The 71,258-nt window shown below is 46.8% G+C and overlaps 1 protein-coding gene and 1 non-coding gene across 2 annotated transcripts; one reads left to right on the top strand and one right to left on the bottom strand.

Annotated features, from left to right (window-relative positions):
• The first annotated feature begins 21,913 nt into the window (after positions 1 to 21,913).
• On the top strand, positions 21,914 to 21,986 carry TRNAK-CUU. The gene has a single exon. It is a non-coding gene; the product is annotated as a tRNA-Lys (tRNA).
• An 11,807-nt stretch (positions 21,987 to 33,793) lies between these two features.
• On the bottom strand, positions 33,794 to 44,327 carry SPRY4 (sprouty RTK signaling antagonist 4). The gene is made up of 2 exons (XM_029941318.1): positions 44,172 to 44,327; positions 33,794 to 34,952 (listed from the first exon to the last, which is right to left on the bottom strand). The coding sequence occupies exon 2, from the start codon at positions 34,903 to 34,905 to the stop codon at positions 34,006 to 34,008; it is 900 nt and encodes a 299-aa protein (XP_029797178.1). The 5' UTR covers positions 34,906 to 34,952; positions 44,172 to 44,327; the 3' UTR covers positions 33,794 to 34,005.
• Between the last annotated feature and the right edge of the window lie 26,931 nt (positions 44,328 to 71,258).

Genomic DNA, 71,258 nt, shown 5'->3' on the forward strand with positions numbered 1-71,258 from the left:
CTGTTCTCTGTTGATGTGGATCCTGTTTTCCTGGCTCCTCTCTAATGGGCTTGCGGGGAGAGGCCTGTCTCGTTCTCTTTGTCTCCTGAAGGGTCTTGGATCAGCCACCATGGAGCAGCAGCCAAAGGGATAGATGCTGCGAATGACCCGGGACCGTGCCTGCTATTGTACCTGCATCGTCCCATTTTATTCTTTCCCTTTGCCCAGGGTCGATTGGGGCACCAGCTCCTTGCTAGGTGCTGGGGTTACATGCGGAGGGGGATGAGAGCCTCTGTCTTTGATGAGCTTGCAGCTTGCCAAGGGGAGCTGCCCTGAAACTCGTGATCTCGAGGACCAGGAGAGGGTGATGGATGGCGCCAGGTGCTGGGGAGGGAGAGAAGAGAGTGTGACATGAGAGTGACACAGGAGCCTGCTTTGGAGAGGGGCGGAGGTCAAGGCAGGAGCACTTCAGTGCAAACCAGAAGGAGTGGCTCAAGGAGAGAGACTTTCCAGGAGGCTAGAGGAGCGCAGCGCAGTGGCTGCGTGCAGAGGACCTGAGATAAGATGGTGCAGCGGCAGGTACAGAGCAGCCCGCAGGTGGGCAGGCAGGTGGCCCAGGGCCTGCTGGGCTTCCCAGTCCGGGTTGGATATTTCGATCTCTATCCTAAAAGCGGAAGGCATTTCATCTTCTCAGAAATCTTACGAGGTAGTTGCTATTATCAGTCCTATTTTACAACAGAGGAAACAGTGGCCCAGAGGGACTAAGTAACCTGCCCCGGGGGCACACAGCTGATGGGCAACTCAGCCAGAGGGCCAGTGTTGCCCAGCATGGCTAGGACCCCTCCAGCGTTCAGTAGCCACCCCCTGAGTGAGTGAGAGCAGCACTGACCACTGCAGGGCCTGCCCGCCGCATCCTTCCCACATGTTATTGGAATTGAGACCTTTCTCAGGGGAAGTGGCAGGGGGCAGCCTGGGGCTTCCTGGGAAGCAGGAAGCTAGTTTGGTGGGAGTGAAGCTGTAAGCAGTTCTGATGTCATAGCTGGGGAGTTGACAACTGTCTGCCTTCTAAGCACTAGGTCCCAAGATCGTATTCACGTTCACGCTCTGCAGAGCTACAGAGAATCTCTCTGTCCGGCAGTCAGCAGTCTGAGGCTGTGGTACCAAGGAAAGGAGGTGGTGCTCTATGGGACCAGTGCAGTCTTGAGGAGTTGAGCCTGGATGGAGTTGACCAAGAAGCCCAGGCACAAAGGGGCCTGAGGAAGTCTGGCGGAGACAGGATGTACCCAGGAATCTGAAACAGGCAGCATTTGTCTTCCCAACTCCTCTGAGCCCCTCCAGTCTCTGACCTTCTTCCTTTCTCAGTCCCACCCCCCACTCCAGGGAGAGGTGGTCTTGAGTCCCTTCCCTGGGCCCCATCAAGGTTCCCAGCCTGCCTCCAAGGCCCCTCCCAGAACATTAAAACCTACTTAAGATGCTAATAGGTGATAACGACACCTCCCAGGGCCTGGGACCCAGGTGGTAGTTAAAGGTGGGAATTTCAGGCACCAAATGGAGGTGGCCTTTTGGCCCCCCTCAAGTCACCTTGTCACCCCAGGGAGATAACTCCTTTTATTTCCAGTCTTCTATAGTAGGGTGATTTCTTTTCATCTGTCACTAACCTCCTGCCCCCAACCCCCCACCCCGGGCCATGTTTTCTGGAGAGGAAAGGACTTCCAGCTCAGTGAGGCAGAGGAGCCATGAGACCGGTGAGAGGAGGGAGGAAAATGAGGCAATGAAGCCTCTTGTCTGCTTCCTGCCAAGGAAGGTCCCTTTGTTTGCCCAGAGCCTGGCCCTTCGGCCACAACATGACCAGAGGCCCTTGGGTCAGGAGGCTTGCCCCCTTTATGGCCTTCTAATGGGCCTTCCTTCCGGCAGCTTGAGCAAATGCCCCTGCCAGTGGGGGAGGGGCAGCCCCGTAGCTCTCCTGTTGGTTTGCCCAAGGAACCCTGCCCCCAGCCTCACCCGTGAAGAAACTAGCACCTCCAGGGCTGGAAGGGGAGGATGTGCCCAAGTTCCCACCGGCTCTTTTGTCCTAAGGGACAGGAGGATTTCCCAACCCCCCCCCAACCCTAAGGAGATGCCCTCAGTGCCTTTCTCCTTGTTGTTTGGTTATCTATGGGGCCATGGTATCCCCATGTCATGTGTTTTAAGCTCCACCATCATTTGTGAGGGAAGTTGACCTGAGGTTTCCATAATGCAGAGTGATGTCAACCGATGCCAGGACCATTGGAACCTACACACCCCTACCTCATATAGTACCTCTAGCTCACCCTGACTTCTTGTCTTCTTGCATTTATTTACTCCCTACCATGCACCTTGCATCCTTCCATCTTTTTTTGTGTCCTCTTTGCCACGCTGTAGCTCACTGCCCTACTTGGCAAATCTTGGACCTGTCTCCTGCCGCTCCATTCCATCCCATCAAAGGCTGGCACATTCACTGACATAATAACAGTTGATACCTATATTAAGTACTTAATATTCCAGCTAACATTTAGTGGCAATGTCCTGTTAAAAAGCATACAGGCTTACATTAAAGCTGTCCGGCATCGTAACCAGGGCACACAGGGGCAAGAGCACCCGGCTCCGGGGCTTCCCAGACAGACCGTGTTCAGCCACTCGCCACTGACAGAATCCAAAGGCCGAGAGAGCAGTGGCGGGGAAACAAGACAGGAACCTAGTTCAGTGAGGCTGACACCAACCAGGAAGGCAGCGGACCAGTATCTCAAAGATGGTCTCCAGAGTGCTGACAAGACTTCCAGGTTTATATAAGGAAAAGTGGGACCAAGGTCGGTGGGTGTGTGCAGGTGGGCAGTGAGGGTTGAATGATCACAGTCTTGGAGTCCGTCACTGGGCCGGGTCTTGCCAGCCAGCCCAGGACCGTCCTTGCTGCTGGAGAAGGTTTTGGTTTCTGTCATGGGACACTTTGCCCTCGGAGTCTTCTCTCTGAGCCAAGAGACAAGCTGGAAAGAACCCAACTGGAAAGTTTGAGGTGAAAATGGAAGCAGCCAAAGCCCTCTTTCAGTATTGCTGCCCCTTTGGAGTTGAAGAAACAGACAAGTAGAGTCATTTGTCCAAAGTCACACAGATAATAAGTAGCAGACTCCAGATTTGAACATAGTTAGCTAGACACAGAGCCTAAACTCCTAAATTCATTAACATGGAATTTAAAAATATTTTCCCCAAATGATTATTCTGAAGAAAGCCATAGGGTGGGCACTGAGGGCATTTAAACAGGAGTAGACAAAACTTGTTTCCTCCTAATGTCCTAGCTCAGGGAGTTAAATGATAGTAAGGGCCACCTGGGAAGATGAGTAAGACAAGCCCAGACATGACCTACTGCCGGAGAGGCAGAGTACGTGCCGGAGAGAAGATACACAGAGGGCCTTTGGTACAGAGGATGGAGAAGTCACATCCGTTTGGGAGGCTCAGGAAGTCAGAAAGAGTTCCAGGGAGGCTGTTGGGTGGGGGATGGTGTGGAAGGACAGATGGATTTGTGGCAGGATTCTGGGAGGTGAGCAAGGACTAGATTGGAGCAAAGAGGGTGGATACTCTGAATGCTGCACAACAAAGATCCAGAGGGTCAGAGCCAAGGTAAAAGCACCCTGCCCGCAAGACACAAACCTCTGATAACTGAACCCAGTAGTTTAAGACAATGGGCTTTGGACTATATGAATTCTCATTTCTTTTCTAGCACTTAACCAGCTCTGTAATCAAGACAGATAGCATAAAACCTCCCCCATGTTTTGGTCACTGCATCTGAAAAATGGGTATAATTCAGGGCAATGACCAAAGTAATGTGGATGAGGAGTTTGCCTTGAGTGTGATGCAGGCAGGCCGAGTCGAGAGGTGCCTCCCAAAAAGCTCTGATACCAGACCATATTGGAGACTAAAGCAAAAGAAAAAAATCAGTAGAATTGATCCTGTTTTTAGTTAAGATAGAGCCTCCTCCCTGGTCCTGGCCCTGATAATGACAGAGGCATTTCTTGACCTACTCAAATAAAGAATAACAGGCAGGCATTAACATTTAGGAGATACTTCCATGGAGCAGTCAGGCAAATCTTCATGGAAAAGGTTGAACTTAAGCTGTCAGTTTATCACCATAGTTATTAAAACATCTTTTTAGCCATCATCAGAGAAATAGCAATATATATGACAGACACTACCGTTACCTTCAAGTTGTTTATATTTTACCTGGGAAGAAAAATAATAACAAATACTTAAGAAAAATTGATCAGAACAAGCGTAGTAAGTGATAGAGGTGCTGGGGGACCATAACTCTTGGAAGACAGGGAATGTGCACTGGATTTTGCTTTCTTTTCTTATATAAGCAAGATATAAAGGCTGGAAGTTCTTAAATTTATAGATTAACATTAAGCTTTATGCCTCTTTCTTTTAAGTCCTTGACTTTTTTTTATTTAAAAAAATCTTTTTAATGTTTATTTTTGAGAAAAAGAGAGCACGAGTGGGGGAGGGGCAGAGAGATAGGGAGACACAGAATCCCAAGCAGGCTCCAGGCTCTGAGATATCAGTACAGAGCCCAGCGGGTTTTGAACCTATGAATCTTGAGATGATGATCTGAGCTGAAGTCAGATGCTTAACTGATTGAGCCACCCAGGCGCCCCTTGGCTTTTTTTTTTTTTTTAAGTTTATTTATTTCTTTTGAGAGAGAAAGAGAGAGCACGAGTAGGGGAGGGGCAGAGAGAGAGAGAGGAAGAGAGAGAATCCCAAGCAGGCTCCATGCTGCCATCGCAGAGCCTGATGTAGGGCTCGAATTCACAAACTGTGAGATCATGACCTAAGCCGAAATCCAGAGTCGGACACTTAACTGAGTGAGCCATCCAGGCGCCCCGTGTCTCCTTTGAATAAGTGTTGCTTACATGTAGTGTACAATCTAAGAAATCCAAACGGGTATATAGTGAAAAGTCTCCTTGCGTCCCCTCTCAGAGATGAGTGATGCCCCCTTGTCTCTGGTTTCGTCCAGAGATGTTTTAGCTGTGGTCGTTACGTAAGTGGGGTCATGCCAACCTCACTGACTAGCACTTACTTTTTTCCTGATGATTATTCCATATTAGTATGTAATTTTTATGACTGCATAGTATTCTGGGTGGTTCTGTCAAAATTTATTTAACCAAAATCCTATTGATGGACACATTGTTGGTGTGTTTTTTTCAATTACTTTTTTTTTAAGCAGTTTTAGGTTGGAGCGCCTGGGTGGCTCAGTTGGTTAAGCGTCCATCTCTTGATTTCAGCTCAAGCCATGATCTCATGGTTAGTGAATTCGAGCCCTGTGTCAGGCTCTGCACTGACAGTGTGGAGCCTGCCTGAGATTTTCTCTCTCCCCACCTCTCTCTGTTCCTCTCCTGCTTATGCTCCCTTTCCCTGTGTCTCTCTCAAAATAAAGAAACTTAAATAAAAATATAAATGAATGAATGAATGAATGAATAAATAAAAGTAATTTGGGGTTTATAGAAAGATGAGCAGAAAATACAATGTCCCTAACATTATCTCTTCCTGCCCATGCCCCCTGTTATTATCATTTAGCATTAGTGTGGTATGTTTGTTACAACTGATGAACCAATATTCATACATTAACTAAAGTCTATAGGTTATATTAGGGTTCACTCTGTTTGTCTATTTTGTGGGTTTTGACAAATGTTTAATGATATAAACCACTATACCAGAATAATTTCACGGCCCTGGAAGTCTTCTTTGCTCTTACCTCTTCATCCCTTTCTCCCTCCCTGGTGAAATGTTTTTTCCATTCAGTTACTTGTAGGTTCAGCTTTCAGAGACGTAGGGGAGGAAAAATAATTTTCCCAATACTCTTCTAGGTTTTTGGCAGAGATACCCCTCCAATAATAGTTTTTGAAAAAGGATTAACAGGAGAAAAACAAAAGTTTAATAACATGTGGCCCTCCTATCTGCGTGGAGACCCAGGAAAATCAAGTAATTCACCATAATGGCCCAGGCCATCACCTTAAATGCCATCTTCAGCTAAAGAGAAAAGAAAGGTGTTAGGGGTGGGGGAAGGCACTTATGGAAGGTCACCAGGAAAGCGCAGTAAATAGTATATGGTTGTTATGAAGATTTAAATCATTGCCTTTGCCCCCATTAAGAATTTCTAGAGATTGGTCTTCCCCCTCTTCCTGTGCAGCAAGCGAGGCAGCCTTGCAAATGGGGATTTCCCGCATCTGTGTAAATGTTTCTTACAAAAGTAGAACTTCTGCTTTTCAGAGCATCTCCTGTGTTTGCAGTTTCTTAAAAATAATCAGCTTAGATTAATCCTTATGCCAAAGAGGCATATTTTGGGGTGACAAGTTCTGCTCCCCCTCAGTCCTTCCTTTCAAACTTTAAACAAGAAATTTCACAGTCCAGAAGTGAAATTGATAGATTGCTCCCTATCTCACTGCACCAGTCACTCTGTCCTGAGATTAGGTCATGTTGAGTGAAACAGTTGTGTCGCATTTCAGGAAATGATGATGCAGCTAGGCTCCCAAAGTTAGGCCTGTATCGTGTGAGAGGTGAGGAATTTAAGAAGACATTTCTGTGGGTACACAAGAAAACCAAGTGTTAATGATTGGAGCAAATTAGAAACCCACTTTGAGTTCTGAGGGCCAGTCAGTCAAGATTTCTAGATGTTAGGCTCGAGACATCCTTGGCAGTTTGATGTCTGAGATGGCCACCGGATGTTCAGGTAAACTTTCTGAGTGGCCCACGCAGCAGCTGGCCTGAAGCTTGTCTAAACGTGAGCCAGTGTGGCATTGGCTCTGAGGCTGATAACAAGTCACTCATGTTTGGGTTTGGAGGGCTTTTGGGAAAAGGGCAGTTTTGGGAGTTGGTGACTCTAAGTCAAAGAGGTGAGAGAAAGTTCAAAATGTTACTTTGGACACTTGTAATCAGATATTTGAGGAAACTCGAATTCAGGATCTGGTCCAGTTTACAGGTAGAAACTGGAATATGATAACCGTGTGTATTATGGTTTCTACTGAAACATAACTTCACTCTCTAAAATGACCATCACTTCTACCAGAGATGCCCAAATTAAGACTAATTTCTTTGCAGAATAAGTCTAGTCTCAATAAACTTGGGCTGATTATTTACATAAAGGCAGCAAGCATAGTGCTGGACCATATAGGCGTCTTTAAATCTGCTTTGCTGGAACTTTTCATAAGGACTCTCAGACTGAGCTTTTCAAAGCCTCTCCATGCTGGGGCACCTGGGTGGCTCAATTGGTTGAGTGTTCAACTCTTGGTTTTGGCTTACGTCAGGATCTCACAAATTATGAGTTTGAGTCCTGCACTGGGCTCTGTGCTGACAGCATGGAGCCTGCTTGGGATTCTCTGTCTTCCTCTATCTCTGCCCCTCCCCCTCTCTCCATCTCTTTCAAAAATAAATAAATAAACTTGAGATAAAAATAAAAACCTCTTTGTGCTGAGAAACCAAGCCAAGAACTCACCATCAGATTCTGTCTACATTACCTATAGATTTGAGTGAATTTTTGTCTTCTCAAGGTCCCCAAAATATCCTGAGGTTCCTGCATCTGCCCAGAAGTGACCTTCCTTACTCACCTACTTACTTAGGCTGCCAGGATCCGTGTAAGCAAGGTTCCAGGCTCTTTTTCTTCATTGACTCTTTTTCTTTATTGGCTTTATAAAGTCAGCCTTCGTTCCTTATAGCTGTCTGGCATATCTGATTCAATGCATATTCTCAAGTCTCACTTTGCAGTCAACCCTTGATAATATAACCACTGTTTCCAGTTGTGTCCTGTCGTAAGGAGAACAGATTCTTGTTGAACTTGGGTAAATAAATAGATTGCCATGAAAATGAGAATGCTGAGAGATTCCAAGTTCTGGAGCAATCAGGTAGGGAGAAAAAGAAATTGTTTCATTCTTGTTTACTTTACTAAATTGCTGTAAGTCATAGTTAGCTTAAGAGAAGACAATGTCCTGTGACTCCTAGGTGGCTCAGGCAGCTAAGTGTCCAACTCGATCTCAGGATCGTGAGTTCAAGTATTGCATTGGGCTCCACACCAGGCATGAACTCAACTTAAAAAAAGAGAGAGAGAGAAATAATTCCCTTAAATATGGAAAAATAAAACATTAAAGAAAGAACTAGCAGTATTTCCCACAAAAAAAGTTATAAAAAGTATCATTCTCATAAGTTCTTTTAGTCCAATGTTATTAATTATTGTTCTGTTTGGATGTAGTGTTTCCATGAGTTCTGGAAATTCTAACTCAGTTTACTTTTATGATCTTAAAAGTTATCTAAAGCCTGTACTTGCCACAGCTCTTTCCCTGAATCTCCTTAAAGATGAAGCACTTTTACAGGAACACTTTTGCAAAAGCATCACAATAAAACAATAATTGTAAATGAAAAAACTTAAAAATGTGCATGCATAAAGATCTGATGAAAGTTCATTATAATGCACATGCCAAGGAAATGTGCTGATTCATTCAAAATAGTTAACTAGAATTAGGACTGATAGCATTATAGTAGGACATACAGGAATTTCAGAAATGTCATACAATTTCTGGAATGCTTATATATGTATGCAAATGTGACATAAAGAAGCCTTAGTATTAATCTCCTATTTGACAATGCTTCTGCGATTTAACATATTAAATAAGCGTAATTAGTTTAACAATCTCACACTTTTTAATAAAGAGAAGAAGGGGCACCAGGGTGGCTCAGTCAGTTGAGCATCTGACTTCAGCTCAGGTCATGATCTCACGGTTTGTGAGTTCGCGCCCTGCATTGGGCTCTGCACTGACAGCTCAGAGCCTGGAGCCTGCTTCAGATTCTATGTCTTTCAGTCTCTTCTCCGCTGATACTCCCCCCCTCTCTCTCTCTCAAAAATAAACATTAAAAAAATAATAAAGAGAACAAATCTTTAGAGATGGTCTAAGGACCTTCTGAAAAATCCCAAAGTCAGAGGTCAAAAAGACTTCATTTAGAATTTGATTTGGGGAAGTTTATAAAAAATTTCAAAAGGTTTGGACACCTCACTAAACAGAATTACAGATCATTATGAAACAGTAATCATCCATTTAACCAACGTGACAGAAGATTTTAAAGGCAAATACAGAAGGTTATATGGTTGTAAACAAAACTTTGCTCTTTTAATATTGAGAAGACCCAGTTTTCTTAAGTAATTAGAGACCTGATTAAGATACCATTGAAGCACATGAAATTATTTTGGCAAGACACAAAGTCTTTGATTTTTAGGCAGATTAATTAAAAGGTAAAGAAAAACCCTTCAGGGGCGCCTGGGTGGCTCAGTCAGTTGAGCCTCCGACTTCGGCTCAGGTCAGATCTCACATTCGTGGGTTCGAGCCCCGCATCAGGCTCTGTGCTGACAGCTAGCTCAGGGCCTGGAGCCTGCTTCCGGTTCTGTGTCTCCTTCTCTCTATGCCCCTCCCCCCTCATGCTCTGTCTCTCTCTGTATCAAAAATAAATAAAACATTAAAAAAAATTAAAAAAAAATCTTTCATAATCTTTTATCAGGAGCAGACCTGTAGTCCAAAGAAGACTTTGTCCTTTTACTAAATGAAAGTTAAATTCCAGTTTTATGTAAGTATGCTGTTGGTATTAAATCTTACTTAAGGGGTCCCTGGATGCCTCAGGCAGTTAAGCATTCAATTCTTAATTTTGGCTCAGGCCATGATCTCATGGTTCCTGAAATTAAGCCCTGATTTGGGTTCTGCACTGACAGAGTGGAGCCTACTCAGGATCCTCTCTCTTCTTTCTCTCTGTGCTTCCCCCATGCATGCATGCACATGCACGTGCACGCACACACAGTCTGTCTGTCTCTCTCTCTCAAAGTAAATAAACATTTTTTAAACAGAAAAAAACTACACCACAAAGGCATAGAGAAAGTATCCAAGTGTTTTCCAAGGAGTTTGGGAGTATTTTGCTTATTATCAGAGGTCTAAAGTAATTACTACTTAAATTTTTCCTTTTTTTTTTTTTTTAAGCGCAGGGCAATTCTGTTTTGCAGTATCTCAGTATCAATAAGGGAGATGAATAAGGGAGATTTGGGGATTGATAAGGATAGGTGGACTTTGTATTGTGTCTAGAATCACAGTTTTGGTTTTGTAGACCTGCAAGTCAAAGAGAGTTGTTTCTAATTCCTCAGAGAATCAGGTTTTTAGCCTAAACATCAAGAGAAGTCTATACCATCCCACCAACCTTTGCCTCTTTTATCAGGGAGATTTCCACATTCTGGAAATGTATAGTTTAATGCAATGCACCTTTAAAAAGTCTATTGAAAGTATTTAACAGAGGCCTTGTTTCTGAGTGTGCAGGTCGCTGTTGGACCAGTTTACCTATCAGGGAAACCCTCTACTATCGCTTCTGTCAGCCCCTGAATATCCACTTCCAGGTGACCGATTTCCTGATAATTTATAGTAAGGCCTGGGAAAAATTCTGGTCATGTTTTCTTTGTGAGGGGGCTGTCAGGCTTGTCTGATGACCACAGTATAAATCACGTGTGACAAGAATACTCTTTTGCAGGCAGTCGAGGTTCCTCTGAGTGGGATTGTGAATGCCTACTGCTCGTTCTGACTGTTCTCAATATGGTAGGATCATCTCTAAGTGAAGGCAAAAAGGACTTCCTCATTTCATCCGGTTAAATAATTCCTTACGGCTAGCCACCTTTATGTCCTCGTGTGTGTGTGTGTGTGTGTGTGTGTGTGTGTGTCCTCTTTTCAATTTGATTTTTCCATAGGTTCCATTAAGATAATGATTTATAGTGAGAGCTCTCTAAGTTTTTTCAAGTATAGAAGTTTAATAGAAAGGATCCATCATCTGGTCATTGATGAGTAGGATCTTATATTAATCTCAATAGCAGTTCAAACCAAATGCCTTCTTATGGCTTACCCAAGGATGCAAGAGGCCTTCCAAAAGGGAATGTAAAAGTTGCAGCCCCCACACGATCCAGGAAGTGTACTCCCAGAGGTAGCCTAAGAGGGCACAGACCTTTGTTGTCACAGGCAGTAAAGATGGCGTCGTTGAAGCAGTGTCTCTGGTTTCCAATGAGAATGTGAGATGCCTTCCGTCCCAGACCCACTAATCTGTGCCGCTGGATGGGCACTACTGGAATGGGACTTTCCTAGCAATAACAAGACAATGAAGGTTGAGGTGGTAAGGACCCCTTATGACAAACTCCCCTGAGAACTGTCACAGTTGGACACAGTTGGACTGCTGCTGGGATCCACAGTCTCTTCAGCTGCCCGCCAGACATGCGCTGGCACATGTATCCTCTGGCTGGTAGAGACCAGGGAGAATACTCTTACTGGCTGCAAGGCCAAGACCTGAAGACCTAGAACAAGACGAAAGGAAAAACCTCATCAGACCTATGGTGCTGCTCTTTATCTAAACAACACAGAAGACAGAGGCACAAGAAAACAATGACCATCTCTGGGAGGAAGAGGATCAGCAGCAAATAGGAGCACTTGTAACAGATTTTTAAGAGATTAGCTATCCCCAAGGAACTAGTTCATGCAAATATTTTCTCTTATTCATCTAAATTTGGAAAGGAGAAGGCAATTTTTTTTTTTTTTTTTTTTTTTTTACCTTTCTCTTGACCAGGTACTAGAAAGTGAGCTCCAGGAGAACTGGTTTTGGTAAGAATTCTTTCCCTTTGTGGCTTCTGCCAGCTTTCTAGGATTCATTCCATCGGGAGGCTACAAAATGAGTATGGTGTCTCTGAAAGTCCCATATGGGTCACTAAAACTGTGGGGGAGGAAAAATAATTTTCCTTCTACCCTTCTAGTTTCTTGGCTCAGATACCTTTGTAATAAAAAGATTAGCAGGAGAAAAACAAAAACAAGTTTAGTAACAGGTAGCCCTCTTGTGTACAGGGAAGAGACCCAGGAAAATAAGTAACTCTCCTTAAAAAAGGCCATCACCTTAAATGCTTTCTCTAGCTAAAGACAAAAACAAAACAAAACAAAACAAAAAAACAAAAAGACCCCCACCAACCCAAAAAGCAAAAAAGATGTTGGTGAATGCCACCAGGAAAGCACAGTGAACGAGCATATTGTTGGTAATGAAGATTTAAGTCCTTGCCCTCTCCACTGATAAGAATTTCTAGGGATTTGGTCATCCCCCTTTTCCTGGTACAGTGAAGGAGACAGCCTTACAAATGGAGGTTTCTCTTTTCCATGTAAATGTCTCTTACAAAAGGGTAACTTCCTCTCTCTCTCTCTTTTTTTTTTAATATAACTTATTGTCACGTTAGGTAATGTACATTGTATATAGTGTGCTTTTGGTTTCGGGGGTATCTGCTTGGTTTTTAGAGCTCTTCTCTGCAGTTTCTTAAATAGAACCAGCCTGGAGTAATCCTTATGCCAAAGGATTGGGCAACAAATTCTGTGCCCCTTCAGAGCCTTTATCCTTTGAAGCCTTGTCGCCTGCCCCCTGTCCTCTGGCCACACCACATTGCTGCTGCTCTCTGAAACTACTACAAGGTGCTCCTCCTGTAGGCACACTTAGCTGTCACCTCTCTCTGAAGCCTTTTTCCTATCTAATCTACACTCCCCAACAGAGTCATGGTCCCTTCCTTTATGTGGTTCGTCCATTTGTTCTTTCTTCATTTTTATTAAAAAATTTTAATGTTTATTTTTTTATGTTAGAGAGACAGACTGACCCTGAGCAGGGGATGGGCAGAGAGACAGAGATATGTGGTCCTTTTTTTTAAAGATAAGTTTTTACTTTTTAATTAATTAATTAATTAATTTACTTTTAAATCTTTATTTTTGAGAGAGAGAGAACGAGAATGAGCAGGGGAGGGGCAGAGAGAGTGAGGAGGACAGAGGGTCCAAAGCAGGCTCTCTGCTGACAGCAGCGAGCCTGATGAAGGGCTGGAACTCATGAATGCTTAACCAACTGAGCCACCCAGGCACCCCCTTCTATGTGGTTCTTATGTTAATTTATTCGCTCATGCAACAGATTTGTAGGGAGCACCTTTTGCATGCCAGTCAGGGTGCTAGCGCTAAGGATCTGGTGGGGACACATGGCTATGAAGCCCAGCTCTCAGATGGTTAGAAGTTCTTTGATGAAAATAAAACCGACTAAGGTGCTGAAAGAAGCCAGGATAGTCAGGGAAGGGCTCTTGGAGGAGAAGACATTTATGAAGACTAGAGTGAGGGCACCTGGGTGGCTCAGTTGGTTAAGCGTCTGACTCAGGGTTTGTCTGATCGAGCCCTGCTTGGGGCTCCTTGATAAGCATGGAGTGTGCTTGGGATTTTCTCTCTCCCTCTCTTTCTCTGCCCTTCCCACACTGATGTTCATTCTCTGTCTGTCTCTCTGTTTCTTTCTTTCAAAATAAATCAATAAACTTAAAAAAAAAATAAGGGACTAGAGGGGAGAATATTAAGGGTGGGAAAAGCAGCAAGTGCAAAGTCACACAGCCTTGCGTGCAAACCTGAGGAAGCACTTAGACTTGGCAGCTGCCTCTCATCCTCATGTAAGAAAGCGGCAGTCCCGCTGCCTGAGTTCATGCATGCATGCGCGGTGACCAGCCCAGGTCAGGGCTGCTAGAGAGAATAGTGAGACTGGGCAGGCCTGTCACTGGTGGGGCAGAGTCGAGGGGGGGCCCTCTGCTTCCTGGCAGACACACTCTGCCCCTCATTCTCCCAGCTGGGCACTGATGGCTTTGTTTGCTGAAGCTTTGGAGCCCTTGATACCAAACCCCAATTACCTGAGAGAAGGCTATTGCCTCTTTAAAGAGTTCAAAAGCCCAGACTTTTTATAAATAGCTCTGGCCTTTCACCAGCCCCTAAGACTGCAATTTATGGCCCACTTCCCTAGAGGCAGACAGACCAACAGACAGGTTACTTCCCTTGGAGCCAGGTTCCTACAATTGTGGGATGCTCCCGCTTCCTCTTTACATTTTATGACCTCCTGGCAGCTAATCCTGAAATGGGTTCCATGGGAAGGAGGTGGATGGTGCAGGGCTGCAGCTGCCTCGGAAGCCAGAGGCCCAGCCGACTCAGGAGAGAAGTGGCTGACAGCGGGAAGGCCCCGGCAGCCTGGCCTCTTGGCCGTGGCCGGCTCCTCTGGCCCCTGTGCCTTTCCCCAAAAAGACATCAAGAGTGAAGGCCTTAGCATGACTGGTCAGCTGTGGGATCTGCCACGGAGGAGGGACAGACCACACAGTCTCGCTTCCTTATCTCATAATCTAGTGACACAATGCAGCGAAAATGAGAAATTTTTCTCGTATGTAGACCCATCGCTCTTTCTCTTAGAGCATATACATATTCCTCACTGCCTTTAATTACACAGATCCAGTAGGCTTAATGACATCATTAGGACAGACGATGAAACTGAGGCAGAGACCAGGCTGGGTTATACAGGGAAGGAGCAACAGGTCCAGATTCTCATCTTGGCTTCAAGTGCTGGGTTGGGGTCTGAGGCACCAAGAGCAGTGGGAGGTCAGGAAAGAGAGTTGCCTCTGGGAGAGGGTGGTCACCTTTCAGGAAGGGGAAGGGGTTGTCAGAGGGGATATGGTAGAAAAGGCAAAGTCTGTCATGGGACAGTGGCACTGGACTGGATCAGACCTTGGGAGGACACAAGCCTCCTGTTATTTCTTTTCCATAGACCATCAGTCTCGCCTTTTCTGCAGTCTTTTCTCTGGTTGCTCATCTCTCACCCTGATGGGTGAGGCAGTGGTCGGGAGCATGGGCTGTGAGTTCAAACCCCTCTTACCAGGCATGGGACTTTGAGCAGATGGCTGAACCTCTCTCACCTTCTTTTCCTCACCTCTAATGACGGGACTGGGATGAACACAGTGATAGCTTGACGATTGTTGCCTCAGTCAGTGTTTCTCTCTCTGAAGTACAGCTCCTAACTTGTCATTTGTCCTGCTTAAAAAATCAAGACTGAGCATGTTATTTTGGTTATGAAGGCCCTGTGAGGTCTGATCCTAAAATCCCCCACGGCCAGACCATCTTCAGACAGTCTGAAATCCTCAGAGGTTGGGGATCTGCTGTATTCACGGCCTGTGACACAATGGAAAGAGCATCAGGTTGGGAGTCAAGAGAAGCCAGTGTTCAAATCCCGGCTCTTGCAGTGGCCCTGCGTGCAGGGAAACTGACCTCCCAGAGTCTCCCCAGCCTTGCCTGTACGGAGGGGGGTCCTTCTCCTCCACCGGCTGCTCTGAGAGTCTGGCACCACGTGCTTTGCCTTCTGGAACACTGTGGGTGCTCCTTCAACGTGCTGCCTTGTCTTCCTTTCAGGAATGTGTTCATTTCACGCCATCTGTATGAAAGAGGCTCTGCTACAAACTCATAATGAAGGAGCTCACCAGCAGGACTTGTACCATGGCCTTGAGTTCAGCTTTCCCACTGTGGCCGTGTCTTGTTCCCCCACCCAGATGGCCAGGCTTTCCCAGGGGAGGCTCCATGTCTGTCTTGTTCATCAGATCCTGGCCTGATGAGTAGTCAGCACTCAATAAATATTTATTGGATGAATTAATTATTGAAGAGAGGCCTTGAGCACTGTGTTCAATGTCCAGGAGGCATGTTTGAAACATGTGCTTAGAATCTCAAAGGCCTCACAAAGTAAATTCATGCTCCTAAGAATATGATGGTGAATTCGAATCAGCAGGTAAGTCACAGCCCTGGGACCTGGGTAGCAGTGAGTAATGAGCCTGTCTGCATTAAGGAGGGGGATTCCTTGTGTGAGCAGCTCTCCTTAGCTCTGCTCTGGGCCTCCTGGCTCAGGGGTCCCTCTCCCTCTGGGGAAAGGCACTACTGTGCTACAATGTGTCTACTATGCCCTTTCTCCTTGGCATTTTATAGCCACTGTCCCTGTTAATCCCAACACCAACCCTATAGGTTAGAATTAGGATCCCCACTTTACAGATGAGGTAATTAAGGCAAAGAAAAGACAAACAACCCTTCTTCGTGACCCAGTCAGTGGGTAGCGGAGCTTTGATCTGAACCTAAGGCCCAGGCCCCAAACCCATGGTCTTCAGAGCAGCCCACACTTCCTGCATTGGCCAGATTAGCCCACTGTGCCTTTCAGACTGTACATCTATCATTCTTTTCTTGGTGCCCATTTCCCAGACTAGCAGGACCACTTTTGAAAGACTAGACCAACTCACCAGAGTGTGTTTCCAGCCTTGGACAAGCCCAAACTGCTCTGCGTGCTGGGTGCTGGCAACATTGGTCTGCGTGCTTCTGACAGTCCCCGAAGGGGGTTGATACTCAGGGCAAGTGGAAACTTCCCCCAACGTGGTGTTCAGAGATGGAATTTTTCTCTCAACTTTGAAACAGAAGGATTGGGGGTGCAGTCTGGGCTGGGCTCCTCCTCCTCTGGGGTTGGTGATACATTCATCAGGTGGCTTTGGTACTTAAATTCCTCTGTAGGAATTTGGTGTAGAAGGAAGTGGAGATACAAGGGAACCCATGGGGTATGAGTCCCCCTTTACCCCTCAACCCTCACCTAGAGGTGAACAGCGACAGTTCTTCAGCTCTGCACCCCGACCCCAAGCCGGCTGCCTGATTGCCACACAGATAGCGTCTGGGCAACAGGAAACAATTAGCTGCCATTGTGTTATTTAGACTGGAGCCAGAGTGAGGTTAGGGACTTGGGGGCGGGGGCAGAGATTTGCACATTTATTAGCTTTCTCCTTCCCTTTTTCACACAAATGTACACTAATTCCCTTGAGCCCTGGGTTGGCTGAGCCAATAGAAAGGTCAAGTTGACTTCCTCCCTCCCTTCTCTCTCTCCCCCTCCCTTCTAGCTTGAATGCTACTTCACCATTTACTGTTTGGGTGGCAATTTGCTTACATTTTGAAAGTCTCAGTTTTGTTCTCTGTAAAATGGCAAAAAATACAGCTCCTCATAGTTTATTGTGAGGCCTAGATGAATGAATGTTTTTTTAAGTGTTTGGCACCTGATCTGGCACCTTGAAAGGACATACTAAATGTAAGCTTTCACTGTTGCTGTTGCTGACCTGGAAAACAGAGACTGGTAACACACCGTGTGCCCTGAGTTGTGCTGGGTGTTGGATATAGTCCGTGCTTTCCAATGGTACCCAGCTGGTGGGAAGAGAGAGCCCGTGACACAGCCAGAACACAGCATGGTAGGAAGTGAAATGACAAACGAACCATAGTATTAGGGCTTAGTATATGCCAGACACTCTTCGAAGGTCATCACTCATCTTATTTAATCTTCACAGAAGTCTCATGAGGCAGGTGCTGTTATTTTCTCCACTTTTTAGATGTGGGACCTAAAGTACAGAGGAATGAAGCAGCCGGCCCCAGTCTGCCTAGCTGTTGGAGGTGGGATGAGAAGACTTTACAGGATGCCAGAGGGGTGCCTGGCCAGCTGAGGGGCAGGAGAAACTGCATGGAAGAACAGATGTCTGAGTTGACCTTGAAGGTCCATTAGGCCAAGAAGGCCAAGCAGGAAGGAGAAGGGGTAGAGGGAGCAGCATGTGGGGTCCTCTCTACTTGGGGCTCTCCCTTGCCCAGCTGTGGAAGGTTCAGCACTTGACTTGGTTTCCTTTGTCTTCCTCCCTCCCTTCCTTCCTTTCTTCCTTCCCTCTTTCCCTCCCTCCTTCCTTCCTTCTTTCCTTCCCTCCTTTCTTCCTCCCTTCCTCCCTTCCTTTCAAGTTTATTTTGAGAGAGAGAGAGAACACGCAGGGGAAGGGCAGAGAGAATCCCAGGCAGGCTCATGCTGTCAACACAGAGCCCAGTGTGGGGTCGAACTCACGAACTGTGAGATCATGACCTGAGCTGAAACCAAGAGTTGGAAGCTTAACTGACTGAGCCATCCAGGTGCCCCATGTCTTTTTTTTTTTTTTTAATGTTTATTTATTTTTGAGAAAGAGAGGGAGAATAAGCAGGGAGGGGCGGAGAGAGGAAGAGAGAGGATACCAAGCAGGCTCTGTGCTGGGAGCAGAGAGCCTGATGTGGGGCTTTAATTCATGAACCATGAGATCATGACCTGAGCCAAAGTCCAACACGCATAACCAACTGAGCCACCCAGGCACCCCAATTTCCTTTGTCTTTAAAATATGAGTCTACTTCATAGTATGATAAGTGTGAGGACTGAACAAGAGGATGTGTAGTATTTAAAGTGCCTTCCACAGTGCCAGGGTGCCTAAGTGTTCAGTAAATTCATTCATTCATTCATTTGTTTAGCCAACATATTTTTATTAAGCACCTACCATGAGCTAGGCACTGTCTGGACATTAAGAATGTAGTGGCTAAAAAGACAACCTCCTTGCCTTCTCATAGAGTTTATATTTTAGTGCGCAATACAGACAATAAACAAGTAGACAAAAAATGTATATGTAATGTAAGAGCAGGTGGTGGTGAAATAAAAAATGGGATGAGGGGAGGTGAGAGGTTGAAGGGGGGACTCTTCTGGACAGAGAGGTGAGATAAGGCCTTTCTAAAGAGGTGATCATTAAGCAGAATCCTGAATGAAGTAAGGGAATGAGCCACGCAAATAAATATCTGGGCAAAGAGTTTCTCGACTAGGGAATGAACAAATGCAAAGGCCCTGAGGCAGGACATCCTTGGGTGGATGGAGAAACCTCAAGGAAAACCACGCAGCAGGAAGGAAATGAGTCAAAGGAAGGGATGTCAGAAGAGATACAGGGACATATCATAAGGAGCCTTATCGGCCTCTGTGCAGCTTTTAGATAACTGTTTTAAATGAAATGAGAAGCTAGTAGGAAGGACTTGAGCAGAGGGATGACTTGTGGTTTTGTGCTAGGAGTCAGGTATGGCCCATGCCTTCCACTAGTACACAATCTCGTGGGAAGAAATGACTCTTTAAAAACTTGTCATGGTAAGTGAAATGACACATTGTCATACTAAGACTCACTATGTGCCAGGCACCCTTATCTTGTTTGATCTTCACAATGGTCTCAAGAGGCAAGTAGTAGTATTTTCGCTCTTGATTGGAGGCAGACACTGCCGCACCAAGGAGTGAAACAACCTGCCCGAGGCCCCCAAGCGGCTCCATGCTCTCAGTAAGCTCAGCGCAGGGACCGCAGGAGGCAGCAGGGAGCCGGGGCAGTCATCCAGAGGAGACAGAAGGGATGGTGGGTGGCTTGGACAGTGGTGGCAGCGGGGACAGTAGATCAGATCCCGGATGTATTTGACTGTAAACCAGGGTGATTTGCTGCTGCATCAGGTGTGGAGTGGGAAATAGAGAGAAGACAACAATGAACCCAAGGTTTTGGGCCTGAGCTACTGGGTAAATGGTACATTTACTGAGATAGGGGGAAGTTGCAAGAAAAGCAGTTTAGGAGAGAAAGTCATGACTTGGGCTTGTTTAAAACAGAGACAAACACGTGTTTACTGAATGGATGAAACTGGCCACCCTCCCCATGCTTTAATGTAGTTGAGGTGCATCTCTAGTTAAAATGAGGAAAAAGTGCTTCTCAGTCAAGTGTTTCTTCCCACCCCACTCCACCCTGGGGTTCCAGAGAGAGGCCATCCCTGTGTGACCTTCTCACATTGTTCTTTACACCTTTCACTTTGTTTGGGCAGCTTTGACCTGAAGAGAGCAGTTTCACCTCAACTTGTACTGGGGTCAAGGGGAGGCATCCTGCCTCGAACTCTCTGAACTCTCTCCCTGGCTTCTCCCCGCTCCCCAACCCAGAGGCATTGTTTTGAATGTAGCTTATCTTCCCCCTGGCCCAGGAAAGGAGGTGGGTTGGGGGTCTGAGCTGGGAAGTGTGAAGTCCCTGCCTAGCCAGAGGAAGCCCCTGGTGATTCACTGAGCTGAGGTGGTCTTGCTAGGAAGGAAAATAGCACCCAGCGGGGAGATCTTTATCTGAACCATTTGTCTGCCGCCCCCTGCCCCCCATCGAGGGGTTCCCTGGGGGCTCACAGCCTCTTCCTGCTCTTGTGAGAGGGGGGTGACTGCCAACGCAGTTCATCCCAGACATGTTTTATTTGTGCAGTTCTTGCAGATTTTTCTTTGACTTTACTTTACGGGGTGTGTGTGTGTGTGTGTGTGTGTATGTGTGTTTGTGTTTTAAAGACCAGGTTCTGGGAGGGCCTGTCAGGGAAGACCGTTTCTTTATCCCATGGCTCACACCTTTCATATCTCACTGGGGTTTCAGCTCAAATGTCACTCAAATGTCAGAGAGGCCTTCCCTGACCACTTGTGGGTCATTCTCCACCAGGTCACTTTATTTCTTTCCCTGTAGCCCTGGTCACTCACTAGAATAATGGGGAGTCACTGACCTTCCACCAGGAGAGAAAGCTGCTGTGTCCCCCCTTCCCCTCAGGACTTCCCAGTCACCCAGACCTCACCTCCTCATGTCTCTCTCAGGATCTGGGCTCCGTCTGTCTCTCCCCTTGTCCAGATCTCAGTGAGTCTCTCTCTTCCTATCTGTCCCTCTGTTTCTCTCTTTCTATCTTCCTCTCTTTTTCTTCTTCCTTGTCTCAATCTCATCCTCTGCCTCCTTGTTCAGACTTTTCAAATTTACTGAGTTCTGTTTTCATGTTAACTGCTGTATGTACACACTTTCCTGACCCCGGAGGAGTATGTGTGAGGTAGGTCATTATGTTCCCATTTTTCAGATGTGGTAATGGAGGCTCAGGAAGACCTCGGACTGGTCTGTCCACACCCCCAGAGTAGGGTCCAGCGGGGATTTCAACTCAGGTCTTCTGATGATTATGTTCTCTGTTAGGCCATGTTCTAACAAAAAACAAATGGCTGTCTACTGAGGACGTGGTGATCTCCAGTCGGTCCCAACAGGCAGAGGTGAGGCTGGGAATGCAAAGAAGGTGCCTGGATCGGTGGGCCTGTGAGGTCACACCTTACAGCTATCCTCATGCACACTCTGCCTCTGAGAGAAATGGGGTCCTGCCTGCAGGCTTGTTTGATTTAGTTGTAACCCCAAGGCCAGAGAAACTTGGGAAAGTTAGAGCTGGAAGGAGAGAAGCAGCTACAAACTGCGTCTACCAGTGACAGACACATGAGGAAGTCTGACTCCAGCCGATGCTTTTATGGAAAGAAGTGGCCAGAAGGACAGGAGTAAAACTCTCTTTCTCCCCTAGCAAAAGCACGAGCTCTCCACACTTCAACATGGGGTTAGAAAGGCAACGCCGGGTCACCCTAAACCACCATCTCCCAAGGCAGCGTTTTCAGGGCAAGTTTGGGGCAGCTTTGGAAGCCGTTCTTCCCCGGCTCGCCTGACCCGGCAGGGAGAAATTATTGTTGGAGAGCAGGGGAGAAGCATCCACCTGCCGCTCTGCGCTGCCCGCCTCACCCCAAGCGGGCTGGTAAGCGTTCTTGACACGGCTGGCTTAATCATACCACCGAAGCCAGGGGAGGCAGGATGGAGACAGAATCTAACAAACGGGTTATTTATATCTACATCCCAGACCTCAGAAGGAAAATTCCCATACTTAGACATTCCTAGATGGCCTGCGACACAGGATATTTAAAGTAACAATGGGCCAAATTCTTGCTCACATTTTTGGCGGTGATCCAGCCTGGAAGTCCACAAGAGAAAGACTTGTCGGGCTGTGTAGCTTCAGCGGACGAGGGGGAAAAGACTGTTTCTAATTCGGGATTTATTTAAGATCTGACTTCCCCCTTCCTTCCTGGAATTACAAGGAAAACATGACTTTGATTTTAGAGACAACATTCTATGTAATCTGCTTTGGAAGATTTTAGGAATTGTAGGTCTCCCCATCTTGAAAAGGGGGGATGTTAAATCAACTAATAGGGCACAGTATGAAAAACTAGAGCACTCCTTCCACATTTGTTATTCTTCCACGTGGGGGTGATTTAGCTACTGCCCAGAGGCAGTCTCATAGCCAAACTCTGAATGCTGCACATGACTGTATGGAGCTGGACATAGCCCTCTACACAAGTCACTGGCTGATTTAAGACATGGTGTGGTAGGGGCACCTGGCTGGCTCAGTTGGTAGAGTGTGTGACTCTTGATCTCAGGGTTGTGGGTTCGAGCCCCACACTGGGGGTAGAGATTATGTAAGAAAAAAACACCTTCAGAAAAAAAAGACATGACATGGTAGCATTAGTTCCAAGGAAAATCTCAGAAAGGGTTGAAAACCTTGGAAGGTTGTACTTACCTAGTTGTTAAGAGGATTTGTAGTGAGGATGACTTAAGACCCCTCCCAAACTCGTGATATTTTTAAATGCCAGTCTTCTAAAGAAGTAGAAAACATAGCAGCTCTGTTGGCTAGGATGCCTTTGACTACAAGTCCTGAAAATTACCCAGCTCACACTGGCTTGAATTAAGAGAAAGGTGTGTTTCTTCATGTACAATTTGTCTGCAGGTAGAATGACTGCAGAATCGGGTATTTAGCAGCCCAGCAGTGTCACCGAGGTTATAGGTTCTTTCCATTTTCCCTCGGCCATCCAGCCTCTGGCCCTTAACCTCAGACCAGTTACCTTCATGGCACTAAGATCTCAGTTCTAGAGTCACAAAGACACTACGTTGTGTTCTTTTCTTCCTGTGTCTCCTTTTATGAATAAAGAAACTCCCCAGATCCCCCAGTTTTCTCCTTGCGGCCCATTGGTTGTCTCAGGACCACATGTCCTTGAGGATGCAGCCCCTGGAAGAGAGTGGGGCTGATGTGATTTCATGATACTCCTCAGGGGTTATCTATGAATAGAATTCCTTTCCGCCTAATTACATGGCAAAGGGATTATTTCTGAAAGAAACTTGGGGCACTGTATGTAGACTTTGGAAAGGAGTTGGATTTTTGTTCTAAGTTCAATGGGAAGAAGCTGAAGATTTTTTAAAATTATTTATTAAAAAAACCTTTATTAAAAAATTTTTTAATGTTTATTTTTGATGGGTGGGCAAGGGGCAGAGAGAGAGACACACACACACAGAATCTGAAGCAGGCTCCAGGCTCTGAGCTGTCAGCACAGATCCCGATGCGGGGCTCGAACTCATGAATTGTGAGATCATGGCCTGAGCTGAAGTCCAATGCTTAGCCAATTGAGCCACCCAGGTGCCCCAAAACCCTTTTTATTTTGAAATAATTTTAGATTTATGGAAGAGTTGTAAAGATAGTACAGGAAATTCCCCATATTGTTCACTTAGCTTCCCCTAAAGTTAACATCTTTGAGAACCATAGTATATTGACCAAAGCTGGGAAATGAACACTAGGAGATTATACCACTATATGGATTTTATTCACATTTTGTCGTTTTCCCACCATGTTGTATTTAGGTGTCATGTGTCTTCAGTCTTGCCTAGTAAGTGACAATTTCTCAGTGTTGATGTTCATTGCCTTGACACTTTTGGAGAGTATGAGTCAGGTATTTTGAAGAATGTCTTTCAATTTGGGTTTGTCCACTGTTTTCTCATGATTCCACTAAGGCTGTGAATTTGGGGGGGAAGTACAGGAGAGGTGATCTGGGCTTCTTGTCACACTATTTCAGGGAGTATATGATGTCAGTGTGACTTATTACTGGTGATGTTTAACTGATCACTTGGTCAGGGTGGCGTCTGCCAGATCTCTCCACTGTGAAGTTACTGTTGTCACTTTTCTATGTTCTTTGGAAGCAAGTCACCTAATCCAGTTCACACTCAAGGGGAGGGAGAAACTGGAGGATTGTAAGAAGGGGAGTGACAAGAAAGGATTGGGTAAATAAATGATGGTCACTGTGTAATACACTTCTCCGAGAGGTACAGACCTGGAGCTGATGGCCCAGTGAAAACTGTGTATGTCATGTGCCCTCCTGTTTATTGTAATGGTCTTCTTTAAGGAGAATGGCATACAATCTAGGATTTTGTCCCAACACAGCGATGTACTACTTGGTAGGTCCTCAGGCTGCCCTGCATGCAGCCCCACCCTGTGAAACCTTCTATACACACACACACACACACACACACACACACACACACACACACTCTCTCTCTCTCTCTCTCTCTCTCTCTCTCTCTCTCTCATGGGCTGACAGGGCTCCTGTGTCTGATCCCTGGCTATCTTGGGCAGGGCAGGCAGAGGGTGTGTGTCCTGTGGTCCAGGTGAGGTTTGTGGCTGGGTGCAGAGAGCAAAGCTATCCCAAGAAGAGGTGGAAACAGGAGTGGTCAGGCTATAAAATGAAATGCCACGCAATACCACCTATGAAAAAGGAGAAAGTGGAGCTGTAGGGATAGGGAAGGAAGACCATGTGTGTCGTGTGTCATATGGAGCAGTGTTCTGAGTGTGATCCCATACACGGTTTGAAGGTGAAGGACAGTGCATATTATTTGTCAAAAGAATGAACACTCTACTCCAAAAAGTCAAACTGAAACTGGGAATATGGTGGAGTTTTACTTTTTTCTGTTGCTTTCCATTTTGCAAGTCATGTTATTTAAAAAAAACCATATTTGACTCTTTAAAACATTTTTCAAAAAATTAAGTACCACCTTGATTCTTTTTCGCGAAGCTGATCAATAATGCTTTTACTTCTAATTGCCTGGTCTCAGTAGTAAATGTTCGGTCTAGGAACTGACCCTGAACAAACACTTGTGGTGACTATACTTGTTCTAGAAGGGCCAGAGGAACCAAATGGCATTAGTTCCTAAACTGGCTTCCTTGTTTTTCTCTTTGGGAATATTCTTTCCCAGGCAAGTGGTGAGGGGATCTCAGAGTGGGAGATTTGCCAGATTCACTTTTGCAAACTGCTGGCCCCAGGTATTTTCACAGTCTGTGAGGGCTTCTACAGCCCTGCAGGGAGGGCTGCCCCTTTGCAGCTAGGGCTCAGCCTCTTGCATCACGCCAACTGTCCCCACCGGGTGGCCCAGACACCCCCCTGATGCCTCTTCCCAGCGTCCATGGGTGGGCACACGAGTAGGAAAGCTGGGGCTCGGGAGTAAGGCCCGTGTGACATTGGGCACATGACTTCACTTTCTAGAGCCTCAGTTTCTTCATCTGTAAAGTGGGGGGAAATAAAAGTATGAATACAGAGTGAGGAATAAAGGAAAAAAAGGCAGTTGATTGGCATGTGCTAGGCGCATGGTAAATACTCAACGGTCAGCTGTATAAAATGGACGCTGGTCTTATTATTTGTATCAGTATCAATGTTTAGTGGAAATGCTGTATCCTCCTGCGGCCAGATTTAGGGCAGAAACAAGTCCGTGGCCACTCGTGCACTTATTTTTTACTCTCCTCTTGGTACATCATTAGTTGATTACTACATTCGACCGATATTTATTGACTGCCCCTCATACGCCAGGTGCTGTGCTGGCAGCTTTCCACTGGATGTGGGGTGTACTGAAATACTGATCCCCCAGATGCTCAGGGCAGTGGGCATAGCTTGGGGAGGACAGAGCCTCTGGACTCCAGGGCCCCTGCCCGTCACTGACAAGAGACCCTTTAGGTTTACCTGAGTGGCCAGTTTCTGTGTGTGCTGCGACCAAGGCCAGGCAGCACCGAAATCACGGAGCGAAGAGGCCAAGCTCCCCACTGTCACAGAACCCACCCTCTAGTTCACAAGGCCTGCTGCGGGCAAGGAAACAGGCCCTCAGCCCGCTGCATACTGCAGAAGAACCAAGTAACAATCAGAGAAGAGTCAGGGGGAGACTTGAGGAGGGGAGTACTGATGGTATCCTTACAGTTGAGGTCACTTTGGGGGGAAATTTTGAAGGAGATACTGTAGATTGGCTGATGAATGGTTAAAAACCATAAACTAAGGAAAACCTCCCCCCCCCCACACACACAAAAAAACCCCAAAAAACCCCATGAACTGTTTTCCTAGAAAGAAAACAGTTTGTACCTGGCTCCAGTTCCTCACTTTACAGCTAACCTGTTGTGTGACCCGGGACAAGCTGCTCTTTGGATCCCACACCCTCATACGTAAAACAGAGGGGAATGGGTTGGACTCGGGATTTCTAACACTTGGAGCTAGCACATGCCCCTCTGAGACTGGAAAGCACAAACATACAGAAATGTATCTAACAGGGGCACCCGGGTGGCTCAGTCAGTTAAGCACCTGGCTTGGGCTCAGTTCGTGATCTCACGGTTCATGGGTTTGAGCCCTGCATCAGGCTGACAGCTCAGAGCTTGGAGCCTTTTCAGATTGTGTGTCTCCCTCTCTCTCTGTCCCCCCCCCCCCCCCCCCGACCGTGCTCTGACTCTCTCTCAAAAATAGACTAAAAAAAAAAAAAAAAGAAAGAAATGTATCTAACAATGTCAAGGGCTCCCTTAACCACCCCCTCCCAAATTCTGGGCTAAGAACTGTTGCCCTCCATGACCTTAGATGTCTTTTCTGGGATTAGGACTCTGCTACCTGTATCTGAGTGATATGCCTGCAGGGGTGGACAGCCTTAGGAAGCCTCTGGATGGGATTTAGGATATCATGATTAAGTTAGAGTGCCCAAGAAAACGAGTCAGATTAGACACCAGCCAGCATCAGGAGTGGAGAGCCAGGCAGGTAATATAAAAAGAGAAGCAGGCAGGACTAAGGGACATCACAGCCCATGATCACAAACATGATCCATGCCAGCAGGCAGGCCACTTAGGGGAGCTGGGCAGTGGAAGGGCAGGGGATGCTGTAGGAGGGCCCCGGGACCCTGCCCAGTTTGCACGGGGCACTTGGCTTTCTGCTCTGGCCAACTGCCCACCACGGGGAATGAGGGCTTGGAGGTGCAGCAATTTTTACTGTCTCAAGAGAAGCTTTATATCTGGGTTTGGGAACGTCTTATTTTTCAAATGACAATAACCAACAATTTTCAAAAACACTGTGGACCAGCAGTGAATGATTTCCTGCCTCCATGGTCCACGCTGCCGCCATAAGATGGAGAAACTCAGGCTCAGAAGAGAGCTAAATTCCTCTTCCCTGGTGTCCCACGTGGGCCCCGTTTTGATCCCTGATAGTAGGAACAGCACTTATCAGTGTTGTACACAGCCACTATCTCTCCTTCAGCTGTTACTAGAAGGTCAAGGATTCTGCTGAGATTATACTAGTGGAGACGACAGGGCAGGGACCTGGGCAGTTGGGACCATAAGCTTCAGTGCTCTTTTCACACTGCCCTGAGAGTAGTGGCTGTGTGGGTGGCCCCAGGGCTCGTGCCCACTCTGGGAACTAGCTCTGCCTGGATGGATACTAGTTGTCTAATCGGATTAGATCCAGCAACTACAAGTCCAGGGCTGGCTGGAGCATTGCTTGGAAACCAGTCAATCAGCCCGGGGGATTGGGAGCACTGCTTCTAACATGGGGACCCCCTTACCCTTGCCGCTCCCCACCTCCACCCTGCCTGCTTTGGCTTTGGTCTGTGCCCCATCCATCTACTCCAGCACCGGCACAAAGAGGAATGTGCCTTTGCTCTTGGGCATGCACAGGAGCGGCCTGTGCCCTGCACCCTGTGTGTGCTTCCCCCATGCAGGTGCGCTGCCCCGTCCACCCAGACCGCACTTGTGAATTATAAGGGGCAGCTTACAGCCCCGTCTCTGCTCTCTCGGGTTCTTGTCCCTGGCCACCACAGCCCATATAATTCCATTGTCTGAGGACGCACTTCCTCTGCTGATGGCGTGCGGACCAGGAGCAACGTCAGGAGGGTTGTTGTCAGGTCGTGTGGTAAGATCAGTTTGGAGGTGTGGCCTCAATATTTTATATGTGGTGTGTTACTGTGGTTAGACCTGGGTTCAAATCTCTTCTCAATTAGTCTGTGTCATCTTGGTGAGACACCTGCTCTGCCAACTGGTACAGAAGCACTAATGGAAGGAAACCTTTCTGGGGACACAGGAAAGCATCTCAGGGGAGGTACTATTTGGGTTGGGTTTGGAAGTTAGAATAAGACCTGAGCGTGCAGTGCACAGGCTCTGGAGGAATGCCCACCACCATCAGCTCTGTAGCCTTAGGCAAATGACTTGCCTCAGTTTTCTCATCTATAAAATGGACTGACGGTATCCACCTCACGTGATTATTTTCAAGATCACAGATGATAATGCAGCATCTTTGCTCAGAAGCAGCAACTTTTATAATGATGTCAGAAGGCCACCTGACTTACTACCTTGTGCAGGCTTTCCAGAAGACTGCAGGTGTTCCAACTACTGGTCTCGATTAGAGTACCATCTGGAGCTCCATTAACTTGCTTTATAGATGGTGAATTTTTTTGTTCAGACTCTGACACCACCCCTCTCACCAAGCCCAGGGAGAGGAACCAGTCAGAAGTTTGCCTGAGTCTCTTCAGGTACAGGAAGGAAAGAGCCAGATCCAAAGGGGAAGGTGGAGAGGAAGGGAACAGGGAGGGTTCCCAATCTTGCAACAGTTAAACGTTAACGGAGGTGTCAGCATAGGAAGTGTCTTCCAATGACAGAAGGAAACAAGAGGGAGTTTGTCAATCATCTCCTGCTTAACAGATACAGATGTATTCATAATTATCCCTTGCCTCGGGCCTCAAGGCCCAGGTGGGCTCCAGAAGGCCTGTGTGCCTGCCAGACAAGAGTCCTTAAGGAACATCATGTAGACAATTGGAATGCCATTTATCGCGCAAAACACAATAAAACCCTGAGCTCTTCCTGTCTCAGAGACCCATAAATTATGAAAATTATACCTGCCCTAGGCCATGGACATATTGTTTTATTAAAGTTCTGATGAACAAACTTCAGGCTCCTAAAAATGTCCTCCCCGCTTTCATCCGGCACACACCTCCAGCATGGAGTGGTCTGCCCGGGTTCATCCGATTACCTCACAAATACACTTCGGGAAGTGGAGCTCATTTTGAGGTATGGGTGCAGCAGGCGGGAAGGGGCAGCTGGGGAACTGCGGGTGCAGCTTGGGGCTTCCTGGCCAGACTAGAGTTGCCAGGGGGTGCGGATCCGGTTTTCTTGCCCCCAGATCCGGTACCAACCCTCCCCCTCTAGGTGGAATGAGCACCCTCTTAGAAGTATGTGGTTATCGGCATGGAGAGGGTAGTAGAGATTCTGCTTATTCCCCCTTATTTTAAAATCCATTCACCAGGGTCTATCTAGTCTATCCTCGGCTTCTGACCCAAATTGAGCCCTAAACTCTCAACTCCCCGTTTTCCCCATCCACCCCTAAACATGTTGGGCACACAACCACATCTTGAACCTCAGCTCTGCGCCCCTGAGAGGTAACTGACAACGGTGCCTGCCATGTATTGTTCAATTCCTGGCAAAAAGACACCATTCAGCAAATGCTCACCATTATTATTACCCAAAGCCATTTCATAAGCAGTAAGGAAAAGACGGGGAAGCAAGTTCTCTGGACAGCAGTTTTTAAAATGCAAGCGCTTGTTCATTCAAACAGCATTTGGATTGGGGAGATTCTAAGCACCCAACACCCTGTGTAGATTTTTATTTTTAATCTCCGAACACTAGGAACAACATAAAACCAGGGGCAGGCCAAGCGTCAGGAAATCCAAGACTGAAAGAAAGGCTAGTATACAGCAGTCGGGACTGAGGTGATTAAAAAGAAAAGCATCTGCAATGGGACACTTACCTGGTCAGCACAGGAAGGCTTCAGAGCACAAATTCCTTTGTCCGTCATTTGGGAACGGGACAGGCCCCATGGTCTAGCCAGGAGTCTGGAGCCTATCTTTATGAAAGTTCTAGAGCAGACAGGACCACAATGAGTATGAACATCCTCTGTGCTCTCTTAGGCACTAACCAGGGGATCCCTGGAATGGGCTTGGATATCTCAAAGAGGAACCTGAGGCTTGAACAAAGAATTAGAAGATGCCGGTAATTGACAACCTCAGAGGAAACAAGACCTGGACCCGGGGCTCATCTTCTCTCCTTCCATCCCCCTGGACTTTGTGTGCCTCACAGCAACAGAAATCACTCAATTCCTTGGCTTTCATAAAACAAGAGGAAGGTGTTCACATGTTCAACATAAAAAAGCTACTCCAGGTACCTAAACTGAGAAGTGGCCAGGTATCTACCAAGTTTGGAAGGGGGTGGGGCAGAGGAAACAGGTGGCAGGTACATTAGAAGGGCAAAGCCAAGGTATTCAGTAGATGGGAGCCTTCAGAAGTCCAAGGAACCGCTTTTATACAATAGCCACTAATCTGGTGGTAATAAGGAAACCACCAAGCGTTTTCCAAAAGGAAAGAGTTGCAGAATTTTTGTGAACTGGGCAGGTCAGAGGACCCTTTCCCACTTCTGCTGTTTCCCCATTTGAGTTTTGTCATCTGTGGATTCCAAATACACTCCTACACAGTAAGGGAGGAAGATTGAGCAGCATCTGGCAGAATTCAGCCCAAGAAATGAGCAAGGGACGTTCTGGCACCAGGAGCTCCCTCCCTCTGCCCCTTCACCCTGCCAGAGCTCGGGTACACACTTCCATTTGGGGAGTGTTTTGGACAAGCTCGGGGTCTTCCTGGGTGAGGATGTTGGGGGTGTGAACACACAAACACATGAGAAGCGGCAGTATATTTAACAATATATATTTATATATATTTTCTAGATCAGTACATTCAGTTTTTTAACTTGTTTTTTTTTTCTTCACAAACAGAAGAACTCTTACAATAGTAGACTTTCTAAAATAAATACTATTAAAATAGAGCTTCAAAATAAATATTCTATACAAAGGGAAACGTTCTGTGGTAACTTCTGTTGTGGGGTGAGAAGGGGCTACAATGAAGAGGGAAAATGAAAAATGTGGTGGGGTGGGAACCTTGAACAGCTTTTCTGTTTGTAACATGAAACCAAACTGTGGGGCAGTGAGAAGAGAAAGCAAGGTAGACACCACAGGGGAGTTACCCACAGCGAAAAATGGCAGCGCAAGGTTTGTCATCAACTGTCACAGTAAGCAGAGGGCATGAAAATGCTTACCGAAGGCATGAACCAGAAGGCCGGTGAAGCTTGTGAGACGCCCTAGTGAATTGTACAGTGCAAAGTTGTGCAGCCCACACTCCATCAGACCTCTCCTGGGGCAGTGGGGGAGAGCATGGAGCTTCGAGGTGGCAGAATCTGGGTGTTTGGTTCCAACCAATACTTCCCATGTCATGTGACACTGGGCACGTCATTATCCAACTAGGGCACACTCGATGTGCATTGGGGACCCACGCAGACTCCACAGCGCTGAAAGGACTAGTCCTGTCACACGAAGGTCTTCCGTTTCTGTTGTTGAAGGGACCCATGCCAACAGCAGGGATTGGTCTTCACCTCCTTCCAGCTGAGGACGGAGAGAAGCAGCCTTTGTTGTACCCCACTGTCCATCCGGAAGGGTTTTGCTGTCGTAGAGCCAGTTTCCCAGGGTACTTCTTGGAGTGTTGGGCCTTCAGACCCACCCTCAGGGCAGGAATAGCCAAGGCCAACCAGGACCTGTCTCGGACCCACGATTGTGGACCCCACCCCCAGCTGCATGCAGAACCACCACCCACCCCAGGCTGAACAGAAGTGGGAACCAGCTGGCTCTTCTCAAAAAAGGTCAAGACGAGGCACAATCCAGCCAAGCAAGCCATTGGTGACAGTAACAGCCGGAAGCAGCACCCACCAAAATGTTTTCCTCAGTGGGCCTTGACTGGCCCCTGGGCGAGCCGGTTTTGATTTGTTTTGCCAAAAGCCGAGAAAAACATGCCGAGGGCTTGCCCTGCAACGGAGCAGGGGCTGCTTCATGGCTTTCCTTTACCACTGAGCACAGGGGACCCTGGGAGCTCGGCACACATCCACCTGGCAGGTGAAATGCAAACTAAAAGAACAAGACAAAACAGGGAAGCAAAAAAAAAAAAAAAAAATCGAAAACGAGAAAAATGCGTGTTTACAACTATGTACACAAAAAGTCAGGGTACATCAAGGGTTAGGAGGCTGTTTGCCAGGAAACAGGGTCTGTGTAGATATAGTACGTGTGTGTGTGTGTGTGTGTGTGTGTGTGTGTATACACAGCTTATGTAAATCAGTTCTCCACAGAATGGGTGTGTACAACACCAAGATCACCAAAGTGCAATTTGGTCAAGTTCCCCATGGAGCTATTTGAGAGAAGGACCCTGGGAAAAGTTTTGAGGCCTCACCAAGAATGGATGCGTGCCCTTCCGTTGTGGGGTTAACCTCTGCACACCTATTCTGAGGAAAACATCTCCAGTCTCTTCAGTACACATCTGATACATTCAATTAGTAGAAGTGGTTGGCTGAATGTGTTTTTCCTTCCTACCATTCCCTCCTATTTGTGCAAGAACACCCATACATCCATCACGACTGTGGCAAGGGTAGCTACATGAATCAGCCTTAGAAAATGCAGATGCAGTATTTCATACTTTTTACAAGCTAGCAAATGTTATATAAATAAAGCCTAAAATAATAAGACCCTCCCCTCCTTTCCTCCAATCAATAAATACCTACAGTTACGATTAACTTATTCTAAATCAAGATGTTACTACTAGTCTTCAAGAAGGAAAAAAAAAGTCCTTGAGAAGCAGTGGGTGCTTGCTAATCACAGCTACCTGCCTCCTCGCCTCCATCCAGGAGGTGGTTCTGTTCCTACAGAACATACTGGAAATGCAGCACACGCTCTGCCTAACGCACTTCCACTTTCACCTGGGGTAGCTTTTCGAACCCAGGCCATTTCCTCTCATGGGGGCGGAAGGACACACAAAATATCACACAAAGCAAAAAAAACCCCCGCACAACAGCTGGGGAAGAAGGACCAGACACAATATAGCTTTTGCATGCAACAAGTACCTACCCACTGGACGTGCTGCGCTGAGTCCTGTAGCACCTTGAGAGAGTTGCTATGTCTTTGGGGGCTGTTGGGAGGGGGTGGTGTGGCCACACACAGAAGCAGGGCTCAATCCCCCAAGAAGCCCCTGGAAACCCCCCCCTTTGCTCTTCTTACTCCCCCACCAGGGCTTCCTAACACTAAAATAGACTCTTTTATCACCATCTGTCTATTTACATTAAAGATACAGACACATCACCGTACACAAAAGGCTAGGACAGCAAGCAGCAGAATCAGAAGAGAAGGAACCCACACCCAGCTCGGCACTACTGTCGCTCCGCCAATGGGAGGTGCTGCCTCTCTTCTTTGCTGTGAAAATCCTCTTCTTGGTGGGAAGGGGGCTTGTGTTCCTTGAGGTTGCTCGCCCCCCAGATTTTGAAATCAGCCCTTCCTGGGGGTGGCCCAAAAGGAAGCAAAGTGTTTTATTATTATTTTTCTTTAAAACACCGTTATAGCATCTGGTTTAATTGTTCTATAAAAACATAATGACTGGATCCAGAGACCACAGCCTCAGACTCATTGGCAAAATGATATTTGGTCTCGCATGTGCCGCCCTGGCCTTCTCTACCCGTGGAATTTCTGGAAAGGATCCGGGTAGAGAGAACATGGGACACATAGTGGCAGGTGAGTCTGTGACTCTGTAAGAACCGAAGGACGGTGTTATGAGCAGAACACCCCCAAGAGTTAGTGATGAAGCCGGAGGGGAGGAAAGCACTGTGCAGTGGCTCCTACGTCCATCTGCGTCTCCAGGGAGACAGAGCGAGGGAGGAGGCCTGGACTTACTGGCTCTCAGGGGGCTCCCAAGTATATACAACAGGGATTGCCAGGGTCTTCTCCACCTTCCCCAAGGTGCTGGGGCAAACTGGGGTGGGGCTGGGGGAGAAGTATGAAAGTCAGGGCTCCAAGGGTCTTCTTCCGAGGTCCCCTGGCCACTCAGTAAATGATTCCTCCCAGGCAGCCAAAGAGAAGGGAAGAGCAGGGGGAGAGGGAGGAGGAGGAGGAGGAGCTGGGAAGGCATTCAAGCAGCTGCAACTTCCGGATATGTGTCCACATCTGTGTTCCGTCTTCTGAAAAAGAACCCCCACCCTCCGCCCCACAGCCACACCACGCCCCTGCCACTGTCTGACACAGTTCCAGGACCCTGGGAAAAAAAAAACCCAAAGTACTCCTCCTTCCTTCTGGGGAAGAGAGGGTGGGCGATGGTGGTCTCCATTTCTTCAGAAGCGGAGGATGGGGAGTGGGCAGACCAACAAGGTCAGCCTCAGGACGCTAAAACCTCTGGCCTTGCTGTGGTCGTCTCAGGTGTCAGAAGGGAACCAAGTTCCAGGGGTAGCAGCACGGGGGCTTTGACCCACAGCGTCAGAAGGACTTGTCGGGTCTGCTGGCCTTGGCATCCCCAGCAGCCGCCTTGCAGATGACGCTGTTCGTGTGCTTGCAGCGGCATCCCGGGCGGCACAGGCGGTCGTAGCCGCGCTGGGCCAGCTTCACACAGCCGGTGGCAGGCAGGTAGCAGAGCAGGCATGGCAGCACCAGGGACAGGGCGCCCATGAAGGACCAGCGGGCGCAGCAGTTTGAGTGGGAGCAGGAGCAGGGGTGGTCGGCGCAGGAGCCCTCGTCGTCCTCGTTGGTGCAGTGGTAGAAGACGCCTTGCACCAGGCACATGCAGGTGCCATAGTTGACCAGGGTCTGGGCGGAGCACAGGCACTCCTGGTTGCAGACCCAGCAGGAGGGCAGTGTCCGGGGCGAGGCACACTCCTTGCACTTACACTTCCCACAGGCCTCGCACAGCAAGAAGTGCTTGTCCAGCTCTGGTGGGACTGCGGGGCCCTTGAGGTCCAGTGGCTTGCAGTGGACGGCCTTGGGCTGGATGCGCACAGCCCTTGGGGAGGCCTGGTCAGCCACGGGCGGTGGTGCCATGTGGTCTAAGAGACGCTGGTCAGAGGACGTGCTGCTGCTGCTGCTCACGGAGCTGGGGCGCCCGCTGAAGGAGATCCAGTGGTGGGTGACATCCTGGTCACAGCGGGCGGGCGTTGGGGCCAGCTCTGGGGCCCCACCGCGGGTCCGCTTGGGGCCCATTGGGGGCACCAGGCCGGGGTTGTCTATGTAGTCGTTTTCCACGTGGCTGGTCTTCATCTGGTCGATGGGGAGGATGGTGAGTGGGTGTTGGAGGCGGCCGTGGGGCATACGGCTGTCAAGTAGGGGCTGGACCATGACTGAGCTGGGAGTCAAGGGGACGCTCTGTGGGATCGGGGGCTCCATGGGGCTGGAGGTCCTGGACTGTGCTGAGGAACAGGCTTCTAGGGGCCCTAGGTGGGAGGTGGGGAAAAGGAAGAGAGAGTGGATTCCAGGCATAAGTACTTGGCCTGTTAATACCCCCACCCCCAATCAGGTTCTTGGGAGTCCAAATGAAATGGGAACTGATTCCCTCAGTGGACTCTTTGAGCATCCAGGCTTAGATGATTAATAATAACAATTAATAGTAAGTGGTAAAAATAACACTGTCATCACTTACTATGAGCCAGGCACTCTCCTAAGCACCATATATATAACAGGTCATTGACTCTTCACAGTCCTGGACTCTTCACCCTAATATGTGACTTCCATTATTATATATCCCTTTTCTAGTTACAGAAAACTAATGTTCAAAGTAACTGTCCAGAGGCACACAAAACTATCAACAGAACTCAGCAGGAATTCAAACCTAGTCCATCCGATCTCATTCTTGGAACTGCTGTGAAATACACTGTTTTTAAGATAGTTCAGTGGTTATAGATACAGACTCTGGAATCAGATCCAAGTTTGAATTCTCACCCCTACCTAGCAGCAATGCTAGAAATAAGGTTCTGTAACCTCCATGCCCTTAGCTTTGTCATCTGTGAAATGGGTTCTTATGAGGAATAACTGGGAAAACACATATCCAGTGCCTAGCATCTTGCCTGGCAGTAACCTGTCACCACCCCAGAGAGCAACAGTGCAGATTTCCTGAACCCCAAAAGGACTGTGTGCCAAGCATTGTGCTGAGGATGTAATGACCAAGACAGATGCCCCTGTGTGCTCCCACAGAGTGTGGCAGCTAGATAAACAAAAGCCTTTATTCCAGATAGTCACAGAAGGGCTGTATGCAATGCCTGCACATCCAAGATATTAACTTATTACCAGCACTTCAAAGAGCAGCAACCTCCAGTGGCCAATAACCCCCGGCTAGGTGCACTCCTGACAACTTGGATGGGAAATCCTCTCGAGGGGCACTCACATCACCCATTTCCAAGTGCTGAGCCGAACATTCAGCCTAAATGCTATTTACTAGAATAGCTAAGCCAACTCTGGATCAGTTTCTAATTTCACCGAGAGAGTGCAATTTTAAGTTGGAATCCGGCCAGAGATTCAACTGCAGTGCCTGACACGGAACCCCAGGAAGTCACTTAAATCAAAGAGCGGAAACGGCTTGGTTCAAATTTAGAAAGTGCACATTGTTTTCTATTAGAAGTGCCATTTCCTCGCCTGCTGACCTTTACATTCGGAATTCGGCTGGAGATCAATTTAAAGAAATAGCAGCAGAAGGCCAAGACCTCTGCCCAAGGGGACCTGGTTTGGAATCCAAGAGAATTATACTCTGGGAAGAGTCCACCAGTGGGTGGGGGGGGGGGGGTGACACAGAACGAGGTGCGGGTAGAAGGGAAAGATAATCGTCTTTAAAAAAGGGAACAGACCTTGGGATTAATGTGTGCTAAGGGTACGTATGGTTTAGTAAATGCTTGTTCATGATGCCAATAATGATGTTCTCTTTCAGAGAGCTGACCCTGCACTTCTGCTCTTATGTTCATCTGGCCTCAAAGAGGATGCCTAAGAAGGTGGTGGATAGGTTTCCATCACCAGTTAACCCCCTGCCGTTCCAGACTGGGTACACGGGATGTGCCCATCCCCAAAGTCCAATCACGGGAGAATGACACCTTGCCCCAGGTGACTCATTCACACGTATCAATGTCTAGAGTGAGGAAGAATGGAGGGGAAAAGGCATTCAGGACAACTCAGTATTATAGTTCCCTGCTATACAATATTTGATGAGAAATGATTAAACTGTTGGCAGAGGGCTTCCACAGATGCTGCCTAACCTGTCTAAAGGGAGCTAGCTCTAGATGCAAAGTTCATGAAGGAGATAAAAGGGAATTTCTCCACAGGGTTCTGGTCTGTATATCCTCTATACCGCAAATGCAGAAAAGCACAGTCTTTTCTGTAAGGGTCAATGTTCAGTCAATAGATATTTCCCATTTGCAAAGGTCATGTACTGTTGGCTTTGCTCCCATGGCCCTACCTACTTAAAAGATGCTGGGATTTCTGTGCAGTTTTTCTCATGTTGGAGAAAGTCTTCCTAATGGCAACACCTGCCTCCTATGTCCACATTCCCTTCAGATGAAAGGAAAAGGGAGCGTCTTCCTCAAATGGAAGACTTCCCTGTGGCAGAGTTAGCCCTAAGTGTCCACTAGGTCTGCCACCAAGAATGGTCATTTCCCAAGGCTGCCTCCTGTGGGGGTGAGGATGTCAAATAACCATCTCTTCCAGAGTTTTTCCAAGGATCAGGCCAACCACCCAGCAGAGCGTCAGAGAATGCTACCTTAGTCCGCTTATTCTTTGCAGGGGTTCCAAAGCCTTGCTTCTAGAAATGGGTTTAGAGATGACAGAAGAGGGTTAGGAGTCCTGGGTCCACACCATAGAGACTGGACTTTGCCTGGAGGAAAAGGTGTGACTGGGCATAAGAATGGAAAATGTTGACAGAGGCACAAGAGAAGACTCTGGTGCCAGACAAGATACCCCCCCAAGACAAAAACAGCCTGATTTCCCTTATTCCAGAAGCTCAGGTCATGAATACCCAGGGTCCTGCCAACCAAACTGTCAGTGGCATTGTGAAGGCTGTGTTATCTATCCCATGTGGTTGGGCTTTTTGTCTCTTAGGACTAGGACTGGGACTTGCCATGCTGTTGGAAAAAGTAAGAGGAGAGATTATCCACTCCTCTTTCCCCCGTTCTATTCCTGGGGTTCTTAGAAACAGCCACATATTTTTCTGTGGATAAAGCAAAAGGCACGGGCAATACTCAGGTATTTTGATAGGCCCTGGAATCAGAAGGCACATTAATGGAAAAGTCCCACCAAGATGCCAGGGTGGGCGCAGCGCCTGCAGTCAATGGGGGATGTTGGCATTCGCAGACTCCCATCACCCTCCAGGGGTAGCTGTCAACATCTGGGCCTGTAGTTGGGGCCAGACACGGGGGTGGGAGTTCGGTCCACGATGACTCAGCTCTCACGGGACATGCTACATCCAAGATGGCTCTAGCAGGAATACTCCAAAATGCATCTTCCCTGTCACAACCCTGATGTCGGATTCCTTCAGGCCACCAGCTCAGCAAAAAACCAGTGGCTGGCTCAGGGTTGCATTGCTCAAAAACCTCCCCAAGCCTCATTGTCTCACCTCCCCATTAGCGGGGACTTCCACAGGAGGGCTGAATTCATTTGGCTGACAAAGAAAAACTACTTCCCGAGCTGCCTGTTTGATAACCCCTCGGCATAGCTAAATGAAGTCTCAAAAAAAAAAAAAAACAACAAAAAACAAAAAAACCCACCCCCCAACCCTCAGTTGGTTTAGAAGATCAATCTCTGCTCACTGGGACACACCCATCCTCCAGTCTAAGCAATACTGACGGAACTTAAGTGCAGTTTAATATGTACTCTCTGCTTCCCTGCAAGGAAGGAAGAGATTTATAATATAAATAGGACAGAGGAGGCTTTGCCTCATTTAGGCTCTTTGGAAGACTGTGGACAGAGAAACAAAGCCAGCACTCCACTTAGCCAGAGAAGCACCTCTATCAAGTTTTAGGCGGCATTATTATGGATTAGCATGAGGAAACTTTTCCCTCCACTCACAACTTCGCATAATAATAATTGTGGAAGAAGCAGATATTTAGGACACATATCTTCGTGTCAGGCTCTCTGTGCTAAGCCCACAGTGCTTTTCTCATTTAATCCTCACACCATCACCTTGGAGGAGAACACCCATTTTGCAAGGAAGAAATGAAGAATAATGCTGGTAGGTGATGAGGCCAAGATTCGAACCCACCTAGGAAGAGGCTCCAGAGCCTGCAGAGTCAGCCCCACAGTCCTGACTGACAGTTAAGGCTGGGTATTCACGTAAAGGCAGGAAAGCACCGATCACTTTCACAGCCATGAATTCTACTAGACTCCCCTTCCTCCGTCTGCCACTAGCCCTCTGGGAGCCTCATCAGGCCATCCGTGGGCTCTTAACCAAACCTGCAGGGAAATGAAGCTAGAAAGGGGTTACAGCAGATTGGCCCCCAGTTCAGGGAATTCTCTGTTCCGAGTGGAGGCTGGGGGTTTGAAATCTGTCATTACAGGAAGGCTTAGAGCTCATGTTACCTTCGCTTCCACTTGACTTTTCTTTGCCATCTCTCCTGTCATCTCACATACCGCTACTTCACAAAGTGTGTTCATTTTTATTTTTGGTCAAGTCGGATGGGTCTCACCACAGAATGGTCTCTAAAAGGACACCCTGGAGTGGGAGGGAATCCCCTCTCCTTCCTCATACACAGCTGAACTTAAATGAAGAGTCTCTAGGGCACATTCTCGGGTGGGGCTTTCTGGTCCAGGTCTGCGTGGAAGGGAAAGAATAGGAGGAACAAGAAGAGAGTCCTAGAGTATTGAATCAGCAGGATATGGAAGAGCCTAGAGCACAAGGTCCTGTCTCTGCCACTTGGTGGTCTTTAGCGTTTGTACCTGTGGGAGGGGCTGAGCATCAGGATGCAGACCTTGTAAAGCAGGCTGGCTAAAAAGAATCAAGAGGTGTGTTAAATGCCCACGCCACCCATCCACCCCTTACTCTTGACTTACTGGGAAGAAGAGTGGGGAAATACTTGGAAAATCTGACAGTTGTGCTTTGAAAACTATAGGTCAGCAAATGACAGACTGGCAAGAGGCTCTGAATGAATGGGCAATTTCTGCACCATTCAGTCTCAGTAGGTCCTCCCAAGGAAGGCTGCTTACCCCTTTATCAGTTCAGAAGAAAAGGTCTCTAGGCTGCAGGGAGTCCGCTCACCACTACCACTTGCTCTTTGTGACAACATCCCAGTTTAGTTAATTAAACTCCAGCCAAATAATGACTTACTGCTTCAAAAAGACTTTTAAAAGGTGTGTGTGGGAGGGGGGGGGGTGTGAGGAAAGCCAGGGACCTGCTTTCCCTATACCCCACTCGGGAAGACAGTCTCTGCATCTGTGCTGAGAACCGCCCCTGTGGGAAAACAAAGCATTTACACAGTTGGATTTGTCTGAGAGCCTTGCTGTTTCCCCCATCCCTCTCCAGCACCGGCACTAAGGAGAGTGCACCTCTGGCCACAAACCATTAGAGATTACAAAAGATAACAGCTGCTTTTTTCATCCCTTTGTCCCAGCACCAGCTAGCAGTTCCCAACCCTCTCCTCCTCCTCCTCCATGTCCTCAACCAGTCAGCTTAGCACCCAAGGCCCAGCACAGGGTTGATCTGGAGAGAGTCTTGCTGTACTCGGCTCGGGGCTGCCCTAGGCTCTGGGCTGTCCTAGCTGGCTTCAGATGTTGGTTTCATTGTATTACCCCCTTATCACTGTCTGCTCATATTCCCTTAAAGAGGTGTAATAGAAGGCAAGAGCAAGAAAGGAATGGGGCTAGAAGCCTGTTAGCCATCGGCAGTTTGGGAACCCCTGGCCCACACTGAGGTTTGGAGGGGCCCAGAAACCTAGACCCCAAGGGAGGGCCTCCTCTCGCGGACACCGAGATCATTTACCTCACCACCCTCCACCACAGATTTCTAATAATAGACTCTAAAAATAGGTTGTAGCGTAATCCTGGGATGGGGCAGGAGATGACTACCCCCTTCTCCCATCCAGAAAAAGAAAGACTACCGGACAAGGGAAACCACTCTTCTGCAAATGGCCACCTGCCTCAGAAGGGCCCCTTCCCTCCTCCACTAGATCCCGCACATCTGTGCTCCTCCCCCAGCGCCCTTGCTTCCTCCACGGACTGTCCTTGGCTAGAACAATCATGATCGCAGCTGAATGGTGGAGCCTCTTAAACCCAACCGCATATCCCGGATACATCCCCAGCCTTGTCAGCTGTCCGGATCTGTAGGGTGGCCCCAGATCCCTGAGAGCCAAGAATACCCCACCTTTTACATCATGCGACACCCCACACCTCCTGTGTAGGCTGTGGCTCCCTTACAACAAGGTCCTCGTCCTAGGTGCCCAGTAGTGATAAGGAGCACAGCCCAGGACAGCCCCCCAGGGCAGTTTCTTCTCCCCCACTCTGCAGATGGAGAGACTAAGGCCCAAGCATAGCAGGTTTCCTACCCATTCATCTGCTCCGCCCTGGCCGCTAACTGAGTCTGGTAGGACTCATCCACTTTTCTGTATATTACTCTTCATCACCTCTTCCTTTGGCTCTTTTGAAAGAGCAAAAATATATCCCAGTGGGGGCCCTGCTTTCCCGTCTATCAGGGAGATCCAGGTTGGCCCTGGGACGGAAGCTTTCCACTCTTCCCCTCCCCCAGCCTTAAGAACACTTTCTTGTCTACATCCCAACTCCAACATTTTCAACTATATCCCTAAATTCAGAGGTTTGTGCAAGAATCCTCCTCAGTTTTCCTCACAAAGGAACTTCTAAATCATTAGGGGTGAGATGACAGGCACTCTGTATTCAGAACCAAATTAAAAGCCTTAACTCTCTAAGAGGCAACTTCTCTGATGAAAGAAAGGAGGCTCCTTTCCAAGTCTTCTTGGTACACAAGAGGAGTCCTACCCAAAAGGATGTCCTGAGGAAAGAAAAATGCAAGGGGGCCCCCACACCGGGGAACAGACGTCATACCAAGGGTCATACCAAGGGACTTAGCTTCAGAATCGGAAGAAAAGTCCCTTGAGTTCTCCCTACGTATTAAACCTCAGAGCAAAACACGTCGGGGGCCACTTCTGGAGGTGTTAATGGGTGTTTTTTCCTCCCTTTATTTTTAAATCACTCACTTTTAAATTTCGCTTTGAAAGGCTGCCTTCATTTGTTATTCAAGTCAGCCAAACCTCTGGGCTAAGGCTAGGTCAGGGTTATCAGAGTGGGAGGGGGGTAGGTAAAGACTATGAACTGGACAGAGGGTACAGTTCCAAAGAGCTCCCTCCATCTCTCCATCTATTCTGAAAGGATTAAAACAAAAAGGACATCTGTGAGCTCCAAATGATCACCGGCCCCCAGTTTCTGTCCCGCTTTGGCTAGGAATCATTCTGATCTATGTTCTGTCTCCTCCCACCAAACCCAACCAAAGCTTTGAGGAAGTGTTGCCATTTCAGAATGATGGTAATCTGCAAAAGGTCGTGGGAATGAGGAGGATTTCCACTTCACAAAAAGGGGAAAGACTCCTGGGTTCAGAATCTAAAAAAGGAATATAAAAGATGCCTTATGAAAGTCTTCCTCACTTTACCTGACAAACATTTGTCCATCAAGATTTCAGAAATCTGCCATCCAAATGCGCCCCCCTCCCCCCAGGTTCTGGGCAAACGCATCTCAGTTGGTCAGTGTATGCACTGCTCACCTTAATGGGTTTGCCTGAAGCCTGCTGCAAGGGAGGTTGCTCCCAAGGACTGGCAAAGGGAGTTAACTCAATTGCACACCAGATAGGTCTACGTCTTACCTACCCTTCTGCTGAGACTGAGAGCTAAAGGGGCCAACTGCAGCCCTCCCATTTCCTAGTCCACCCCACACTCACACACTGAAGTAAAAACTGAAAATTCCAGATGTTTATGCTCCATTCGTGTGAAGATCCAGAGAACTCTAAACATTGTGAAATCACCAGTGCAATATTGGGTAGGGCCTCAAGCCAGACTGAGCTTATTAAGAGATTGATAAGGCCGTATTTCCTAAATGCACTAGGCCTTCACCTTCCAGCTTTGTATTCCCCAGAGGCTCATCAGAAAGACTGGAGAGCTTTGGTCAGCTCCCGCCCCTCTCCAAACTGGAGAAAATCACGCCACTGATTTGGAGACATTCGGAAAGCGGAGATTCCCACTGCATCTGGGTACCCCACTGAACCCACACTTTTCCTTTCGGCACTAACCATGTTTGAGGGGATCCTTGGAACCTCAGTGTGCCACAGCACAGCCTCCTGCCCTCACCCAGCCTTGGCAATATGGATGTCCATCCATAGCTGCTGAATGAGGCAGCCATCAGCTCTCCTCTCTGCTCCCCATCCGGCCCCTCCAGCCCAGTTTGCTTCAACGCCCATCGCTCAGCCCTCTAGCCATGCAACCATTTTTGCCTCTCTCCTCTTCTCTGCCCGCAACCCCCAGCCCCAATCAAAGAGAATTGAGAAATCGTCTTCTTGCACAAGAGTAGCTACTGTCTAAATGCTTTCTGCATGGAGGGGGAGCTGGGCACAGCTCTGGCCCCAGTGATGAAGCCAAGCGCCAGCAACCCTGACTGCCCAGACCCGCCTTTGCCCGCCCCCCTTCTTCGCCCTAGTGGCCTTGGAGATTCAGAATTTTCAGAACGTACCGTCTCTATCTTTCTCTCTTCTCAGTGATGTCAAGCCTGGTACCACCACGAAGGAAGGAGGGAAAGCGGGAGCCTTATCTCTCCTACGCAAGCAACCTCTTCCTCCAGCTCCCACACGCCCGGCGTTATGTAAACGCACCTTCAGCCCCCACCACAGCCCCAGCGCGGCCCAGCCCCGGGGCCTGGCACAGCTCGGTGCCCTGAGAAGAGAGGCACGAGGAGGCCGAGGAGCCTCTGGCCCTGCAGAGGCCGGTGAGGGGTAAGGCAACTGCCTTGCAGTTGCACAGCATAAAATGCAACAGCAGAGCAAAGGTCAGACGGCAAGGAACTGCCTCGCCAAAGAGAGGGAGCAGAAATGCCCGGTCCCGGGCCAACCCCGTGCTGCCTGCCCATCGAGGGGTAGGCAGAAGGGTAGAAAACCCAGTCTGTCACGGCTCTGAAGGAAAAAGAAAAACCTACGTCGAGCATAGGCCGCTGCAGCGGGCTGGGGAGATCTGGGCAGAGCTGGCACCGTGGGCACGGAGCCCGGGGTGGGCAAGCCGCCCAGGGCAAGAGTGCCCGCCGGACCCAAGAGGTGGCTCCTGACCGAGCCCAGAGCCTCCCGTTCCAGCGCTCGAGGCGGGTGGTGGCAGGAGGAGGAAAGAAACCAGGCCAGAGGCAAACTCCCGGGACACGCACGGGGCTTCCTGAGTCGCAGAGTGGAGAAGCCGGGCTTGGCAATGCCCCGGGGTCGGAAACTCCGGTGCCAGGCTGTGAACACCCCCGGCGCCGTGCCGGCCCAGCCGAGGGCGTCAGGGAGCTGCGGCACACCGCAGTGGCTCAAGGAGGCGCAGGGAGAGGAAAGGAACACTGAGGCGCGCCTAGAAATAGCGCACCATTTGCCCCAGCCGGTGGGGGAGTCGCGTCGCGGTTCAGAGAGGGGCAGTTTCGGATCCCGAAACGGGCCAGGGACTTACTTTGAGAAGCCGCAGAGCCATAAGCATTGCTCCACGCCTGTATAAATCTCCGAACCCGGGCGGGTCAGACGCTGCTGTCCTCGCAGACGTCGGCGGGAGAAACCGACAGGGCTCCGTGCGCTCCGCAGCGCCAGCTCCGCGCTGTCAGCTCCTCTCGCTGCCTCCGCGGCGGTGTTGCAACCCCTGCCTGGGAAAATGGCTTTTTTATGAATGGGAGGGAAGGGAGCTCCAGTGCGCACGCGCGCCGTTCGCGATTCTATGAATGGGTGGGCACAAGAGACCCCGCGCGCGCATGCGCCGCGCTCCTTTTTTTATGAATGGGGGGCCGGAAAAGGACTTAACCCCTGATTGCTGGGGCTGACTCTAGCTCCTTCTGAGGCAGTCGTTCTTTTACAAAAAGGGGTGGAGGTTGTTGCCTTTTTTTTTTTTTTTTTTTTTTTTTAATGAATGAAGGGCGGCGGCGACTGCTGCAGCTGGCTCAGCTGCGCGGGCTGTACCCCCTCCCAGCCTGCGAGAGGAGGTAAAGGCCACCTTCACGCCACTGCGGGCCTAGGCAGGAACAGTCCTTGTCGTTGGGGGGCGGGGGGCACTGCGGCCTCAGAGTCCAGGGCGGAAAGACAGGTGGGGAGGACACACCTAGATCTAGGGATCTCGAACCGCCGCAGGCAGTCGCTGTGGGGAGGGTGGATGGCCGGAGACGGGAAACCCCTGCTGGGGCCTTATCTTTCTCTAGCCTAGGGGCGTCGGGTTGGGGGAGGGGTCTTGAAGCTGCGCTTAACAAGTATTAAATGTCAAATGTCCGTAGCACCGAAGAGTATAGTGGGGGTTGCTTGAGTGAATCTGGTTCCATTACTAAAACTGAGTCTCCCTTGAGTGAGTGCAGACGCCTCCCCCCCCCCAACCACTTCTTGGGTGTGGACAGCGACAGGGCCGAGACCTTTTCCTTCTCCAGTACCCTCCCCCGGCCGACGCTGGTTACTAAACTAGAGAAGACGAGGCTCTCGCCTCGCAGTGCATCCCCTCCATACCCCACTGTATAGTCCGCAGTGCCCTGGAGCGTGCCCGCCCTCGGCCGCCCTCCCTAGCTGCTCCCCTCTCCACCCCCGTGCCTTTCCCAACCCTGAGGAGCCTCAGTCCACAGAAGACCATGGCGCCTTCCTGCAGTAAGAGTCTTTCCCCACTCATCCCCCTCGGCGCCCCTCCGGGAATGCAGGAGCAGCCGAGAATAGGCCAGGTGGATGGGTGGAGTCGGCAGAGCTGAGGATGCTGCCGGAGTGGCCATGGGATTAAATAACAACAGGGTTCTTGAGCTGCAGAGGAAATGGAAATGGCCGGGGATCCTTTCTTTGCAGTTAATGATGCTGATGGCGTTATCACATCAGCCTAGGCCATTGAAAAGAAAAGCCCCAGCTATTTGGCCTGCCTCCTGGAAGGCAGGATCTCTCACAACAGCCTCAGGCCCAGCTCCGCCCAGGAACCCAGGAGACTGTAGCCTCTGGGTAGGGGGTGGGGGAGTCCAGTGTTGAGGCTGGTTTGATTCAGGGATACCAGCTGGGCCAGGGCCTGAATCCCCCTTAGTTTCTCTTGCTGGTGTACTGGCCTCACTGCCAGAGGTTGTGAGCTGTCCTTTTTCTTTCTACGCCACCAAAGGACTGCATTTGGCTGTTGTCAAAAGAGCCAATAAAAGGCTCCCAGTCCAGGCCAGAAATCTGGCCTGGGCTGGGGCTGGGGCTCAGGAGATGAGCTGCGTAGGGACATTTTGCAAACCCAGACCAGAACCCAAGGTCATAGAGTCTCAGTGTAAACTGCCTTCTTGCTCCTCAGATGTAGCTTGGCAGTATGAGTTACTTACTCAGCTCCTGCGAGCAGAGGTCCCCCTCACCTAGGGGACCTCAGTCTTTTAGGGCCAAGATCTTACTTAAAGTCAAAAGAAAAGCTCTTTACTAGGATGATAGAGTATGTATTACAGTTGTTTAGGATTTCCCTTTGCAGGTACTGAAGTTCAGTATCATTATTCCCATTTGTCAGATGTAGGAATTGAGACCAAGCGTCCTGTACCTGCTCAATGGAAGATCTAGTAAATGTAGTGCTGATCTCCCAGATCTTTGCCACCTACCTCTCTCCTTTGCTACCATCTCTTCTCAGCATCACAAATATGAAAACCTGGTTTCTTGTTAAGTCATTTAAGTACCCTAAACAAGGAAAGTTGGAGCAGTAATTTTGCAGCCAGTGCTCTCTCTGGGATTTGAACAATTAAAAGGATGGAAGTAAATACATCCTTTCTAAACCATCCAAGGAAAGCAAGATGGTGGTAGTAGTTTGTGTTTGCTGTCCTGTTTTCTTTATTTAGAGGATGTAGCCAAGAGAAAGGCAGGGTTCTGTCCCTGATCTTTTCCCAACTTTCCTGAAGCCTGAGGTAGAGAAAGCACAGCCTTGGTGGGATGGTGAGAAGATGGAGGAGCCCCCAGCCCTGGCCTGGGAGGAACCTCTGGTGTGTAAGGAAAGTGTGATTCCAGAGTATCTGGGAGGTAAGTGAGGATTGTATTCTGCTCCTACTTGGAATGTAAAGAGAGGTTTGGGGCAAGTGTTCTTAGGAGTGCGTGTATGTTTGTATGCATTCGCTAATTCATGCATTCACGTGTCATTCTGTGTAGGAGTCCGTTCTGGCTCCGAGGACTCAGTGGTGAGACCCAGTGTTCCCTGCCCTTGTGAAGCTCACAGTCTTTTGAGGAGACAGACAGACCCTGCAATTTGAGGCTGTGATAAGTGCCAAGAGGGGGTCTGGGTTGAGACCTGAAATCTGAGAAGGGGTGAGCCTGAGGTTGAGGAGAAAGGTCGGGCTGAGGGAGCCTGGTTGGAAGCCCTGTGTGGGAAAGGGCCTGATGTGGAAGTGAGGCCGGTAGGCTTCTGTGGCCGCAGCTTGGCAAGTAAGATGGCCTGGTGAGCAGTTCAGATATTATCCTCTTAAGGGTTTTAAGCAGAGCCTTGACACATTCTAGTTTGTGTTCTAAACCTCTGTAGCAGCCCAGAGGCTGGCAGCTGGGGATGAGGGGACAGAGTAAAAGGTGACAGAGGAATGCAAAATGTTTGCTCCCCTGACAAGGCGAAGGTGCCATATTTGTTCTTTGGGGTTGGGTGGACAGTAGGCCTGTGCCTTTTGTTTTTCTTTTCTGCTTCCTCTGACTTTGTTTATTCCAAAGCTGCTGCCTTCTGCCCAGGTATAACTTTTCTGCTACAGGCAAATCCTAACGGCCCTGCATTCCTGCCTGTGCTAATTATAGTCCTATCACTCCAACCTCAACGTAAACATCTTCACCCCTACCAGATTGTGGCCAGGGAGTGGGTTCACTTCTGCGCTGGCCCTCTTATTAAGCCCCTTGCCTTGCCAGGACCTGGAGCAGCATTAGTGGGAGTTAGGAGAGGCAGGAATTCCAATTCGCTGACAGATATTCACGGAGCACTTCCGGTGTGCCATGCCTGTGTTCAGCATGGTTTCCTATGTACTCTTCCTTTAAAAAGCTGTATGCTGGGTCTTATCCATCCTCTGTTGTCAGATAAGAAGTCAGAGGCTATGTCTTAATTATTTATTAATTCCACCAAAAATTATTATGTACTTCCTGTGAGTCAGGCGCAGTGTCAGGCATGGGGTTATAATGAGAAAAAAGATAGATAAAATTTTTGCCTTTATAGAACTTGCAGTCAGTCATGGGGGTGGGGTGTGCTTCCCCCCTGTTACCTTCATCAACACCCTCATTCATTTCTATATTCCCTTGCCATTTCCCAACCTTATGTGAAGTACTAAGCAGTGGTAGTCAGGCCCCCCAACCCAGACAGATTACCTGCCCCTCACCTGTAATCAGGTAGGGGAGATAAGACATTAAACAAATAAATGATGAACGACTGATTTAATTACAGTGATGTGACAGGGAGTGCCAAGAGCAAAGTAGGGGGACACAGCGTAGGGGCCCGGGGGACGCTTCCCTGCAGTTCACATCTGCAGCCTCCGCCAAGCTGAGCCAGGTGCAGAGAGCTCAGAAGCAGAAAGGGGCCTGAGTGCTAGAAGGTGTCAGACCTGAGTTAGAGCTCTGGTTCGGGCCCTCGCTCCTAGGCTTTCTGGCTCAGTGTGTTCATTTGTTTCAGCTCTGAAGGCCAGAAACCTTAAAAACAGATGTGCAGACATAGACCACGGATTGCTGAAGTTCAGTCCTACCCTCACAAGTTCCATAACCTTGGACCGGCTCTCCAAACTTTATATGCTTCAGTTTCCTCCTCTGCAGTATGAAAACTACTACTAGTACTTACCACAAAGGGTTTAGTGGAATCTGAATGGAAAAAAAATGTACATAAAGTGCTTAGAACCGCATCTGGCAAACGTCTAAGTGCCAGACATGTATTTAGATGATTTTTCAACATACCGGGCCATGTTGATGCAAGGAATGAGTTAGAATTTTAAGAGGAGTCCATTTAGGTGGGTGCATCAAAACTTCAGAAAGAGAAAAATAACCTAAACTGTAAACAAGGTTTTCATTGTTAATCAGCAGTTCAAAGAGTAATCCCCTGGCTGTCGTCGCTGCTTTAACTAGTACAATTTTTGCAGGACAAAAGTTATGATAGATTCAGCTGTGTGGCTGGGTATTTTAAATAGTTCACCAAAGAGTTGATTTTAACCCTGGACAATGTAAATGCTTGAATTCCGATGATAGCACGTGTATTTCCGCTCTCATGCTGAATGTATGCTGAGTAATGATTCTGTTGCATCAGTAGGGGAAGGGAGTACTAAGCACTTGGTGACTTTGCATAATTCATAATCTCTTCAGTCCTCTATTGTAAAAAGGGCACAGTCTTAACATCTGCCTCAGACAGTCGTGAGCAGTAAGGGAGGGACATGATATTTTCCAAATAACTTAGCTCAGAACCAAGTGCACGGCTATTTATGTGGTCTTCTGCTTGATCTGTGTGACAGGATATTTTAAAGATTTGAACTTGGCTATGGTAACACAGGTCACTGGCTTCCTTTTCCCTAGTGTTCCTCAAAGATCCTTGGTTTTCACTCTTTGCTGAACAGGGCTGTAGCATGGTATGCAAAAGAAGCATTCCATAAGACCTCACATAATTAAGAATCATTTCCTCATAGGTGTGAAAGTGAAGTGAGATTTGCACGGTATCGGTTTTGGCTTCTGAGTCAAGGTTTTTGGAAAATATTTATATGGCGCAGTTCAGATTTGCCTTAAGTTCAAGATCACATCAAATGCAAGTGCCCTGTTTATTTCAGGTGTGGGAGCTACATCCAGGGCAACCATTGAAAGAAGGAAAAAATGCCGAGAGTAGCCCCTTTGGTCCTTTCTGGCAAAGCACAGAAATCCCCTAGTAACTTGAAAAATCAGGGGGTATAGTGGTTGGCAGATTCTGGCTTTAGGAATAGACAGACTTAGACTATGCCCAAGGTAATGCCACTTAATTGTTGATGGATCTCAGGTGAGTTACTGGTCCTTTTTTTTTTTTAAATTTTTAGTGTTTACTTATGTATTTTGAGAGAGAGTAGAGCAGGGGAGGGGCAGAGAGAGAGGGAGACAGAGAATCTTAACCATGCTCTCGCACTGTCAGTGCAAAGCCCCATGCGGGACTCAAACTCATCAACTGTGAGATCATGACCCAAGCAAAAATTAAAAGGCATGCACTTAACCGACTGAGCCACCCAGCTGCCCCAAGTTACTGATCCTTTAGACCTTCAACCTTATCTACATAATGGGCATGATGATTTATTCCATCCCATAGGATGGCTCAGTAAATACCTCATAAAATACAACAGAATGGGGACACTGGGAGAAACACGCAGGTAAGGAATGGATGTCTAGACCCTGGGGTCAGCACCTTTCCAGAGGCCTGATCTTGCTTCATGAGGGAGACGGGGGCTTTGTGCTTCTTCCTGACTTGCCAGTTGTGCTTTGGGCCACTGTTTTCTTCCCTGACCTCCATTTATGCCACTTCATTTGGTCATGTATTCACTTGCACATTCATTCATTCAACCAGTATTTAAGCACTTCTAGGTACTAGGTTCCACGCCAGGGCCCGAGGAGACAATGGTAAATAAGTGCTAGGAATCCCATGTTCTCATAGATCTTAGTGTAATGATGGGAGTAGATAATAAAACGTAAACACCCCAAAAATAAATTCCAGATATTGGTAAAATCTACAAAGGGAATAATAGAGGGAGGTGACTGCAAATGGGGGACTGAGCTGGTCCCTTTAGGGAGGTCGGGGAAGCCCCTCTGGGCAGCCTGAGGCTGAGGAGCAGGAGCCACAGAAAGGCCCAGGAAGGATGGTGCGGTGAGCTCAGATGCTAGGGCCGGAGAGGGCTGGCGTGTTCCAGGAATGCTGACACCTTGGGTCTGAGGCTGGAGTTGTTCATCTCTGCTCGAGGACATTCTGGCCCCCTGCAGCTGACTTGCATCACACTGGAGCTGGCCCAGGCTCTGGACTCTGGAGTGCACAGCCAAGTGCACCAGCCTCAGGCCCTGGGGAGGAATTTACAAGCACCCTGAGCCTGTTTACCACCTGCCAAGGAGCCCTTGGAAGGCACAGGCTCTTTCTCAAAACCACTTTTTACAGAGCCGTGTATAAAGCAATTTACCCAGATGGAATTTTTCCCCCTTTTCTTCAGTAATCTCTTTTTTCTAAAACATAACATATTAGTTGAACCACATGAAATTGCTGATATTCACCCACTTCTCATGTACAAAGATGGCAATTTCATGCAGTTCAACATAAATGTCATGTAATTCAACATTCAGAAAACTGCACCAATCAAGTATACAACTCAGTGAGTTTTCACAGAAGAACACACCTGTGGAATAAGTGGACAGGTCGAGAAACAAAACCAGAAACCACACGCATGCTCCCCCATCCCTAGCCACCATCATCCCCCAACTCCACCCCCAAGAGTAACCACCATCCTGACTTTTAGCACCGTAGATTAATGTAGTCTAGTTTTTTATCTTTCTATAAATGGAATTCTATAGTAGATACTTTTTTGTGTGAGATTCATCTATGTGGTTGCATGTTGTTGTAGTTTCTGTTTTGTTGCTATATACTATTCCATAATAGAATTGTACTGCAGTGTATTTATTCTTTATATTATTGATGGGTATTTATATTATTTTCAATGTTTATTTTTTTTGAAGTTTATTTATTTTGAGAGAGAGAGAGTGCACACGCACAAGAGAAGGGGGAGGAGCAGAGAGAGAGGGAGAGAGAGAGATTTCCAAGCAGAGCCCGTGAACCTTGAGATCATGACTCGAGCCCAAATCAGGAGTTGGAGACCTAACCAACTGAGCCACCCAGGTGCCCCTCCAGTGTTTACTTTTAAAAGTACTGCTGGGGCACCTAGGTGGCTCATTTGGTTAATCTGTGACTCTTGATTTCAGTTCAGGTCATGATCTCATGGTCCGTGGGTTTGAACCTCATGTGGGGTTCTATACTGATAGCATGGAGCCTGCTTGGGATTCTCTCTCTCTGCCCCTCCCCAACTCGTGCTCACTCTCGTAAAATAAATAAATAAACTTAAAAAAAAATGATGCTTCTAGGAGGTGCCTGCCTGGCTCAGTCTGTAGAGCATGTTGACCCTTGATCTTGGTGTTGTGAGTTTGAACCCCATGTTGGGCATGAAGCCTACTTAAAAAGAATAAATAAAGGGGAAAAAAAAGAATGTTGCTCTAGGGTCACTGGGGGAATATGAGTTTAAGCCTCCCATTAGGTATAGAGATTACTTAAAAATAAAATATTAAAAATAAGAATATGGCTTCTGTTAATACTTCTCTACATGATTTTTTAAACAGATTTTTGAAAATGTTCTTTCAGTTTATTTTTGAGAGAGAGAGAGAAAGAGAGAGAGAGCATGCTGGTGGGCAAGCTGGGGAGGTGCAGAGAGGGAGGGGGCAGAGGATCTGAAACAGGCTCTCTGTGGACAGCAGACAGCCTGATGCAAGGCTTGGACTCATGACCACGTGATCATGACTTGAACTGAAGTTGGATGCTTAACGGACTGAACCACCCAGCAGCCCCTTCCTGTACCTAACTTTGGTTGAACACATGTTTGTAAATCTGTGGATATACACTGAGGACTGGTTTGGCTTTAGTGAGTGTTTCCAGGTGTCCCATGTGGTTGTGCTAAGTCACACTCTGCCCTGCTTTATTCCTCGTTTCCTTGCTGTCTAGCTCTTGGGCCGGGTTCTGTGCAAAGAAGGAACAGTGGGGGTATAATCATGACATGATTCATGGGATGAGTCTCAGATTGTGTAGTGATTAAGAGCACATGTGGGTTCAGTTGTTACTCAGCACCTCCATTTACCTACTACCTCTGTGACCTTGGGCAAGTCATCCAACATTATGAGGCCTTAAGTTCTTCATCTATACAGTCAGATAAACATAGTAGTTCTTATTTCCCACAGGGTCTTTTACCCATCCCTTTAAATGTCTGTGGACTGCCTACTGTTGCGGGGCTCTGTTCTTGGACACTGAATTCAAGGGATGAACAAAACAGGGGAGGCTTTGCCCCCATGGAATTTATACTCTAGTTAGAGGAGGCAGATGATAATGGAGCAAACAAATAATTAAGGTAATTGCAGATAGCGATAGATGTTATGGAGGCAATAAAACCGGGTGCTATGATGGAGCAATGAGGGGAGGGTAGTAGGGAAGTCAGGGTGATAGTGACTGAGCTGAGACCCAAATGACCGGACGGAGGCAGCTGTGGGTGGATCTGAGGGAAGAACGCTCTATGCAGAACGGCTAGCTGGTGCAAAGACCATGAAGTAGGAACAGGTTTGGTGTATGTGAGTTGCAGAAAGGAGGTCGATGCTGCTGGAGTGAATGGGCTAATCAGTGGGATGTTTGAGATACAGCAGCAGAAATAGGCAGGGCTCAGGCTGTGCAGGGCCTTGAAGGCCATAGTAAGGAGTTTGCATTTTATGTTATTTTTTAAGGTTTTATTAAAAAGTTTTTTAATGCTTATTTATATTTGAGAGAGTCAGAGTACAAGCTGGGGAGGGGCAGAGAGAGGAAGACAGAGAATCGAAAGCAGGCTCCAGGCTGTGAGGTATCAGCAGAGAGCCTGTCACAGGCCTTGTGAAAGCCAGGAGATCATGACTCGAGCTGAAGTCCGACGCTTAACTGACTGAGATATCCAGGTTCCCCTAAGTTTTTATTTTTAAGTAATCTCTACACCCAGTGTGGGGCTCAGACTCACAGCCCCAAGCTCAAGAGTTGCATGCTATACTGACGGAGCCAGCCTGGTGTCCTGCATTTTATTCTTATCAGTGGAAGTCATCGAAGAGTCTTAAGCAGGAAACTACCATGAGCTAATTTACATAAAAATTAAACATGTATAATATATATTAGATACACACACACACACACACACAGAGTGTGCATAGAGTGATATTTGGTAAATGTTAGTAGCTGCTAGTGCTATTACTATTATTGATGTTATTAAACAGTCTAAAAATGTTCATCCTCATGGAGGATGAGGAAGCCAAGACACAGAGCTATTACCATCTATGTGTACAGTCAGTCAAATCAAACAATAAGATATAGATTTTAGTAATCAAAGCAACTGGTTTTGGTCCCTTTCCCAAATGGGAATTTTAAGGCAGAGGAGTTTCTCTGTGGTTAGCAATTGCCTGAAGCCAACCAAACTCAACTCCTTCAGCCCCACCTTACCAAAATGCCCGGCGTTCAGTCACTTGGGTCCCATTGGCTGTGGCCCCCTCCGCCATTTAGGGCCCTTGGAAAAGCTCCTCTTTGATTGTTAATCCATCTGCCTTTGCTCTGGGTCTGATGGGTCAAGAATGGGGAGCCTGTTCACCGTCTTCCACCTTCAGTGTCCACCAGGTTTACTGAGACACCATCCATTTCCTAGGCTCGGAGGCTTCCCTACCGCGTTCTTGCCATATACACAGCTCAGGGAGTGTTCTTATGTTTAGGAAAGCCCTTTGAAGGCAGCTGCATTTAATGTTCTCTGACATGCAGAAATGACGAGTAAATAATCTGTGAATGAATGAATGAATGAATGAATGCATGCAAATTGTGTGATGAAACTGGGGAAAGCTTCTTGGAATATGGAACATTTGTTTCTGGGCAAAGTACCCTTCTCTTAGTGAGGATGTTGTCATTCCTTTACTATCGGTATTTATGGAGCTTCTGTTAGGCACCAGATGCCAGGCAGTGCATAGATCTGAGTTTAAAGGATGCCATTCTTGCCCTTAAGGAGCATCCAGTCTAGTGAGACATACATTCATCAAACAATTGCACAAATATAAATATAAAATGACAACAGGGGAGCCCCGGAGGGCTTAGTTGGTTAAGCATCCAACTTCAGCTCAGGTCATGATCTCGTGGTTTGTGGGTTTGAGCTCCATGCCGGGCTCCGTACCTGCTTAGATTCTGTGTCTCCCTCTCTCTCTCTGCCCCTGCCCAGCTCACAATCTGTCTTTCTCTGTCTCTCAAAAATTAATAAAAGTTGAAAAACAATTTTTTGACAAAAAATGACAGCAGTGAAAAGTGCTCTGAGGAGAGGTATTAATACCCTGAAGGTATATAATGAAGGCTGAGGCTTTAGGGAAGTTCCTCTTGTATCTAGTGATACCTGAGCTTAGCCCAAAAGGATGAGTGGTGATAAATGGGTTTGGAAGGCAGAGAACAGCATCTACAAAGGTCCTGAGGTTGGAGGGAGCATGCATGTGAACCCAAGTATATAAAATAAGCCCCACTGTGACTAAAGAATTAAAAATGAAGTGGACTCTGGTTCCAGAAAATGCTAGAGATAGGGAGGAGGGGATAGATCGGAAAGAGGGGATAGATGGCTTTGGAGGCTGTGTAAGAATATGTAATTTTATCTTTCTCAAGAACCATGGGATACTATTAAAAGTATTAAAGCTGTGGATGTTTGTGTGTGAGTGTGCATGTTAGAGAATATGTCATGTTGGCTACAGTGTGGAAAGTGGATTAGAAGGAACCGGACTATATTCTGGTGACTTTCCCAGCCTTCCTTGGCCCTTCAGTCCTAGAGGTGATAAGGAAGCCCAGTTTTTCCCAGGTCCCGGGTGTTGCACTATCCTGGTGATTTCCTGACACTCTGGCCACATGTTTGCAAATAGTTCCCTTATCAAACTGTCCTCAGGTGACCGAATTTGTTCTGTTTGACTTTATGAAGAAACCACATTGACAGGATGAAGCAGGAGGGAAATTTGGCAGTTATTCAGACTCCCTCCTGTATTTTATTTGTAACATGCACATATTGCATTTTTATTTCGTTCAAGTTTATTTATTTATTTTGAGAGAGAGCAAGTGCATGTGGGAGGGGCAGAGGGAGGGAGAGAGAGAGAGGCCCAAGCAGGCTCAGCACTAAATGAGGAAAAGGAAAATTTTTAAAATATGTTTATTTATTTATTTTGAGAGATAAAGTGGGAGAGAGAGAAACCGAGAGAGAGAGAGAGAGAGAGAGAGAGAGACAGAGGGGCTCTCAAGCAGGCTCTGCTCTGTCAGCATAGAACCCAGTAGGGGGCTTGAACTCACTCACCTCAAGATCATGACCTGAGCTGAAACCAAGAGTCGAAACCAAGAGTTGGGTGCTAAATCAACTGAGCCACTCAGGCGCCCCTGATTTCTAGCCAGTCTGGAAAGATTTGTGTTTTCACTGCAGAGCAGTGCATTTGAGTTTGCATGTTTTTATTTAAGAATTGAAAATTACTGAATTAGTTATTTTTCTTTCTTATTCTGTGCCATTTGTCGTGTGTATGCTATGACTATTTTTTAGAGCAGTTTGAGCTTTATAACAAAATTGAGAGTAAAGTACAGAGATTTTCCATATACCCCCTGCCCTCCGCGTGCATGGCCTTCCCTGTGTGCTGGTTTTTCTTTTTGCTTTTCCTTCTACTTTTTTGTCACGTGGATTGAGGTTTTTAATTTTAATTTTTTAAAAAATGTTTTCTGCTTATTTTTGAGAGACAGACAGAGTGCAGGTGGGGGAAGGGCAGCAAGAGAGAGGGAGATACAGAATCTGAAGCAGCTCCAGGCTCTGAGCTGTCAACACAGAGCCCGGACGTCGGGCCCAAACCCGAACGGTGAGATCATGACCTGAGCCGAAGTTGGACGCTTACCTGACTCAGCCACATAGGCGCCCCAGACTAAAAAAATCATCCCATTCTTCCCCATTGATTGCTTTGGAAGTTACAGTCTCTCTCTTCTTGTAGTAGATCCCCTAGAGGTTTAAAACTTAATCACAATTTCTGCCCTCTTACACTGTATAATACAAGGACCTTAAATTAACTTACCTCCTTAAGTCTTCACCTTCCCCCTTCACCCTTTTATATACTGTTGTAGATCAGAGTTTCCGTTCTTTTTTCTTTCTTTCTTTCTTAGGAGAGACTTTATATGGTCAGATATTTTTCATTGGTGCCTTACAGAACCACTCATTTCTTTGTTCACTGCTTCTTTTTATAAGAGCATCTGTTGGAGATTGCTTTCCTTCTGTCTGCAATTCATCCTTTAGAATTTATTTCAGTATCTGTTGGTAGTAAATTCTCTTAGTTTTCATTGGGTTGAAAATTACTTTCTTTCACCCCATATTTAAATTTTTGAATAAGATCCTTGAACAACAGTTACTTTGTTCTCAGCACACTGAAGATACCCTTCAGGCTTCCGTTGTGACCGCTGAGGAGTCTTGCGTCAGTCTCACTGCAGTTACTTTGCCATTGATCTATATTTGTTTCAGGCCCTCTGCAGTTTCACTGTGATGTAAGGACTTGTGAATGTATTTTTCTTCATCCGTCTTGGGGTTTCTGGACCCAGAGTTTTCTGTCTTAGAATACTTTGGAAAAATTCTCGGCATGGCCAGCACTAGTGTGAAGCCAGGGAGGTGTATAGGGCACCGAGTGTAAGGAGGTACTCATTCTTAAGCTTGTATAAATGCAGAATTGGTCCTGAGAGTGAGTGTCTGAAATAAATTTTATGCCCTAGGTACCTCACTCTCATCACTCCCGTCCTGGTCCTGATTCTACAAACACTCCTCTTCCTTATTCCTTCCTTTATTTTCTTCTGTAAATACAATTAAATATATATGATACCATCTTATTCTATCCTCCAATGTCACATATATAGTTCTTTGTATTTTTCATCTCTCTGTATCTTTGGGTCACTCATTAGATTTCTTCAGATCCATTTTCTAGTAAATGAATTCTGCCTTTAACAGTGTCTAGTCAGGGTGCCTCGGTGTCTCAGTCAGTTAGGTATCTGACTCTGGATTTCAGTTCAGGTCATGAACTCACGGTTGGTGAGTTTGAGCCTGGCATTGGGCTCTGTGTTGAGAGTGTGGAGCCTGCTTGGGATTCTGTCTTCCTATTGTTCTGCCCCTTAACCGCTCACACTCTCTCAAAAATAAATAAACTTAAAAAAACCCAATATCTAATCTATTTAATCCATCTTAGTTTTATTTTAAAAAATTTTTAAAATATTTTATGTATTTTTGACAGAGAGAGGGAGGGGGAGGGAGGGGCAGAGAGAGAGACACACACACAGACTCTGAAGCAGGCCCCAGGCTCTGAGCAGAACCTGATGCAGAGCTTGAATCTACTAACCGTGAGATCATCACCTGAGTTGAAGTTGGACTCCTAACAACTAAGCCACCCAGACACTCCTTAATTTTTTTTTTTTTTCAAAATTGGCTTGGTTACTTTTATAATCTTTTACCTCTGGCTCATGTGTTTAGCTTCATGTTTATTTCTTGAAATATATTACGTACACTCACCCATTTTCTATACTTAATAATTTTATGTCATATTTTTGTGGATCTGATTAGGCTGTCTGTTATTCCTGCTGGTTCTCACTTATGGTGCCTTATTTCCTTGTGTGTTTTGTGATTTTCAGCTTTCAGCGCAATTTCTTGGAATTTTATGGGCATTCCTTAACGCGTCCGTTGAAATTATAGTTCTTTAGAGAGAATTTGTATTTGCTTTTACCATACTTTGCTTTATTCCTACCTGGAACTACTTAAATTTTCTGCTTGAAGTTTTCAAATATATAAGGTACAGGTAGTATGGATTCAATCTATAAACTCACTTGAAAGTTGGTTTGTAGTTATGAATTTTCAGGGGAGATTTTGTTTTTCTTTGCTTATGCAATATCATTGTTTGCCGGACAGATTTCCTTGATGCCCCGTCTGTGTCTTGGATAGTGTTGTCTCTCACCCTTACACTGAGGCTGTAACTTTTTGTGGACCCTTCTGAGAGCTACTGTTACACATCATACCTTGTGTGTGTTACCTTCTGCCTGTCTCTCTTCCCCCTTACCTTGTATCTAATGTCTTCTTCATTCTTTGTATTTATCAGGATGAAAACTTTATGTCACCAGGTTATTGTAGATACCCTAGGGAAAGCTGTCCTGTGCACTCACTTATGTTCCAGAGTTCCCATTTTCATTCCTGCCCTTCTTTTCCTTTTATATCTTGGCCTCTGCATATTTATTTTTATTTTTATTTTTATTTTTTTTAACATTTATTCAGAGACAGAGACAGAGCATGAATGGAGGAGAGACAGAGACAGAAAGGGGGAGACAGAGAATCAGAAGCAGGCCCCAGGCTCTGAGCTGTCAGTGCAGAGCCCAGTGCAGGGCTCAAACCCATGATCTTCGAGATCATGATCTGAGCCAAAGTCGGGTGCCCTTCTGAGTGAGCCATCCAGGTGCCCTGGCATCTGCATATTTATTACTTTTTTTTTTCCAATTTAGCGATGTATTTTTGAAAAAATTACATATTTTTGATGTAAAAAAATTCTATATTTTATTCGATACTTGGCATTGTTTTCATTGAAAAAGCCATCCAGGGTGCGTTGTCACCACACCATCAGAAATTGAACCAATTATTTGACATTCCTAGAGAAAGAGGTAGCATGATGTAGTATGAAGAGTTGGAGGCTAGACCATACTGGGTTCAAATCCATATTTCATTCTTTTAAGACTAGGGTGCCTGGTTGGCTCAGTTGGTGGAGGAAGCAACTCTTGATCTCGTGGTAGTGAGTTCGAGCCCCAGTGTATGATGTAGAGTTTATTTGAAAAAAAATTATTGTGGTACCTGGGTGGCTCAGTCAGTGAAGTGTCCAACTCTTGGTTTCAGTTCAGGTCATGATCTCGTGGTTTGTGGGACTGAACCCCGCATCGGGCTCTGTGCTGACAGTGGAAGCCTGTTTGGGATTCTCTTTCCTCCCTCTCACTCTGCCCCTGCCCTCCCCTGCTCATGCTCTCTCTCTCTCAAAATAAACAAATAAACTTCAAAAAGAATTTTTACAAGGACCCTCTGAGGTAGGTACCATTGTTATCTTCATTTTATAGATCAAAAAACCTGCCTAAGGCCACAGGATAGAAGGAGGAACCAAACCCATCCATGTAAGAGACTGGAGCTTATGTTTTTACCTTCAGTTACAGATCTTATTTTTTTTAATTTTTTTAACGTTTTTATTTATTTTTGAGAGAGAGATCGAAAGTGAGAGAAGGGCAGAGAGAGAAGAGACAGAGACAGAGAGACAGGATTGGAAGGAGGCTTCAGGTTCTGAGCTGTCAGCACAGAGCCTGATGTGGGGCTCAAACTCACAGAGCTGTTGACCTGAGCTGAAGTCCAATGCTCAACTGACTGAGCCACCCAGGCACCCCTGTAACAGATCTATTTCTAACAGAACAGGTCAGTGCATCCTAAAAATTCAATACTTCTCTAAATATAAATACACTGAAATATTTAATCTGTAGGGTGGGGTGTGACAAAATAGAGCTAGGGTCACTTGGCTGGCTCAATAGAGCATGTGACTCTTGATTTTGGGGTTGCAAAATCAAGATCCACCTTGATCATAAATCTTACTTAAAAAAAAAGATAGGTGTACCCGGGTGGCTCAGTCAGTTAAGCGTCCAAATTCGGCTCAGATCATGATCTCGTGGTTCCTGTGTTTGAGCCCCTCATCAGACTCTGTGCTGACAGCTCAGAGCTCGGAGCCTGCTTTGGATTCTATGTCTCCCTCTGTTTTTCCCCTCCCTGACTTGTGCTCTCACTCTTTCTCTCTCTCAAAAATAAATAAACATTAAAAAATAAAAAAGACAACAGACACAGTGATTTTGGGATCCCCTGGAAGATCCTTTTATTGGCTATGCGGAGAAAAGAGGGCGGTGTAAAAGATGATTCCATATTTTCGAGTGACTTGATGGAAGGTGCTTTTAGGAATACGGAAGTTGGACAGAGAGCCGAGTTTGCTTTTGTTTTGTGCCTCAGTTTCCTCATCTGTGAAGCAAGATGGTTGGGTTGACCTACAGGGGTTTTATGGTTCTAGACCTCTTGAAGTTTCAGGATTGGCAAAATGACTCAGGAATAATTGTCTCATAGGCAGCTGGAATTTAGAACTGGGATTTGGATGAGCGTCTAGGTCTCTGTGTGTAGACGTGTTGGAAAGGGGAGGGTTGATAGTCCATGGAGATGAATAGATAGAGGTGGATGGGGACCTTTGAGGGTGATGACCGTGACACACAATACAGAGAGTGTACTGGTCTACTAGAGCCACCATAACCAAGCACCATAGACCCAGTGGCTTCAACAACAGAAGTTTATTTTCTCACAACTCTGGAGGCTGCAAGTGCTTGAGGTCACAATACCAACTGAATTGGTTTCTTCTTAGGTCTTTCTCCTTTACTTATAGAAGACACTGTCTTCACGTGGTTGGCCCTCTGCCTGTGTCCCAATAAATCCACCAGTCATATTGGATTAGGGCCCACCCTAATGACCTCATTAATTACTTTTTAAAGACCCTATCTCTAATTACAGTCATTTTCTGAGTTGCTGGGAGTTAGGATTATAACATATAGATTGTGCAGGGATGCTGTGAAGCAAGAAGCAACAGAAAGCAAGAATTGGGTGGAAGGGGGAGAAGAGAAGGGAGGACAACAGAGGAGTATGGGCACCCAGAGAAACCAGAGGAGGAGAAAGGTGTGGAAATGAGGAACAAGCAGTGGGGGAGGGGCGCCTAGATTAACAGCTGGTGCACTGAGGACTCCCTACAAGGAAGCCTTTTCAGTCAAAGTAGAGACAAGGCTTTGAGGGTTTGAGGCAGATGCCAGCATGGTAAGAGAGTAGAAGAGTGAGGCCAAGCAACGAGCTTTTGGTTTCACTTCTAGACACAACAGATATTCCACATATATATTTATTGAATGAATATATGAAGTTTCTTTCCTCCCTCTGATCCACCATGGTCCTAGGACTTGGTTTCTCTTTAGAAACTCTGAGGTGAGGCTGCATTCCAGGACCTTGGGCCTGAGCTTATTCTTTGATGTGGCTGGGTCTTGAGGACGAGCCAGGGGGAAGAGAACATCTTTTCTCTGAGGAAGAGAACGAATTGCGTGAACCAAACCCAATTGCATTATCAGCCAGCTGCCACATGGTAAAGAAGGGAGTAGGGTGACAGGAGGCTGGAGAGGCCTTGGGGGTTATTTTGTAATTTTCCTGTCTGCCCTTCAGAAATGAAGAGGTTGTTCATTCATTCATTGAAAAAAATTTAATGAAACATCTGCTTTGAATTGGGCACTGAGCTAGGCAAGAGGGAGATATCAGTGGGTCAAGCATCAAAGATTCTTGACTGCTTATGTAATGCCATGTCCTGAGTTAAGTACTTGGTATACCTCCTGCCTTCAAGGACAGTGTAAAGTGGGGACTGTAGGTGTTGCTTTTGCTTTTTTTTTTTTTTTTTTTTACAGATAGAGGAATGGGCTAACCGAAGCTCAAGATGGTGGCTCACTGTGGGTCACAGAGTTGTATGTAAGCAACTTGGTTATATCTTTTTTCCCCACCCTAGTTTCACCCAGGCCCCTGGGGTTTCCCAGGGTACAGTAAGGGGCTGTCTTGGGGTCCTGCATGAGTCAGGCTGAGCTGGGGATAAGCACTCACAGTTCCTGCTGTTCCATCCTGTTGGCGGCCTCAACAAGGACATAGCTGTAAAGGGACGGATGTGGGCTAGGATAATAATACCGAGTCACTACTGATGAAAGCCCTGTGTATTCACCTCCCCCGAGCCACCACCTGAAGCCCTTCTCCTCTACTGTCCTTATGATCATACTCATATCCCTCTTGGCCCCACTGAAAACATCTGGGATTGTGTCTCATGAACCAAAAACGTGCTTCCTTCCTTCTCTGGGGCTACCTCAGGGCTACCTGAGAACACAGCCAGACTCTGAAATCTCATCCCCCAATGCCTGGGATTTCCCCTCTGATTCCAGATAAAGGGACATATGTGGGTTCTGTGAGCTTCTTTTGAGCAGGGTCACGAGGAAACAGTCCAGTGACCTCTTTCTTCTATTTTGAAGTGAGAAGGAACATGGTCATAGTCAGTGAGTATAGGGACTGAATGCGGGAGGTAGAACCAAATTTGATAACTCACCCCTAGTCTAGTGTAATCTGGCAATCAGAAGCCTTAAGATTTAAGAAGTCCATAGAGATATATATACAAGGACGTTCGTCACATTGTTTTAGTAGTAGCAACCCACATGCCCATCTGTAGGGGTTGATTAAATCAATGATGGTTGCTTTTTACAAAAGAAAGCTAAGTTGCCATTGAACAATGTGGTGAACCTATCAGGTATATGTATAGAAAGATGTTCAAGACCGATCGTTACGGGTGCTTGTGTGGCTCAGTCAGTTCAACATCCGACTCTCAATCTCAGCCCGGGTCTTAATCTCAGGGTCATGAGTTTAAGCCTCATGCTGGGCTCTGCACTGTACATAAAGCCTACTTAAAAAAATAATAGAGAGATCAATTGTTAAGTGAATAAAGCAAGCCACAGAAAAGTGTATATGTGTATATGTTTCTTTAGCCATGGATGTTTTCTGGAAATACATATGAGAAGCCAGCTGGCTCTTTCTGAAGATCAGGAATGGAGGTTCGGGTGAGGAGTGAGACTTTTGCTATTCACTTTATACTCACATGTATATATTTTTTAAATAATGAGCACGTATTGTTTTTATAATACAATGATAGTGATTTTTAAAAAGTGGAAGAAAGAAAGGCTTTAGGTTCACAAACCGAAGGTACTAAAACAATTCAGCACCGAATCTAGGAGTGCTGAGGGCAGGAGGAATCACAAAGTGGGGTCTGAGATGACTTTGTATGATGGAACTTTCTCTTAGCCACTACTTACAGAGAATGCTTTGACCAGCCAAGGGTGGACACAGAGGTAGGGACTGGCAGGAAATCACTATTTGCAAGACTGGCTCAGTGACAGAAAGTCTAAAGCAAAATCAAGGCCAAAGTTCAACTCCAAGAATAGGGATTGGAGTTTCTTATAACAATAGCTAACAGGTACTGAGTATGTGTATCATATGTGTGTCACACTGTGAAGTATCACAACAGTGTGCACATTGTTTTACTGCGCATTATCTCATTTAAATTTTCACATCAAACCCATGAGGTAGCACTGTAATTATCCCAATATTACAGGTGAGGATAGTGAGGCTCAGAGAGTCCAAATACACACAATTACAATTAGTAGGGCTGGGATTAACCCAGGTCTGTCTATTTCTGGAGGCAGCTCTCTTACCACCTCCTGAATACTACTTTGTGTTGAACTCTAAGGGCTTCAGGTCCAAGCACAGGACATCCTTACCATCAAGGAGCAGTCTGGATAGCTGGGGAATATGGCACTAATGTGTGTGGAATGTATAGTTTCTTCTATAAGGCACACATTCAGATTTAGCTGGGCTGCAAGGATGATAAGTGTTTTTGGATTTTAAACTTGGGGAGATCTGCAAGGTCTGAAGTTGTAAATAAAGACATCTTGGAAGAGGAAGGATTTAAACCAGGTCTGGAAGGATGGATTGAATTAAGAGAGGGGTGGGGAGAACATTCCAGAGTAGAGAATGCACAAGTTGTGCAGAAGTCAGCTCTGTTGTTTCAGAGACAGTGACGCATCTTGCCTAATCAGAGCGAGAGTCATGTATGTGTGATAAGCGAGCTTCTGTATATGAGGGGGGAAAATAGAGCATCAGAAGTCATCCTGAAGGGTGAAAGCTGGCAGAAGGGTTGAATCTTAACATGGAAGGGAGTCAAGAGAGGCTGAAGGTATTTGGGGACAGTGACAAGACACTGCAAAGTGATGCTTCAGAGAGATTAATCTGACAGAGGTGTCCAAAAGCCTTGGAGTGAAGGACGGAGCAGTGGGAAAATGTAGGTGTGGGGTGACGGAGGCCTCCGTGAAGGTACTAGAGGAATGAAGCGGGAGGGTCAGGATGAAAGCTGCTGTAAAGGGAGAGAGGGAGAGGAGACAACAGGACTTGCTAATTGAAAAGAAACAGACTATTGAATGCAAGGGTCCAAGCCACATTAGTTCTGGGGTTTCAAATCCATGTGTCCAAAGAAGGGAATGCCTATATCTGGAACAGGGAGTTGGGAGAGGGTTTGCTATTGGAGATGGGGTGGGAACAGATGATGAATTGTGTTTTCATTCCAAACCTTCTTTTTTCCGGGGACTGTAAGTCAGTGTAGGGACTTTTCTCTGTTTTCTTGGCTATGTAATGCATAGGACTCCCTTTGTCTGGTCTAGTTCATTCATTCAACAGTTCTTTATTAAGCTGTCATTATGGTCTGATTGTTGGGAACACAGAATTGAGAGGCCAGATTTGGTCCCTGTCCTCATGAAAGGCAGATATTGAGCAAGGAATTATAAGTGTTCTTACTTTGGTCCTAATATCAAGGTGACATTTCTTCCCCAGACCAATCCTGCTCTCTACTCCCAAAATCTGTAGCAGGCACCAACTGGTAAGGGCATTTGTCAGACTTTTTAACTATACATTGTGTCTTGTAATAAAAAAAAAAATCTCACAACCATTCATTTATTTCTTTGTTCTATAAATATTTATTGCATGGCACTGTGGCTGTGTATTTTTAGCCCTCATGCTCAATCACTAGTAGAGGACACAGACAAGTAAACAGATAATGATAACATGGTGTAAGAAGTATAGTGAGGGGTAAGCACCAGGTTGTGGGAGCAACTGGGAGGGATATGTGGGTAGGCAGGTAAGTTTCCCTGACAAGAAAAATGAGGTATGGGGCACCTGGATGGCTGGAGCATGTTACTCTTAATCTCAGGATTATTGGTTTGAGCCCCACTTTGGATGTAGAGATTACTTAAAAAAATAAATCTTAAAAAAAAGGAGCACCTGGGTGGCTCAGTTCATTGAGTGTCTGACTTCAGCTCAGGTCTTGATCTCATGGTTTGTGGGTTCGAGTCCCACATCTGGCTGTGTGCTGATGACTTGTTCAGAGCCTGAAGCCTGCTTTGGATTCTGTGTCTCCTCTCTCTGCACCTCCCCTTCTCATGCTCTGTCTCTCAAAAATAAATAAATGTTAAATTTTTAAAAAATGAATTTAAAAAAACAACAAGAAGGTGTTAGCCAAGGGCAGGGGGTGGGCATGGGATATGTGTTCTATGCAAAAGGAACTTCCAGTTCAAACACCTGGATGCTGGAGTGGCCTAGGCTTGTTGGGGGAATGTTTTACAACCAGCAATTTTATACCTAGCAAAACTACCAGTCAAAACATGAAGAGATAACAGAAGGCAAGTTATATGCTGATATGCAAGGTCTCAAAAATTGACCTCTCCTTTATCTCTTACCAGGAAGCTACTGGAAGACCTGCACTGCCAAAATCAAGATGTAACTCAAGAGAGCAGATACATGGGAATAACTACCTGGGAGCTCAGGTAGGTGGAGGCTCGATCTAAAAGGGTTCTAAAGACATAGTGAGGAGTTTGGACTCGATGGTAATGACAAAATTACCGAAAATAATAATAGAAAGATACTCTAAAATAGTGATTTTTTTTTTCAAACTTTGAATCTTAGGGACCCATTTGAGCAACCTTGTGATTGCCTCCTACCAGAAGCAATAGTTTTAATCTATTTTTCCTTTGTGCTCCTTTGCAAAGGATTCTGCTGAGTTTTAAAGAGTTTGGAAAGAATTGTACTAAAAAAACCTAACACTGTGTATAAGTACTACTTAAGCAGTCTCGTGCAATTTGGCAAGGCCTCCAGAAGCTCCCAGGGCTATGAAACTTCCTGGAGCAGTGCAGTATGGAAGAGGGGAGAGTGGTATCGGGAGATAAGATGCCGCTGCCAAATTTCAGCAGCACTCTTGGCTGGTCATTCTTCCTTCTGTAGCAAAGGTGATCGCTAGAAGAATATTTCTACTAGAATAGATCTGTTTACCAATTAAGTGTTGAAGCTGCCTTCCCCAGTGACTTCTAGACTGCCAACAAATAAATTTTAAAAATACAAACTCGGGGTGGGGGAAACAGAGCGTGACCATAGCTCCTCTCCTACTGAGCTTTGTCACAGCTGGAATAAGGCAGGGTGTATGTGAGGGGGTGGGGCGGGGAAGAGAGAGAGAGGGGGAGGGAGAGGGAGTGTGTGTGTGTGTGTGTGTGTGTGTGTGTGTGTCTGTGTGTGTGTGTAATCAGTGGGCTTAGAAGAAATTCATGGGTATGTTGTATGTTATATTGTAGCAGGAATCCAGTTGTTCCCTAAATCTGGAGCCAAGGAGAACCTTTTCTTTATGGATTCAGCAGAAGGCTGTTTGTTTTCTTTTCGATATCTGTCTTTCAAGCACTTTGATCAAGGATCAGCCCAGAAACCTAGCAGCTTGTTAAGGTGTTTACTGGTTTTGCTAACCATAAAAAAGGGCGTTCCCCAGTTCCCCATCAGCTGAGAGAAATCCTTCCCCACCCTCTCCTGACCAATGTCTTTCCCTCCCACTAAGCAAGTGAATTTTAAATACCACTTAAAGTTGTTGGCTGGTGACCTGGAAAATTCCTTTTGCTTTGTTATCCTGTTAATGGGCCATCAGTGTAAACCTCCTACCCCCAAAATGTTCTTTCTCCTAAGTAGACTGAGGAAGGAACAGAAGTTTTAAAAAAATGAAAGAAAGGATTCCTATTTCTTTTTTTTTTTAATTTTTTTTTAAATGTTTTATTTATTTTTGATACAGAGAGAGACAGAATATGAGAGGGGGAGGGCCAGAGAGAGAGGGAGACACAGAACCGGAAGCAGGCTCCAGGCTCTGAGCTAGCTGTCAGCACAGAGCCTGACGTGGGGCTCGAACCCACGAACGTGAGATCTGACCTGAGCCGAAGTCGGAGGCTTAACCGACTGAGCCACCCAGGTGCCCCAGGATTCCGATTTCTAAGGAATTTGGGAAGACTCAAAAATGGCTACACCTGGAAGAATGGAAGGAAGGAATTTCGTTTATCTTGATCTGTCTGCACAGCACCTAGCAAATGTAAAGACAGATGTAAATTAGGGTCTCTACTGAATGACTTTAGAGGAAGGTGATAACTGTTGAATGTAATATTACCTCAACTATGTAGGATTTTCGTGGACCCAGGTCTTCTAGAAGACCGCTAATTCTAGGGGCCAAGATTCGCACTTACGTTAGAGATGTGTAAGCTTGTAAGTGTGTAAATGTAAATCACCTTCCTATTGTCATCTGAAAGGTACATCTGAGGGGCACCCAGGTGGCTCAGTCGGTTAAGTGTCCTTCTGACTTCTCAGGTCATGGTCTCACAGTTAATGAGTTCGAGCCCTGTATCAGACTCTGCACTGACAGTACAGAGCCTTCTTGGGATACTCTCTGCCTCTTCTCTTCTCATGCTCACCTGTGTGCTCAGATAAATAAACCAAAGAAAAAAGATGCAGGGGCGCCTGGGTAGCTGGGTTGGTTAAGCATCCAACTTCAGCTCAGGTCAGGATCTAGTAGTCCAGGAGTTCGAGCCCCACCTCAGGCTGTGCTGACAGCTCAGAGCCTGGAGCCTGCTTCAGATTCTGTGTCTCCCTCCCTCTCTGCCCCTCCCCTGCTCACAGTCTCTTTCAAAAGTGAACTTAAAAAAAAAGATGCCCTGGAAAAAGGGAAAAGAAAACCAAGAATTTCTCAAATTTGTGGAGAAAAAAGGTGCAGTTAATAATTGCTGGGGAATCTTGTAATTGTTAGTTATAAAACCAACAGTTACTTTTTAAGAAAATTTTTTAATGTTTATTTTTGAGAGAGATAGAGACAGAGTGGGAATAGGGGAGGGGCAGAGGGAGAAAGAGGAAGACACAGAATCTGAAGCAGGCTCCGGGCCCTGAGTTGTTAGCACAGAGCCCAACACTGGGCTGGAACTCACAGACCATGAGATCACTACCCAGGCATCCCAAACCAATAGTTACTATTAACTGCATGTGCGTAGTACAGGGCTCAGGGCTTTTCCTGCATTATCTCATTTAATTCTCACTGGACAATTCTGTGAAGTAAGTACTATTATCCCCATTTTAGAAGAGAGGAAATGGAGGCTTAGGGACATGGTACAGAATCCCACCTGGGTTCTCTGTCTTTTTAGCTCATGCTCTTAACCACAACATTATGCTGTTTCTTTAAACTACAAAGATCTAAGAAATCTTAAAGAGGAAGCAGAGAGTGGCCAAATTATTCTTCTCTAGAGCATGACAGTTCACCTCGTGCTGTTCCTGCAGGCTGTGACGTTACCAAGTTATCATGTCCTCACTGGAGGGCACAGTGCTGTATATAATGTTCTAAGTGGACCCTTGGCCCTAGCCTTTTGGATTTCTTGATTGAGGTTTGGACCACAAAGAGGTATTGTCTCTCTTCTGGTCTTGGTCTGTCAGGTTCCATTTCTCACCTGCCCAAACTTATAGACACATACAGAAGTCAGAGCCTTTGAACATCAATGCCACTCCCTTCACCTACCTTAAATGGGCAGGTAGCACTTTTGGCAGTTTTTCCCTCCCACATGAGCTTTGTCACCTCTTCCATCAACTGGGGCCATAGCTCTCAAACTCATCTTCTATAACCCAAAAATTCCATGGGGCACTCCCTGACTAGAGAGGAAGCAGCTGACCAGGTAAGAGATTGCTGCTGTAATGGCATGCTGAGGACAAAGCAACTGTGGACAGCAATGGGACTGGTAACATCAGCTGGGAAAACTGGCAGAGATGACAGTGGCAGGGGGCGGATCTTGGAAAGAATTCCCAGAGCCTAACATAGACTTTTATGCTCCCCTTTTTAATATTTATTTTTATTATTTATGAATAGAAGTCCCTGTATCTGAAAAAATTAATACACAATTGTTGTCAACAATTTAAATAGTATGGTGATTAACAGAGAAAGTAAAAGTATGCCATTAATGCAACACACTGCCCCATTGTTACCCCCACCCAGTCAACACTAGTAACAGTTTGGAATCTGTCCTTCCAGATGGTTCTGCTAGTTTCTTCTCTCTTTCTGTGTGTGTGTGTGTGTGTGTGTGTGTGTGTGTATCTGTATGTGTTGTTTACAGAAATATCAATGAGAATATCTTGTTCTGTTCCTTGTATATCACAAGGATCTTTGGAATCTATCTGTACAGCTCTCCCCTTTAAAAATTTTTTTTAACATTTATTCGTTTTTTAAAAAATGTTTATTTTTTAATTTTGAGAGAGAGAGAGAGAGAGACAGAGCCTGAGCAGGGGAGGAGCAGAGAGAGAGGGAGACACAGACTCTGAAGCAGACTCCAGGCTCTGAGCTGTCAGCACAGAGCCCGATGCGGGGCTCGAACTCATAGACCATGAGATCGTGATCTGAGCCGAAGTCGATTGCTTAACTGACTGAGCCACCCAGGCACCCCCATTTATTCATTTTTGAAAGACAGAAAGAGACAGAGCTCTTGCAGGGGAGGATCAGAGAAGAAGACACAGAATCCAAAGCAGGCTCCAGGCTCTAAGCTAGCTGTCAGCACAGAGGCCGAAGAGGGGCTCAAACTCACTGACTGTGAGATCATGACCTGCGCTGAAGTGGGACTCTTAACTGACTGAGCCACCCAGGCGCCCCCAGATCTCCCCTTTTTAATCGCAGCACACTACTCCACTGTTGGGATGGACTAGCTTCCCTTTTTTCTAATCTCTGCTTTAACAGATCTTTCACTTCCTTGGGAACCTGTCTCAGTGCCCTTCTCTGGGTCTTGCCCCAGGGAACTGCACAAATGGGAAGGCGGTCAAAAGGTGGGAAGGGCAGTGGTGGGCCCCATATGGGAGGGGTTGGGGGTGGGTGAGTATATTCTGTCCTGGCCATTCTGGGGTGCACAGAAAGTTCTTTCTCTCTCCTGCCAAATGGTTCCTCCGTCTGCCTAAGGCAAAACCGCACATTTTATGGGAAACTTCTTTGAAAATAACCCAGATCAATGCAGAGAAACATAAAAGGCTGTTTTCTTAGAGTTATACTCCACTCTGGGGCCTGCACTCTGGGCACGCACACCGTAGTGCTGTCAGAATGACCAGAGGCCCTCCAGGCCAGTCCCTTGCCTCCATTCAAGACGTGTTTGTAGCCCGGGCTCAGAGTATCCCGTGCTTTTCTCTCTGTAGCTACTCTGTGATTAACTCCATTAGGTGGGAATTTGTTTCTTGTCACTGGAAAGACACTCCAGCTTAGAGGACTCAGGCTCTTGGCCAAATTTCCTCAAGTTCCTCATGTGTAAAAAAGGAGGTAATAACAGTGCCTATCTAATTTGGTAGGGTATTTCTCTGTAACTTAAAGAAAATATGTACATGGCATATTTGGTGTATTACATGGAAGATGGCAGACACTTCGTGACGAGACTGATTATACCCCAAATCCAAATAGCTCTTGCTGTACTTTAAGCCTAGACTTTAGAGATCATTTAGGTCACTGGCTCTTTACCCTGACTGCACAATGATCTCAGCCAGGGAACCTTCAAAAAAAAATGCTAGTGCGCAGGCTTCCTTATCAGAGGTTCTGATTCCCTGGGACTGAGGTGGGATCAGGGGGATCACTGCTTTTGAAAACCACCCTGGAGAATTCTAATTCCCACCAAGGGTTGAGAGCTACTGAAGTTAGCTCAGTGTTCTGTTTTTGGGTGAAGAAACTGTGAGGCCTGGGAGCAGGGAAGGGACGACTTGCTGTGGTTATACAGGCAGACCACAAGGACCCAGGTCTCTCTTATCCTGGATGCCAACCTCCAAGGCTTGTCCTGGGG

The sequence above is a fragment of the Suricata suricatta genome, chromosome 6 (genome assembly GCF_006229205.1).
Source record: "Suricata suricatta isolate VVHF042 chromosome 6, meerkat_22Aug2017_6uvM2_HiC, whole genome shotgun sequence".
NCBI lineage: Eukaryota > Metazoa > Chordata > Mammalia > Carnivora > Herpestidae > Suricata > Suricata suricatta.

Bases quoted from the DNA above. Each gene is read 5' to 3' on its own strand.
- SPRY4 (XM_029941318.1), bottom strand. From the start codon at position 34,905: ATGGAGCCCCCGATCCCACAGAGCGTCCCCTTGACTCCCAGCTCAGTC.